General features: G+C 40.0%; 1 protein-coding gene and 1 long non-coding RNA gene across 2 annotated transcripts; one reads left to right on the top strand and one right to left on the bottom strand.

The window, feature by feature from the left end:
* Window positions 1-41,021: 41,021 nt before the first annotated feature.
* Window positions 41,022-41,359, top strand: LOC121856890 (extensin-like; the record flags this gene model as incomplete). The annotated part of the gene is made up of 1 exon (XM_042352659.1): window positions 41,022-41,359. A coding segment is annotated over one exon (338 nt), but the record flags the coding sequence as incomplete, so codon positions are not given.
* Window positions 41,360-62,863: 21,504 nt separating this feature from the next.
* On the bottom strand, window positions 62,864-67,216 carry LOC121856891. Its single transcript, XR_006087069.1, has 2 exons — window positions 67,051-67,216; window positions 62,864-63,757 (listed from the first exon to the last, which is right to left on the bottom strand). It is a non-coding gene; the product is annotated as an uncharacterized LOC121856891 (long non-coding RNA).
* Window positions 67,217-72,089: the final 4,873 nt, after the last annotated feature.

Genomic DNA, 72,089 nt, shown 5'->3' on the forward strand with positions numbered 1-72,089 from the left:
TATTTGTTACACTTTTATGTAAAATGGACGAGTAATGTTTTATATGAAGCTGCCAGCCCTCCCTCCCTCCCTCCCCTCTACTCTACTCTTCCTCACGAAAACATTATTGTAAATGGAAAATCATTTGTCCATTTACATATATTTGTTCACATAAAATATATGGCATTAATTCCGAAATAAAAGTTATATCTAGGGATTTGTATTATCCGTTATGGTTTTCAACAGTGATTGTAAAACAGTAGAGGTGTAAAAGTATCTGTTTATATTGTTGCAGCCGTTTGTCAGTCATAAAGTACAATATAAATGACTGAAAATTCTACACTGACTGGGAACGACACAACGGTATAAATTATTTCAAAATAAATATATTTATGAATTCATCACCGACTGTTTTATACCACTCATGAAAAAAAAATCATTCCTTATGAACGAAAAAATATATCCACCAGTCACATCAGAAGAGGCGGGTATTAAACTATTTACATACTGCCAAAAATTAAATTAAAAAAGTGTGTTGTGTACTACAGTAAAAATATTGTCTCAGCTAAGTAAGTTTTTTACCCCACGTGTCTTTGAATACGTGGAAAAATCTCACCAGAATACGAGATATTTTCCAGAGCAAAATCTCTCTATTGCATCTGATTTAAATTATCAAATTACTATCGTCAGGAGACATACTCTGCCGTTATGATTTCAAACCAATATTGTAGATTAAAGTGATTCACCCGTCTCTACATTGTGCCGCGAGAAATTTCCAGTTTTGAATCAGAAATATAATTTTCCCACGGGAGGCGACGTCACCGTTCTTGACTCAGAGCAACCCTGTAAATGGAATTGTGCCAAATTCCCAGAAATTCCCAGCATTCCAACCGGGGCATTTTGAATTTTTTGTATTTCACAGTTTCTTTTATTTATTTTATTTTTCTAAAAAAGCGCTAGAGTATAATAGGCCATGTTACGATCTTTAACACATCACATAACTAACATAAAAACAAAAACAAAATCTTCGTAGAATTTTAGCAAAACAATTGAGTGAAAATTTCATGAAATAACTTGGTAAAATAAAATTATATTAAGGGAGTAAATATTTAGTAAAACACTTCAGTGAATTGTTATTAAAACACTTAAACATAAAGGGAGGTGTTAAGCCTCATAACACAGACACACAGACATTTTACTAACACAGACACACAGACACCCCAAAAATTAAGTTAATATTCACTACAACAGTTAGTGAACTTTTTATTAAAACACTTGAGCGTAAGAGAAGCTTTTACGCTTCTAAGTTCGCTTCACATCTCTCAAACACGAAACAAAAAATAATATAAAACTTTTCTTTTCCGTTTTAAAGAATTAGTGAATATCCAGTAAAAAAGATATATGCAAGTGAATGTATATTAAAGTAATTTGGGGAATTTTTATCCAAGCTGTGAAATATCATAGAAGTGATTATTGCTACGCTTCAAAAAACCATACGCCCCCCCCCCCCACCGCCACCACACACACACACACACATTTTTCTTTAACAACAAAGGACAAGAAACTTAATTGAATTTTGAGAAAATCACTTTAAGGGAATATTGAATAAAACACTCAAGGGAATAGTTCCAGAAACACACACACACACATTTGAGCCCACCACACAGCATTCAATAACACACATAAAAAAAAATAAAAGGCTTAGGTAGATTTTTATTCGTTTAAAGTTTTAGAGAAGATAACGTAATTAGAGAGAGGACAGTCAGCCACCTACCTCGCCTGGGATACTCTGCCATGGTAACTCTCTCTCACGTCTGCCGTCACCCCGCCTCACCCTCTCTATACCTGCCATTTTCTCCGGTATTTTTCGGTATTTTGGGAGTATTCTGTTTTTCTCATCTTCCATTCATTTCTTTAGGCTTTTAGGAGTTAATTGTTTTGCTTATTTTTTGTTTTGATCATTTGTTTTAGGTTTAATTGTTTTTGTTTTGTTTTTGTCTTTTTTCGTTAATTTGATTTTGGATTATTTTTTTTTTTAATATTTCTGTCTCGTGTTTCATTCAATTTTTTTTCTTAATTATCCTTTTTTCCTTTTTTTCATCTGCTTTTCCTTTATTTTGTTTCGGAATTCCATCGTATTTTTCCATTTCGTTTTTTTTTTCTTTTTTCCGAGTTGGGATTTTTTTATCGTCCTTTTCTCCCTTCTCGCTTTTCTTCCTTTATCTATTTTTTTCTGTTTTTATTTATTTTGTTTTTATTTTTCACGTTTTTCCGTTTCTTCTTTATTTAGTTTTGATTTTTCTCTTGTTTATTGTGATATTTACTTCGTCTTTCTTCTATTTCTCTCATTATTATCAGCCATATTACGAGGTATGAAGAGAGAGAGAGAGACAGAGAGAGAGAGAAAGAAAGAGATTAACAATAGAATAAATGGATTAGTATTGAGGCAAAAAGTGAATGGTGGTCAGGGAATATAAAGGGCATTTACACGTAGATTAAAACCAGTTACCAATCCCCGGCACTACAGTAAACTCCCGATATAACACACAATGTATATAACGGACACTTTAAAATGGAGCCCGGCTATAAAGGACACCTGAAATAGTAAAGCTTTAAATAATAGAGTCCGGTTATAATGGACAGTTACACTTAATTGACTAATCCTCAAGTTAACAGATAGATGACCTTTGTATAATATAACATAGCCTAACCTAATCTAACCTAACTTAACCACACCAAACTTAACTTAATCTAACCTAACCTAACCTAACCTAACCAAAATATGTAAAAAAAAAAATATTTATATGTACAATTAGACCAGAACATGACATTGCTTATCATTCTGTCTATCTTGATATCGTCCAGCAAGAGGTATTTACATTACCTGTTTCCTATCACCTGTATGTGTGTGTGAGAGAGGAAGATATGACAGGTGTGACAGGTGTATCGCTTCGTCTAACTCATCAACACCCCGTGATGAACCTGTATGTTACCATGGCAACCGCATTGACAGATGTGTAATTAATTATTTGACGAGTGAGTCCATAATTTATAGCTCTCAGTCACGTACCATGAATGGAGGATCAGAGAGAGAGAGAGAGAGAGAGAGAGAGAGAGAGAGGGGTAAAGAGAGAGATAGAGATGGAAAAAGAGATAGATAGATAGAGAGAGAGACTTGAAGAGAGACATAGTGAGTGAGATTGAGAAAGACAAGAGGGAAATAAGAGTGGCGAGAGAGAAAGCCAGAGAGAGATTGATAGAGACAAGAGGAGAGGAAGAGAATTGACACGGTATTGGAATTTACAACACAAGAGATTTTCAGGTAATTCACGCCACAGGGAATTGCTTCTCCTCCCCTCCCCCCTCCATACCCTCCCCCTGAGTGATATATCGTCGAGGATTCTCAATGGTTGAAGGATAATACTCCAATATTATCGAGCCCTCCCCCACCCTAGCCCCCCAGAGTTCCCTAGACACCCCAGATACAAACCTCCAGACACACTACCCCCAAAGACAGTTCCTCAGATTAACCCCCAGACATAGTATGGCAAAACAGACCCTAGGTATAACCCCGAAACACAGCTAGACTCTTCCACACAAACAACAAAGACAGCCACCCGGGGTATTGTCCCCAGAGACCCCACAGGGGCGAGGCACCTCAGTCTGGCTGTATAATTCTGCTGTGCAAATATTTTCTACTGTTCGCTGCGGCCTCTAGGGGCTCCTTCCCGCTATAACCCTCAGTCGACAGTAAAATTTTATTGTACTGCAATATTTCTGTTTTATATATATATATATATATATATATATATATATATATATATATATATATATATATATATATATATATATATATATATATATATATATATATATATATATATATATATATATATATATCCAGTGCGTTCTCAATGCTGATATATTTACGTATCTCTGCTTACTAGCAAATCTACAAAGCCATCTATCTACCTGCCTACGTAACCTTTCCTCCTGTGTGATCTTCCAACATAAAGTACATAGACTAAGTCCTCCCGGGTGAGGGTGGTGCCAGGCCGGCATCCATTACTCTTGATCTTCGCCCGCCAGTAGTGGACTCTGATCCACAGGCCTTTGAGAAGCGGACCCAATTCGGCTCAAGGTCTGCGGTTTACCTTTCCGGGCGAACTGTTAACCAATTACACCAAGGAGGGATGAGGCGTGTGTGGCAAAGTCCCTGGTCGAAGATGATACTGTCCTGGCCGGAAATGATACTGCCTTAGCCGGACAACACACCAGCCTGACCGGACAACACAAGCGGCCTAGCCGGACAACATATCAACCTAGCCGGACAAGACACCATCCTAACTTGAGAAGACGCCACCTTGGCCGGAGAAGACTAGAAAACTGGTTAGGGTTGTGGCGTCGGTAGGATTTGTTTTAGTGATGGTAGTGGTAGAGGTGGTAGTGGCCAATACTGGTGGTTGTGTTGTTGGTTTGTAGAAGGTTGTGGTGGTTGTTTATATATACACACACACACACACATGTACGCACTGAGGGGCCACCAGCACCTGTGATCAATACCTGTTCTTGCTGACGTTAGCCACACTCTAATACGTGATCCCCAAGACACGATGTCCCGAGATAAGGTTTTTCTGAGATGCATCTAATGTATGATGATTGATTGGTGGAGTTTAGAGTCATAATACTTGATATACAGAGTGTGTATTGTAAAGTGATCTATCTTGCAACTAAGTGTCAATAGTGGATTAACCTAACCTAACCTAACCTAACCTAACGTAACCTAAGTTATTATTCCTGATACACGTTACTTCAAGAGTAGGGATGACAAACTTGATATATAAGGCTTCAAAACACTGACTTACGGTATTTGACGTATAAAACTGATGATCCAATAAGTCTGGTACGAGTATCAAAATTTGTTACTTGTCGTCTAGTATTCAGGATCATACACGAGTCTTCCAACAAGGTACACCAGATGTGATATTACCGAAGTACTGTTTTGGCTGTTGATAAGATGACTGCAGTGCTTAAAAACAGATGTCATCATACCACAGCGGACACGGCAAAACACTCGTGGGTAATTCCAGTGTTTGTCCTAGCAAGACCTTCTAAAAAAAAAAAAACATTTTCAGCAAACCGCCATGGGTGTTATAGGCTGGTAATAAACAGTCAAAAAAAAATCTAAGTACATTGTCCTGTGTAAAACATGGTCAAAGGCAGGAGTGGGAGCGCTGAAATAAGCGAGGCGGCGGAGAATGTTAATCAAGAGAGAGAGCCTTAGTAGCCAAGTCAACCAGAGTCTCGGCCGGGCGACGTGCGACTGAGCTGGTCATGGTTTTGGACGTGTGCATTGTTCCTAAAACAATACACAGCATAGAATTTAACATGTTCTCCTATGGGGTGAATTATTTTAGTTGAACGATAGTGGCTAGGCCTTAAAAGTAGTCTCTGATATCTTGTTGCCAATTGCTGTAACTAAATTATAATGTGATGGTCAGTGTTTCTCAGTAGGGCTTATATAGCTGATGAAGTCAATAATCACCTGTTGGGGTGTCTTAATCACCTGAGTACTTTAGTTAAGCCGTCCTCTCCACTGGGCATTTGAGTATATGACTGTGTAATGACCCGATTGTTTTGTTCTTAAGCGACATTGGCTGCAGCGTTACTTCCGACGGGGACTTACACGAGATGATATTAAAGACGAAGGACTTGTACTGCTGCCGACGACGAGAAAACATCACCACAAACATATTCTGGACCTGACTCACAGAAGTTCGTACGATGAATATTCCTCGTACGTGTAAGTGATTTAAGAATTCACTCAGCTGTATGACATTAGCAAAACAAACAGAACCAAATACTTTTATTTTATCTGCTGACTGATGCTAAGGGTAATTTTACTGATATATTTGTATAATAGTACTGTGGCTTAGCTGAAGTCAGAGAGCTTGGTGAATCCGTATAGCTTCAGATACAAGTAATACTTATCTTGGGAAGCTTTAAGAACGCGGACCCTGATGTGTTTGGGACAGAGAAACGGCCCACACGACCTGCTTAAAGTGTTTACAGGAGAGGATGGGAGTTTTATGGTTCCTGCAGGGAGTACCAGAGCTCCTCCTACGGCTCCCACAGGAACCTAGACGATCACTCCCTGTAGGCCTGCGTCAGGGAGCCAGAGGAGAGACACCCAGTACCTCATGACCTTAACCAAGACGTAAACAGATGCCTGAAGGTGTAACAAATCAGCGAATAAGAGACAGACAGACAGACGTAAATAAAATCACCCAGATGATATAGATAGTGAAAAAATAACCAGTATTTACTCATTCCAATTACCATCTTTAATGACATGACGGATAATGAATTTTAAAGATGAGGAATGATCTTATTCCCAAGTTCGACAACCTGATAAAAATCTATTTAAAAAATTACACCATATATCATGTTTATAGTGAGAACAATAGTGTACGTGAGATAATTACATACAATGACTCACCAATCCCGTCGTTACACTCCACACTAAACATAGCAGGGTAGTTATCGAGTCTAAATCGTTAACATAATGAGGCAATAAAACCAGGCCATCAAGGTACGTTTTCTATATAGTGTTTTAACAAGGAAAAAATAATAATTAATCGTATTTTAGGTGTAGGTTAAGTGTTTATTGCCTGTGCTCTGTGGTAGTATAATGAAGGTGACCTTGTGTTAATGTGCTTATTTCTTAGTTAATGTCTCTCTCTCTCTCTCTCTCTCTCTCTCTCTCTCTCTCTCTCTCTCTCTCTCTCTCTCTCTCTCTCTCTCTCTCTCTCTCTCTCTCTCTCTACTTTTTTTCCTTACTTTTCCTCCTCCCCCTCTCCCTCCCTCTCCCATTAACTCTCACCACTACCTCTAATCCACTCCACTACCTCTCTACACTCCCTCACCCCCACTCATTTTCCCTCTCACCACTCAATAACTCTTCCCTGTCCTCTCATACACTTCCTTTAGCCGTTCTCTCACATCTCCCCTCAACCCATTTCCCCTTACCCTCCATCACTCACTTCCTCCCCACCCTCCCACCCTCTTCCCTCACTTTCCAGTTCTCCTCCATACTTCCTGTCACGGGTCCATTACACAAGGAGGAGGAGGAGGAGATGGGGGAAGAAGAGGGGAAGGAGAGGGGAAGGAAGGACGGGTAGAGATACAGAGAGACAGATAACTAGAGAGCCAACAACTACAGTAACAGATAGCTAGACAGGCAGACAGACAGATAGAGAGAGACAAACAGACAGTTAGACAAACAGGCAACTAGACAAATAGAAAACCTGGCAGATAGACAGACAGACAAACAGGCATTTAGACAGATAGACAGACAGATTGTACAACAGACTAATGGAACTTATAAACCAATGAAAACAAAGCTTGGAACTTGGCCCACCACAGCGCTAAGTTCGAGCTGGAGTATTCAAGACTCTAGCCCCTGATGGCATTAGTTTTAGTGTGTGTGAGTGTGTGTGTGTGTGTGTGTGTGTGTGTGTGTGTGTGTGTGTGTGTGTGTTAAGACAGACAGACAGAACAGAGACCTCGAATATAACGGACTTACATTCAGTTTTAGCCATATTTTTTTTTATAACAATACGCCTGAGTGTGAAGAAGGGAAGGGATTAAGTGTAACTAATTTTGTGATCGTTTTTTTTAATTAAATAAATCTATTTGTTTATATAATGACATTTCTAGTCAAAGGTTAGGTTAAGTTAGGTTAGGTTAGGTTAGGTTAAGGTAGGGTAGGTATGATGGCTTTGTAATAGTAAGAACATTTCTCTAATATAACCTTATTAGCATTTTATGATTTACGAGTACAATTTATATTATGTTTTTTTTTGTATGTTCAGAGTTGTGTTTTCTCTCATTGGAACCGGAAATAATTTTATGAATGGATCAACAAAAGTGGTGTTCTTCCTCCTGTATATATAGTATAGTATGGTGCAGCTTGAGGGAGAGAAGAGTAAACAGGTGTGGTTGGAGTAATTAATAAGAGACTAGTAGGTAAAGCTTAAATTTTCTCAGAGGGTAAAGTTTTCCCGCAGGGTTATGATTTTCCTTTAGGGTGATGATTTTTCCCTGTGATTATTTCCCTAATGTGATGTGTCCCCTTAGGGTAATATCCCCCCCCCCTAATCCCCCCCCTCCCGCCCTCGGCAATCTCAATCCCCCTTCCCCTCGCGTCCTCAGAATATTTCCCATTCCCAAGTAGTAATAAAGGACAGGAAACAGGGAGAGAAAGAGAGCAGAAAGGCTGACTGTATTATCTCATTCTACTAACACAGCCTTGAGTGTGTGTTAGTCACTTATGACCTTAACATAACATAATGACTTTCGTGTAGATGACTTAATGACCAGATGATACTCGTAAGTCACCTAAGACACCTTTAGTAAGCGTGAGTTACCTTCACTATCACGCCATACATACATACATACATACATACATACATACATACATACATACATACATACATACATACATACATACATACATACATATTGATGGGAGATGAGGTAAGGTCAAAAGCATCAACACTCACTACAGCGTGAAATTACAACATACTGCATCCCACTTAGTAAATTACAGTAATCCATCCTGTGAGTACATACTGTATAAACCATTCCTGAAATTAATAATATCCATTGAGATAATTACTGTAATCCATCCTGTAACCTTCTGTAATCCGCTCAGTAGATTAACGTAATTCACCTTGTAATTTCTTGTAAGCTTTTGATTATGTAATGTTATTCACTTAGTCATTTACTGTAATCCACTTAAAAATTTACTTCACCTGTATTTAACTATATAAGTAAGTTACTGTATTTTAATTAATTATATAAAATTACTGTACACCTGTGGTCCATAAATTAACTTACTGTACCTGTAGTCCACCAAGTAAATTACTGTAGTCTATTGAGTGAACTTAATTACGTTCCGAAAAGATAAAATCTGGGTTTTTTAAATACAATAATTATTACCCGGAGTATTACTACTACTATTACTACTACTACTACTACGACTACGAAGACGACTATTACTACAATTTTTTTTAAACGTGGCCTTCAGCTTCCCCTGATAGCCACACCTTCTCTGCCATTTTATTACCTTAATATTAAATATCCTAATACATATAACACTATTACTACTACTACTATTACTATTACTACTGTCAATAGTGAAGGTCCTATATCCTCATTTGCAGAGTCGAGAGTTCTATTCAGCTGATGCCTGTCACGTATTGTTGTTCTGACCATGACCGTCTGTGTACCTATGACAATATCAGGTCCTATTATTTGTCTAACTCAAAATATGTTTCCATTTAATATGATGATGTCACTTTCGATGTTTGCTGAACCCACCCAAGAGTGTTAAGTAACCTGTAAAACAAATGTGTAGCAAGTCAGTCGAAGCATTGTTGATGTATTGGAAAATTTATCAAAAATTCAAAATGGTCGCCACTTTCAAAATTATCTAAAAATACTCAGATATTATATGTTTTCTAATTTAATTTAATGTTCAAAATTCATTTCTTGATCTGTGGTGTCACTTTAAAATAAATAATGTAAAACTAATGAGACAAAATAAATTGCATTCATTAAGGAGAGAATTGGTGTTGGTGTTGTCGAGGCCCTGTCTGGAAACGACGACTTCCCCCAGAGAGAGTCGAGTTTCCTGACCAATTACCTGAGTATTTTGTCTATCCTTTTTTCTAAGACGGCACTGTGGCCTTGGGGGGAACTGGAGAACAAGGTTTAACACTAACATGACCTCACATGACCTCTAACCCCCAATACTTGTCTGTTTACAAAGTAGTATTGTCAATCTCGTTGAGTTTCTGAAGACGCGGACAAACTTTCATCATCTTGTCAAATAAGAAAAATCCTGTGGTGATATAAGATTCGTCTGGACTTACTTGACATAATATACGGCTCGTGTGGTTTTATTTGGCTTCATATAAGAAATATATCGTCGTATTTAGGTGGAAAAATAAGGATAAAATAGTCATAATTGATGTAAAATAAGGATCTTGATTGTATGGCTTAAAATGGTAACATAGAATCTTACCGACCGCAATGATTATATTTGATGTGAAAATTAGACACGTGTGAGTGTATTAGACGTAAATAAAGTGTATGGTCTTAGTGGCGTTAAGAAGACACGTATGGTCTTAGTGGCGTTAAGAAGACACGTATGGTCTTAGTGGCGTTAAGAAGACACGTATGGTTAACTGACGCAAAATATAAAAACAAAAAACGTAGGAATCTTGCCTCGGGTGTGTTGGCCAGCGTATGGTTGAGGTATTGGCAGGAGTATGGATGAATGATGGTTGCGGTAACACCCACTCTCATAGGATACATTTATCCAACTCACTTCCACGACTATCCGTTTCCCACCCCCTCATTCCTCAATCCACCTCCCATTCCCTATCTCCAACTCTCTCTCCACCTCTCCCGACCCACTCCTCATCTCTACCAACCCACTCCCCACCTTACTCAACCCACTCCCCGCCTCTTACAACACACTACCCGCCTCCCACTATTAAACCCGACTTTCCTCACACTTTGTTGACTGCTCTCCTACTCTCTCTCTCTCTCTCTCTCTCTCTCTCTCTCTCTCTCACACACCCAAAGTACCAACTCTGAGCCCTTGATATGACTACTTAAGGTAAACTTTGTTGAAAAATTTTGATAGAGTATCATTTGTGGCGCTCTGCAAGATCTCAGCGGTGTGCTTATATAGAATTTTCAACAAGGTGTTTCTCGTGTATGATAATTCCCCCGTTTCTTAACCTCCTCCTGTTTCTTATATTCTTACTTTACTCTTGATTTTGAATTCATCTCTTTTGTGCTTTATTCTTTACTTTGACTTCATCTCATCTTTCTTTGCCTTTCCTTATATCCTTTACTCTCCTCACTCACTCACTCACTCTTCTTCCTTCCTCCCTCACTACCCCTCTTTGCCTTACCCCTCCTTACTCCCTCATTCCCTCTTCCTCCTTTAAACTCTCTCTCTTCCTCCTCCTCCACTCTCTTTCACTACCTCCCCTCCCCCTCCCCTCCCCCTCCCCCTCCCTCCCCCCCTGGCCTTGTCCTGCGTCATCAACTCATTTCCTCCGTATGTTTCCATCCATTTTCTCACTTCCTCTGAGACGGGATACGAGCTTATCTCCACCACCACTGTATCTCCATCACTCCCTCTCCAACAACGCTCCCTCTCCATCACCATTCTCTCTCCAACACTTCTCCACCAGAGGTATATAACCAACATCTTCAATACTGTAACTTCAATATGTCTTCCTCCAACACACTCACCATCTTCAACACTCCTTCCTCCAACACATTCATCATCTCCAACACTTTTTCTTCCTCCACTTTGACCACTGCATCTTCAACATTCCTCAACTTCCTTACCCCTTGACGCGTCACACACAGACTTTCTTTAACCTTGACAAACAATATCCATGTTTTGTTTTTTTCCCCCACAGAACACGATACCCTCAGCCTGATACGATACCCTTAGCCTGACACGATACCCTCAGCCTGACACGATACCCTCAGCCTGATACGGTACCCTCAGCCTGATACGATACCCTCAGCCTGATACGATACCCTCAGCCTGAGACGATACCCTCAGCCTGACACGATACCCTCAGCCTGACATGATCCTCACCCTAGCTGGTCAGATACGCCTTTGTAATACTCACGATAAATTTCAGTTTTATACATAGACGATGCATTATACTAACCATTACCCTAAATTGATTATTATGTTTCTTTTCAAATCAATAAGAGGTCAGCGATGTTCTGTGATGTGTTTTGTAACTTTTATATACTGATAAGACAACGAATGAGTTTATAACGACTAATATTTGAGTACAGGTTGTGATAATTTGTGGTTGCCTTGTCCCACTAAGGCCATCTACACTCCCTCACTGACCCTATACATACATACATACATACATACATACATACATACATACATACATACATACATACATACATACATACATACATACATACATCACATCACATACATCACATCCCCATCCTTCCCTCTCCTTCACTGCGTCCTTCACCCCATCCTTCCCTCTCCTTCACTGCGTCCTTCACATTCCTTCACACTCCTTCACTCCTTCACTGCGTCCTTCACCCCCACTGCGTCCTTCCCTCTCCTTCACTGCGTCCTTCACCCCATCCTTCCCTCTCCTTCACTGCGTCCTTCACCCAATCCTTCCCTCTCCTTCACTGTCTTCCCCTCGCCATTTACCACTTAATTATGACTTTCTTTTTTACCAATATGTCCTCACCACCTGAACACTCCCTGATCCACTCTCCTGTTCCCTCCTGATACTCCTTCACAGTTTTACATCTTCTCGTTAATTTCTTCATTCCTTTATTCTCTCTTCGACTTCAATTTTTAGCGTCATTTCTATCTTTTTTTTATTTTATTTCTCACGTTCTCCTGCATTCATAATTCATATATCATAAATCTGCATTAATAACTGTTTATTTATACCAAAAACTATCGAAAGTGACTTAATAAAACAACAATTAAATTTCATTGTCTTAGAACCATAACAAGAACCATAAAATCCGGGTCATGAATACATCAATAACTCGGGGTCTTTGTGTCTCGTTATATAGCTCACTGTCCCAGATTGTTCCCATCTAAGACCATCACTTGTTTTGTTCCCCCATTATAATTACTCTTCAACCCTCACTGCCTATAAAGTACCCACCAGGTGTTATCTTCAGTAATTTTATCTATTATATGTAATCAAAAGAGGTTCAGATTCCACTAGTAACCAAGACCAACATGATGTGATTTAATTAGATTTCAATAACGTAAATATGCAGAGGTTAATGTTTCTTGAAGTTAATATCACGTTAATTTTAGTATCTCAAGGAGTTATGGATCTTGTATTAAAGGGGAAATGTCTTTGTACTCAAAAGGTTAAGTTATGATAATTAAGAAGTTTAGAATATTACACCCTGGGTTATTATATTGTACTCAGCGATGCAAACTGTACTCAAGGGATTATATAATTGTACATAAGGGGTTAAGACATCATACTTAATTAAAGGGTTAAGGTATTATACCCAGGGAGCTAATCTATTGTACTCACGGTGATGGTATGGTACTCAAGGCGTTGGCAAGGTACTCAGGTGTTGGCACGATAGTCAAGATGTTGGTACGGTAGTCAATAGGATGGCACGGTACTCAAATTATTGGTACTGTACCCAGGGTATTGGCATGGTACTCAAAGCATTAGGACGGTACTCAGGATGATGGCACGGTACTCAAAGTATTGGCACGGTACTGGTGGGTATCAAAGAAGGTCATTCTATCGCATTACCGAGTACGTGACTTCGAGTACTATACTGTAGACTACTCAATAGATATTCACGAGGTGCCTTAGAATGTCTGATTATGGCAACCTTCAGAATCTTCCACACACCTTAAAGAATCTGGTCCCTTGGTAGCGGATCTGACCCAACCCACACACACACACACACACACACACACACACACACACACACACACACACACACACTATACTGTACTGTGAACTTTGATTTAATATTGTTGCTGTTATTATTATTACTAGTAGTAGTAGTATGAAATTACTTCAGTACATCGCCATCATCACTACGCCATAATATTTCGTTGTATTTTAATATTTATATCAGCAAATACAACCATAACGACAACAACAAAAACAATAACCATAACAAATAAAATAGTTATTTCTACAATGTGTGTGTGTGTGTGTGTGCGTGTGTGTGTGTAATAACAGTGTGATGGACAAGGGTAAGTATACATACCATTGTGTACTATTTTCTGTTTCCATTCTTTATTCTTCTATTTACTCCTCTTCCTTCCTTCACTAATCCAAACATCAGTAAAAAAAAAGGAGGGTAAGAGAAAAAGTGGGGGAGGAGGAGGGAGCCTTACGATAACTGTAACCCCATTCGGCAACACGTCTACTACCATTGGATACATTATATTACTTGTATTATAAACACCAGACACTAGTAAAACATCCACAACAAATGTATTTATAACATATATTTAGGAATAAAACATAAATTACAGGTCATTTTGTCTGTTCTGTTCAGGACAGTGTTACCAGATATTTTGTCTCAACCACGAACCGTAGTACTTATTCTTGTGCCCGACTGTACATGTGCGCGTGGAAGTGTGTACATGTGTGCGTGGAAGTGTGTGCGTGGACGTGCGTGTATGTGTGTGTATGTACATGTGTGCATGTGTACGTGGACGTGTATGTGTGGATTTATGTACGTTGAGAATTTTCTGTCTGATTTTACGGAATGTTCGAGGGATTGAATTTGCATATATAAATATGAATTTATATACACAAATTCCCCACTAGTACCACCACCATTCCTCACCACATATATCTATAACTCAACCCCAACACTCCTCCACCATTAACTCCAACACCCTTCACCACCACTAACACCCTCCACCATTAACACCAACACTCCTCACCACCACCATCCCCACCACTATCACCCTTCATTACCAACATGTTTCACTCGTACCGACATCAACCCCTCTCAAGCGTCACTCAGCCTAAGGACCGTCACTCTACACCACTCCTCCTCGCCTCCTTCCTCAGGCCTTGGAAATCCCCTCATTAGCAGCATTCCCCAACTCCCGCTGCCTTAACAAGTCGCATCATTTATTCCTGTTTGTTTTCGCTCCTCATCTAACCCCCTCAGGCTCAAAATCATTAGGGCCTTCCAACAGTCTGCTCTCCTTCCCTCGAGCTGCACTCCTTGGCCTCCTGCCTTCCTTCTTTCCTTCCTTCCCTCCTTTCCTCCCCTCCCTCGCGATCCCTCCACGCCCCGAGGCACTTAACGACTCCCTCCCCCTCAATCTACGTAGCTGTACGACCTATAAGGCTCGTTATAGCCCTCTGACCTCATCACACCTTCGATTTTCAGTGGCATAGTCTCCCCTGCCATGCTCTTTTTGACATCCTGCGTCCTGCTGGAACTCATCAAAAAGTCCTTTCTGTTATCCTACAACATTTGGAACATCACCTGTTATCCCACAACCTCCTGGAACACTACAAGAAGACATCATCTCGTTCCACTTCACCCCATCACAGAAACCCATGAACTATTCTGGCCCTCCGTACTCCTCTTTGCCCCACTTATCGCTCCCCACCATTCATTCTGTCCCCCACCTCGCCTTTATCCTCGCCTCCATATTTCACGGTCTCTTCTGCCCCCGCGGCACATGGACTCGGCTACCATTGAGCCCATTAAGACTTTGTCGATTCCTTCTGCCCTCTTCCTCAAAACCCTATCGAGTCTGCTCATGGTATTAGAACCTATCTTTAAGTCCCTATCTACCCCATATACCATACAGGATCCCCTTCCCCAATATCACTGTCAGAGTACCATTAAAACCCCATTCCCCCTGCCCTTCTACCGGCACCCACTTAAGACTCCACAGACAGATGCTGCCGGGTGTGTCCCTTACCTCGCTCACCTACTTGTAGTGTCCCCACCAGGCCCCCTTGAGGCATGGCAGCCCCCTCCCCCTGTCTGCCCGGCGCCCCTTTGTGTTGATGCTGCCCCTTCGTCATACATTACGGTCCTATCCTGTGTGTGGCCCGGAGCCTTCACCTCCATGTGGCCCCAGGACTTCACCGTGTAGCCCCATTACAGTACTACTGTGTGGCATCAGGCCTCTTGTTTGTGACGGTGGCCTCCCTTCTGTAGTGGTGGTGGCCTTCCGTGTGTGATAGTGGCCTTCCGTGTGTGGTGGTGTCCTCCTGTGTGTAGTGGTGGCCTGCCGCCCGTGTATGTTAGAGGACGAACCTTCTCGACCATCACTTCCAGGCCGGGACAAGTACCCGAGACAGCCGCTGCCCATTGTCCTCAACAGCGCCCCTGGCACACACTGGAACTTCCTAATTCTATTGCCTCGTCTCTTTCACTCAGCCGTCCAGATATTCCCTTTATCTGCTGGGATCGTCGACACACCGGCTCCTATATCACAGTCATGTAGGATCTTGTAATTAACCGTTTGGGATAATGTAGGACTCGTAGGAAATTATAAACTCGTAATAGTGCATATGTAGAGGATTACAGATAAGTGAAATATTGCAATAAGATATTCGTAAAATTCCCTTCAGTCATCTAAGATATTCTAAATGGTCGTTCACAGCTTTCCAGTATTTTCCCAGTACCGTTCAATCACTCACGACGTTTTAATCAAACTTTCGTGCAATGATTGTGTTTTAAATACATGTAGTCAGACCCTGGAACATTAAGACGCTTTAGATCTTCCGGTTATTATCCAGGGTTATCCAATTAGCCTTCCTGGAACATTAAGACGTTCTGTATCTTCCAGCCATTCTCTGGGGTCTTCCAAATAGTATTCCTGGAACATTAAGACATTCTATATCTTCCATGGGGTCTTCCAATTAGCCTTCCTGGAACATTAAGACGTTTTTTTATCTTCTTGGAACAATAAGACATTCTGTATCTTCCAGGGGGGGTCTTCCAATTAGCCTTCTTGGAATAATACATCTTCCATCCATTTTCCAGGATCTTCCAATCAGTCTTTCACATTCCTTCTGTCAGCCGTCCAGGATTCAACAACTAGTTTACGATATCATTCCTCCGTCGTCTACAGCATCCTGACCGAACCTCCACTGTAAATTTCAATCGTTCTCGCAAGATCTTTTAAAGTCGGTCAGAATCCCCAAGCCAGTCCAGCAGAATCTTTTACAGTTAGTTTTATCCACTTTCATCTATTTTCGACACCGAGTTATTTCCATGTCCATATTCTTGTTTGTGAGTTTTCGTCCTCCTGCGGTAAGAAGGAAGGCAGGAAAGAAGAAAGGAAGGAGAGAAGATTTTTTTTTTTTACGGAATATTAAATCTCTGACGTTTTTTGTCCGTTTTTGCATTATTGGTATGTCGTATGTGTGTCTATAAGGTAGTACTTTACACACACACGCACACACACACACACACACACACACACACACACACACACACACACACACGTGTTTTTGCTAACCTAACCTAGACAGTTAGCCAAGTTGCATTTGAATAAATAATTTATATTTCATTAAGTTATCCAATCAGGTTATTATGAATTCGGTTTACTAATTTGCTTTAGCTGGTATTCATTGGTCATAAATATGTCTATTACTTCCATTGTTTGTCTTTAGAAATGATGATAACTCTTGTACCCCCGAGAAAGTATAAGTATAAGTTTAGCTCTGATGCAAATAGAAAGATGTCGTCGGCAAATTGAAGGCAGTGTTTGGTACCCTTTATGTCGTAACATTTTTCATCTGAAGTGAATAAACTCAAAGACCTCTTCTAGCGCCACTGTTAAAATATTGAGAAAAATTGTCACTCTATCATTTCACTCAGTCGAAGTTAACTTATGTGGAGCTTGTTAATATTTCCTCATGTTCTTCTGATTGGGAAAGGTAATGGGGCTTCCTATCTCAATGATTTTAATGTCCTAACACTAGAGGAACCATTTATAGGAGCTGCATATGATCTTGGGGCGTTCGTTTTAGACTACTGTCGTGCCACTTAAAGTTTGAAACGCAGTGCCTCCCATAAACAGAGCCACTGATAGATAACAAGTACTGTCTATCTGAGCAAAATAAAACTTTAGATACTAAACAACAGATCCAAAAAGCTTTAACAATATCACGACATTAAATCTAAGTAGGAACTAAAAGTGTGAGAGAATGTCTATTTTCATGTTTACATAAGGTTTAGTTCTCAGTGTTTTTTCACCATATCTTGAGAATGTTTAAGTTAGGTTAGGTTAGGTTAGGTTAGACAACGGGCCATCTCAACTTGATATAATATTATTCAGAATTTCCAACGAGAGAAGTTGTAAGTAGAGATGAAGGAATAAAGTTAATGGTAAAGTAATAACAAGTATTTGGTATGCAGATGATACTGCTGGTATTGTGGGTCGTGAAGAGACAAGCCAAATACTAGTCAATAAGTTTGTGGGAAAGAGTGAAGGATATTGGTGTGTGTTTAGGTTAGGTTAGGTTAGGTTAGGTTAGGTTAGGTTTGTGACTAACTCGAGTTACGTTTTCAAAGCGTCTATAATGAACACGAATCATGCTGATTAAAACAAAATACATAATCGGACCAAAATATAAATGTAACACTATTGTCTTCATATCGTATAAAAGGTGTATTGTACTATGAAAGTGGGTGCCATAGTGTACATACAGTTCTGTAGTGTACAAGGAAGCAATATGGCCGACACTACACTATCCACAAACCTAATATAGCGAGGTATCCATTTACTACCGAGTCGACTGGGTGTGCTACAGACGCAAACTAGCCTCCCTTAGGACAGAAGACGAGCACTGTATCCACTCAACCACCGCATCCTTACGGTACTATAATTACGTATAACTCTTACCAATTCTCTAGGGTGTTTCATACAGAGGGAATTCAATATAACCTTCTTAAACCTCAATTTCTACCTATTTTCTCACTCCAAATTCAAAACTATTCCTGCCATTAGTACAAAAAAAAAACACTTTAAATCACCTAATTAACAATATATATACCAGGGATCAAGATATATACTACCTTGGCCTGGACACCTAGATACAGTATGGGACAAAGTCTACTCTTCAAAAGCTGGGGTGATGTACACGTTCTGTGGTGTTATTTTTCACTCAATTTTCTGTTTCATATATACAGAGGACTCGAACGCCCATGTGGAGTGTCGTTCATATATCTAGGCTGGTTCACCCTCCCACATACCTATTAGATGGGATGCAGTTGAAAGCCTTCCTTCTCACTGAGTTTCCCCCCTGCTATCACTCCTCCTCTTCCTCTCCCAGCCTTTCACCTTGATGTTGCTTCTCTCTCTCTCTCTCTCTCTCTCTCTCTCTCTCTCTCTCTTAAAATTATTATATCTGTCATCATTCTTGTAACCATTATACCTTTAGACTTGCTTACAAGACCTGGTTCTGTGACACTCAAACACTGGATATAAATCTGCCTTTAATAACAGTAGGTTACATGATGACACCTTTTCTCCTATAGTCAAGTTATGGCATTGTCTTCCCTCAAGGGTTTATTCCTCACCTCTATAATCTGTTTACATAAGAGTCAGATCTGTGTTGGAGGTGTTGCTTAAGTCTGTTTTTTTTCTTCTTCCGGAATGATGTTTTAATTGAGGCATCTATCCGTGTATTGTTGTTGTTATTGGAGAAGAACATGTAATATGGGACGGTGTGTGTGTGTGTGTGTGTGTGTGTGTGTGTGTGTGTGTGGCGGTGATAGAGCTTCGTCTCATCAAACGTGAGCCTCCAGAGTTGCACCAGCTGGGGACGACCTGCTGCCAGATGGTGTATAAAAGTTTGTCTTATTAGTTTCCCTTTTAAGATAATAACAAACTTTATATCTGAGAAGGAAAGAAAGAGAAAGTGAGAGAAAGAGAGAGACATGGAAAAGAAATATGAAAAGAAACACGAAGTTGAGAGAGAGAAGTGAGAGGCTTAGAGCTGTCCGGTGGAGTCTTTACAGGCACATCCTTGGTTGAATAGGAAATGGTTTCAGATTTGTTGATGTTCTGTGACACATCCGAGTTGCGCCCTTCGTGTCATTTAGAGTTATGACTCAGTAACTCACTCGGAGCCACATATCCGCCCCCGACCCCATCCCTCCTTTATGTTATTCCTTTGAGTGATCTGGTGACCGTCGGATCACTAGACTCACTGATTAAGGTCTCATGGCTATGTTTATCTCCGTCAAAAACAGATAGGGTTTGCAAGGACTAGTCTGGTATCGGTGAGAGTTTACAGGACACAACAAAACCCAAGTCCTCTCAGTTACTCTTCACTCCGTCGTTCTCAAATATAGTGACTTTGACTTTTAATTTCCCACTAAAGTTCTCTCTCAGTCTCGCCAACACCTCTACTGTGATAAACGAGACTCATAACCCATCACGTGTCATTTTCTGTCTATTTCTCTGGTCCTCCGTCCGTCCGTCTCTCCGTCCCTCCGTCCCTCCGTCCCTCCGTCCCTCCGTCCCTCCGTCCCTCACCCAGGAGACACACTCTTCAAGCTCCTTCTCTCCTGGTCTAATTAACTGCCTTCCTCACTCCCCCTCACTCACACTCGCCCTAATTTTCTTTACCTTCTCTCCTTCCCTCCCTTCCTCACTTCTCACCTTCCCATCCCCCCTCCCTTCTTTTTATCCATTCCTCACTTCCCACCCTTCCCTCCCTCTCTCACTTCTCCCCACCTTTCCCTTCCCTCCCTTCCTTCCCTCCATCATTCCCTTTCCCTCTCACTCCTTCAGGCTTCACACTGCTGGGACTTCAACTGCCCTCGTCATTTGATCCACTCATTCCCTCCCTCAGTTCCTCAGGACACAAACCTTAATAGGTTCTACCTCACCCTTAGTCTCACACACACTCACCCTCTGTTTCCCAGCCGCAGAGAAACACACACACACACACACACACACACACACACACACACACACACACACCCCACGTCCCTGCCCCCCACTTTACTCACACACACACACACACACACACACACACACACACACACACACACACACACACACACACACACACACCACGTCCTTGCCCCACTCTTTGACCACACACACACACACACACACACACACACACACACACACACACACACACACACACACACACCACGTCCTGCCCTCACCTACCACACACACACACACACACACACCACGTCTTGCCTCACTTACACACACACACACACACACACACACACACACACACACTCTTCACTCTTGTGTAAACTTCCTAATCTCTTCTCCGTCTCTCTCATCACTCTTTCCGCTCCATAGGATGCAGATATTGCCTCCTCTTCCTCCCCCTCCCATCCTCCTCCACCGGTAATGACGTCTCACCTCATTAAACTGTGTATCTACAGCCGTTCTAAGTATAATAGGATAATCGATGTGTGTGTGTGTGTGTGTGTGTGTGTGTGTGTGTGTGTGTGTGTGTGTGTGTGTGTGTGTGTGTGTGTGTGTGTGTGTGTGTGTGTGTGTGTGTGTGTGTGTGTACATAATATTAGAGGTTTTAGTCGTGTTGATGATTTTTATAACTCTAAACTTTATATATTCCACAACAGTAAATAGTGACGTTATAGATTATAGAGTCACTATGAGGGAACTTATACCCACGAGGAGAGGCTGGCCAGAGTCTCACTAGAAGTAAACAACATCACAACAAACACATGTACGTAAAGAAAGATGAAACATAGAGTCCACATACATTAAAATCTACACACATGATAAACATACATAAATAAGATCACATGTATAACAAACACTTATATACAAGCTTTACACACCACACACACACACACACACACACAAACATCTCTTTCATCACAAACACTTTAAACAAGACCGCCCACAACACACACACTTGGGTACATCAACAACAAGGCCACAACAGCTGAGTTCTCACATCATAAAGTACTGCCACGAACACCTCCTCCCTTCCTTCCTTCCTCTTCCTCCTCCCTTCCTCTTCCTCCTCCTCTCTTCCTCCCCCTCCCCCTTCCTCCTCCTCCCTTCCCTTCCTCCTCCCTCCCTCCTACCATCACACACAGAATTTTAAACTTTAATGCGGCAAATAAATGGTGTCTGCTTGTGTGTGTGTGTGTGTGTGTGTGTGTGTGTGTGTGTGTGTGTGTGTGTGTGGTGGTGGTCAGGTGAGGCGAAACTTTGATGGTGGTGTGGGAAGGTGTTTAGTGGTGGTGGTGGTAGTGTGGTGTGTTCTATGGTGGTAGTGGTGATGAGGCCGTGGTGTGGATGGTAAGTGTGGCGAGATGTTTGTAGGTAAGGTGAGGTGTTTGGTGGTGAAGTGAGGGTAATGGTTGATGGTGATGAAGGTTTGTTCTGTATTCATCACTCCTCACACGTACATCCTCACCACTTCCTCCCTGAGTTATGTATTTTACCACATATCACTATAATAACCTGTAATGACCACTAATAACCAGCGTTGACCTCAAGTGACCCGAAGGAGGTGACTGGGGACCTAGGTTAATAACTTGCAGGTGAACACATCGACCCCCTAAGGTACCCTTGTAGCTATGGTGAAGTTAATGAGAACAGTGACAGGTGCTACACTAAAACACTTTACCTGTCACTCTGTTATTTCACTCTGTCATTCTCCTCACCTTATTTCTTCGCCACATGCATGATTGTAAACTCGTGTTCCTTTCTCTGTTACATTGTGTCCTGTACATTGGATTCTGGTCAGTAGAGACAAATGTGTATTCGATTCCTAGTGATTTTCGCATCAAGTTAGTATTCCGTGTACAGTTTTTATCACCTATTGAAGATTTTGTTTAGTTTCACAGGAATATTTTTTTCGCAAATTCGTAGTTTTATCATTGTCTGTATTCTACAAATATATATAATGTAACTAAAGTGCGTGTGGGTGTGTACATTAATTGGTATTTAAGTGTACCTGTATAATCATTAGTTTTATAATAAATGACTATTGATGATGATAATAATAATAATAATAATAATAATAATAATAATAATAATAATAATAATAATAATAATAATAATAATAATAATAATAATAATAATTAATAATAATAATAATAATAATAATAATACATTAATAATAATAATAATAATAATAATAATAATAATAATAATAATAATAATAATAATAATAATAATATATAATATTAATAATAATAATAATAATAATAATAATAATAATAATAATAATAATAATAATAATAATAATAATAATAAATAATAATAATAATAATAATAATAATAATAATAATAATAATAATAATAATAATAATAATAATAATAATAATAATAATAATAATAATAATAATAATAATAATAATAATAATAATAATAATAATAATAATAATAATAATAATAATAATAATAATAATAATAATAATAATAATAATAATAATAATAATAATAATAATAATAATAATAATAATAATAATAATAATAATAATAATAATAATAATAATAATAATAATAATAATAATAATAATAATAATAATAATAATAATAATAATAATAATAATAATAATAATAATAATAATAATAATAATAATAATAATAATAATAATATTAATAATAATAATAATAATAATAATAATAATAATAATAATAATAATAATAATAATAATAATAATAATAATAATAATAATAATAATAATAATAATAATAATAATAATAAAAATAATAATAATAATAATAATAATAATAATAATAATAATAATAATAATAATAATAATAATAACTAATAATAATAATAATAATAATAATAATAATAATAATAATAATAATAATAATAATAATAATAATAATAATAATAATAATAATAATAATAATAATAATAATAATATAATAATAATAATAATAATAATAATAATAATAATAATAATAATAATATAATAATAATAATAATAATAATAATAATAATAATAATAATAATAATAATAATAATAATAATAATAATAATAATAATAAAGGATTACTATTATGTTAAACGTGTGTGTAGAGGGTGGTAGGGTTCACACAAGGCTCGTCCACCGATGCTGATTCAGTGTCCTCAATTTGTAAATTGGTTCCACTTAGCATAACATAATCATTAATCTTGTCTGGCTGACAGCTGTGAGCCTCCCCGACCACTAGCCCTCATTGTTTTGAGCATTACCCACCTTGATACCAGCCCTAACCCTGTTACCAGCCCATTCCCTTTGTTACCAGCCACCTCCTTCGTTACTTCCACCATTACCCCTTTGTTACCAGCCACCATTAACCCCCTTGTTACCAGCCCACCATTACCCCCTTATTACCAGCCCACCATTACCCCTTTGTTACCAGCCCACCATTCCCTTTGTTACCAGCCCACCATTACCCCCTTGTTACCAGCCCACCTTACCCTTTGTTACCAGCCCACCTTACCCCTTGTTACCAGCCCACCATTACCCCCCTTGTTACCAGCCCACCTTACCCCCCTTGTTACCAGCCCACCATTACCCCTTGTTACCAGCCCCATTACCCATCATTGTATACCCCTTATTACCATGCCCACCATTACCCCCTTGTGCCCACCATTACCCTTGTTACGCCAGCCCACCATACCATTACTTTGTTCCAATACCATTCCTTTGTTACCAGCCCACCATTACCCCCCTTTGTTACCAGCCCACCATTACCCCCTTGTTACCAGCCACCATTACCCCCTTGTACCAGCCCACCATTACCCCCTTGTTACCAGCCACCATTCCCCCTTGTTACCAGCCCACCATTACCCCTTGTTTACCATTCTTTGTTACCAGCCCACCATTACCCCTTGTTACCAGCCCACCATTACCCCCTTGTTACCAGCCCACCTTACCCTTGTTACCAGCCCACCATTACCCCTTGTTACCAGCCCACCATTACCCCCCTTGTTACCAGCCCACCATTACCCCTTGTCACTAACATGCTACTCTGTCACATTGTCTAACATCATAACCATCCACCTCACCACCTCCTGATTACATTGAAGAGATGAGACGAAGGTGAAAGAAATTACTTGATTAAGATGGAATGACGTCAAGTTTTGTGGCTGTTTTCAGGTGTTTGAGTTTAATGAGAATGATGAATTAAACCTGTGTATTTATTGGTCCCATGGTCCATAGGTTAGCTTCTGAGAGACGTGTGAGATGATGACAGTAACTCTCTCGGTCGATATCTTGTGAGAAATTTTAACCTTTGGTGGAATTGGCTAATAACCTTTGGCATATAGCAGTGAGTTTATAAACATTTAGCTAAAGAAGGGACAGTAGCTAGTTAGAGATATTCACAGGTTATTGGACTAAACTAGCTTTTATTCTTGGTATATTTAGGAAACAGTTATGGTAAAGAAGGAAAGAAGTTACTTGGTTTACGAGACGATGTATTTAAATTTTTCTTTGTCTTTTTCTGAGAGATAGAGAGTTTTTTTTCGAGAGACTTAGAGACGAGATTAGGTCTCTATTCAAGGTGAAGTATGCCTGAGTGTTTTGGATGAGTATAATCGATATGTGAAGTTGCAGCATTGTTTTTTCTTTCTAAATAATATATAAATATCTCAAAACAAACTTACAGATCCTGGACTGTTTGTTCCTCTCTACTTACCCAAGAATCTCGGTGTATATAAACTTAAAACTTGTGACTATTAGTTGGTTCCGACACTCACACACACACACACACACACACACACACACACACACACACACACACACACACACACACACACACACACACACACACACACACACACACACACACGCACACACACACTCTCTTCAGCCTCCCCTCATTGTGTACACCAGTCTCCTACTCTTCTCCCTCCTCTTGCTTCTCCCTCCTCTTGTGTACCCTCACCCTCCTCCTCTCTTCTCTCACTGTTTACCTATCTGTTTACCCTCACCCTCCTCTCTCTCCATCCTCCCTTTACCCTTACTCTTACGCTCATAAACACTTATCCTCCTCCACCTCACTCTCCTCACTCACCTTCCCCCCATTCTCCTCACTCTCCTTCTCCTCATTCTCCTCACTCTCCTTCTCCTCACCCTTCACCCTCGATTCCTCTCTTATCTAAATCACCTCATTACGTATTCATGCAGTTATCAATCGTTCTACTCCATCCCTTCTATAACCTCTCCTCCCTGACCTCAGCTGACCCCATGATCCAATAAATTGACCCCATTTGACCCAACTCTCTTTGAACCCATGAATCCATAATTCAACCTAAACCCATGATCTTACCGGTCTCTGAAGCCATATCTCCCACTCGGAATCACCCACACCCACTCAGACCCACTCGGACCCATTCAGATCCACCTAGACCCAACTCAAACCCACCCAGACCCAACTCAAACCCACCCAGACGGACCCAGACCCACTCAGGCCCACCCAGACCCACCCACGCCCACCCAGCCCCACTCAGGCCCACCCAGACCCACTCAAGGCCCACCCAAACCCACCCAGGCCCACTCAGCCCCATCGTGAACCCAACCAACCATTCTCCTCCATTCTCCTTCCTCGTTGTCTTGTCGTCTTTATCTTCCCATTCTTCACTCACTTTTTTCCTTGGTTCTCCTGGCTGTCTGTCTTCATCTGTTATCCGCCCTGTTCTCTGAGTCTTATCGCCGTGTTTTGTATAACTTCCCATGTGTTATCCTCTATTCTCTCTCCCTTCTCATTCGTTCTTTCTTTTTTGCTTTTGAGGGTGGTGGTCTTTTGTCTTGTCTTTATTGTGTCTATTTGATATTTCTCTCTCTTTCTCTATCTCTGTCTTTCTCTTTCGTTCTTCTGTTTCTCTATTTGTATTTGTATTTTAATTTGCTCTCTCTCTCTCTCTCTCTCTCTCTCTCAGATAATTTGCTGTTCACTGTCTGTCTGTTTCCCCGTCTATCTGTCTGTCAGCCTTTACTGCATTACTTACCATAAGGAGTATCATTCACTATCACTACTACAATATTACTCACCTCCCCAGTAATATTCCTCACTATCCTGGTATTATCCTTCGCTACTTCCCAATATTCCTCAGTCTCCCCTCCCCTTTGATTTTTTTTTTCATCAATTACCCTATTTATTCTTGTCACCTTTATCACGCCTACACTATCTATCTTCCTTTATCTTTTTTGTTTTGTTTACATTATATATCATCATACATTTTTATCCCTTGAAGAACCTATACTAGTCATTTAATTAGGTATTGGTGTAGTGTTTATATCTCGTAACTCAGGTGTTCAGGTGTTGATATGGTTAATGATATACCTGTGTTGTGGTGTTCATTCACGTAAGAACAATGTCGTCCATACTAGTTTTTTATTGTATGGTGTAATATTAATTCGCATAATTTAGTTTAGTTTTTCTTATGTAATTTGTGCCTTGTGTATGTGTACTTGTGTGTTTGTGTGTATGTGTACCTGTGTGTTTGTGTGTATGTGTACCTGTGTGTGTATGTGTATCAAGGTATAGTTTCTTTTTTGGTCTTTTTAAGTGTAGGAAATGTTTCTGATTCTATCTTACTGAGAATATATTTCTGAGACCGGCCTTAAGTTGCTACTGATGAAAAATTTCCTCACTAACATTTATATAGAGAGACGCCATCACCTCCCAAGCGGCGAGCCTCCACATTCATCAACATTTTTCACGTGCCTCTGACAGCGAGATAAATAGAAAATGTCAGAGAGCAGATGAGTGTGAGATCTGTGCGTTGCCTTCCTCGTAATTAAGAACGTGAATAAGTGTAGTATTTATTTTCCTGTTGATATATTAGCCTTAAGGAAAATTATTTTATAGTGTTGCTTACGTATATAACTGGTTTGATTCTTTGGTTTAGGTTATTCTGGTTTATACTTTATTTGTGGTTTTTTTTTATAAGTATCTGAATATTAATTGTTATCGTAGTTAATATCTGTCTCTCATATTGATAATAATTTTTTTAATATAAGATGTATAAAAGGAGATGACATTTCTCTCTAGTTCATAATATTAAATGAGTTTGATCTTCAATTTCAGGTAACAGCAGTATTTGTATTTCCTTTCGTATTTCTTTTATAATTTCGTAAAATGTACAAAAATGAAATAGTATTAGAAGAATTAAATTAAAATTACATGTTATGTCATTTTAGATTGAATAAATCACAATTGTCGACGTAATATTGTTTTCGAGAAATCTGTTTTTATTTTGCATCTAGTTTGACTGGTGGATATCCCCGCCACCATGACAGTGTGTCTGGATATGATTAAACTCAAGTTAAATCTGAAACACTTCACTTATACGAATGTTGCAGATAAGAATTTAATTAAATATTCTTTACATGCTTGTCAGTATCACTGCCTCAGAATAGTTAGTTTTTGTTATTCATTAAGATAAAGGGTGCGGTGGCCGAGTTGATACAGCGTTCTCCTCCCGTCCCAAGAGTCGTTTGTTCGATCACGGAAAACAAAAATCTATTCACCTGTACATAGGTACTTAATTTTACCATTTGGGAAGTAAGGCCGATTGAGTGCAGTTCCCATTACGCTGCTTGGTATGCATTTCCATTCGCCAAGATCCCATGCTCTAGTCTTTGCATCTCTTAGTTTCTATTGGCAGGTGGAGCAGTTATGGATTCAGGTCCTTGTCCGAGTAGCGAAGATGATTAAGGATCATGTTATCCTAATCCTCGGTGCTACACACAACCTTAGATCTTAACGGCTTGTAAAGATGTTTCGTCAATGACTTGGATGGGTTATGTCTTTGCTCAGTCCCCTCCTGACCTCTCTCTCACCTTCAGTACACAATAACGCCACCCAACTGGCAGTACTTGAGGTAAATGATGTCAATGATCGTTTGAGTAAGAGTGAAATTGTGTTCCCATGGTCTTCCCTTAGTCTTGTTCCTTATGTGCCGTGCCCAGTAGTCCCCACAAGTTATAACGAGAGGTAATGGGGTCACAGTGTCACGCCCTCTCTTGTGCTTTCTTCCGTGACAACTTATCACCTTTCCTTACTGAATGTTTGATCGTTTGTCCTTCTACACATTCTACACCATGGGAACGTATTTCATTCTCTTACCTTTGGCCCCTTAAGACATTTCTCCTCTGAATGGTTTAGTCTGGCGCCACCAATAACATTCCTCATGGGTTTTTTTTCTTCTCTTAACCACTTCCCTTCCAAGCCATTGGCACTTGTCTTTTCTCATCGTGGCGTCTATTTGTTCTTATATAATGCTCGGTGACTCTTGCCCTTTCTCTCTCCCAATTCTACGTCTCTTCTGTTTCTTTTTTTTTCTTTCTCTCATATTTTCTTGCTCATTTCAGTATTAATTTTATGTTTTTTTCCACAGTGTTTCATTGTCTTCTCGTTGACGTCCACCAAGTTTATAATATCTCCTTTAAAAAGTTACCTTAATATTTTTTCCCCATACACAACCAGGATCATTTGTTGTCATTCGCTATTAAAACTTTCATTATTTTGGTCATTATTGCCGCATGACACACCCTAACACACATACCATAATATAACACCGTAACACCATGAATATCTGTGTTTAAACGAATAAAAATATAAATATTTATTTCAGAATTTAAAAATACATTACAAAAGTTAACCATAAATTTGAAAAAAAGTTAAATACGTGTTTCAAACTTTATTTTTTTGGTTCTAAACTCATAAACAAGGAAACCACATTAATAGTTTGTTTCATTAGTTTCTATTTTCATCTTCCCTTTGTTGAATGGCCCCCCCAAAAAAATGGAATTGCTTGAATTTTTTTCATGTGTTGTATTATCAAATCTTTATTTTCTAAGGTAATGAAGAGAAGTGTTAGCCAATGATCTAGAAAAAAATGTTGGTGGGTTAAAAAGCCGAAATTGATTTTTTCTTTAAAAGTTTCGTGTCGGATCTTTCAGCCGTGAAACACGCTATAAATAAACGTGGATTTGAAGCCCCAGGGTGAAGCCAGTTAAAGAGCCCTAGCTAGATATTGTGTATGTACGTATGTATGTATGTATGTATGTATGTATGTATGTATGTATGTATGTATGTATGTATGTATGAACAATAACATCCAATAATATGTGAGAGCGTTGTGTCCTCCAATACATCTGTGGTTGTTCGTACGTCTGTCTACACACACACACACACACACACACACACACACACCTCACCATCATTACAATCAATAATATTACCAACCCTACCACCTCTGTGACCCCAAGTACCAGGTGAAAGTTATTACCTGCCCAAATCTACTAACTTGGTCATTAATTAGCTGCTGGAAATTATGCAACACGAGCGTAAAACAAAAAAATAGGTGATGGATGGTCTCTGAATTATAGATAATGAAGGGAGTCTGTCGGTGATGATTTTTCAGGCGTGAGAAATTGCTGTAGGCAAAGAATTATTATTTTTTATGGACTTTTGCTGTAGGAAAAATATATATATGTGTGTGTAGGAAAATGATTTGTGGGTAAGGTATGAGGGTATTATTTTTTTTTTTTATTGTATTATTATTATTATTATTATTATTATTATTATTATTATTAAAAAAATGCACCTGATTAATCTAACAAAGGAATAATAATAATAATAATCAGACAGATTTGATCAAGGGTGCGAATCAGATTTAAACATAAAATAACATGACGTATGGAGAATTACCATCCACAGATTTAGGTGTGAATAACATAAATGAAAAAGATGAAAAAATATTTAAACATGAAATGAATAATAAACATAACTCTTGTGAATGAAGTGAATAGTAAGGACGTCTGAATACACAAAAACGTGAACAATTATATGAATGAACAAAGAAGTGAATAATGTAGCGAATGAATAATTAGTGTAAACAGATTTAAACGCCAATAATTGATTCTCTTCCCACTGACAGTGTTATTCGTCTTCTCTACAGTATATTAATCTTTGTTCCTGTGTTAAATTTCTGATGTAATTAGTACTGACCTTATTAAATCTTACTGACAAATCATTATTACTACCGCTACTGACACTATCACTATCATATCGATCATTGTCACCATCATCACCATTGTTATTAATACTATCATAATCAATCTTCCAGTTACCACTTTATCATCATCATCATCATCATCATCATCATCATCATCATCATCAACACCATCATCATCACCATCACCACCACTATCTTCTCATCACCATTAACATCGTCACTCTCACCATCACCCAACTCATTACACCTAACGACACCATCATCACCACCATCATCACCACCTTCACCACCACACTGCGGTCTCATCACCATTAACGTCACCATCCTGGCCATCTCGCATGATTATTACCTTCACAATCACTTAGCCATAATAGTGAACATCTTCCCCAGGGTCCGGCGTCCTCGGCTGACCCGGATTTATAGTCAGCCTCTCGGGATTTTCCGGGTTGTATCCGGTCATTGCTTTCCTTTACGGCTTTTGTGGCAGGGCCGGACCGTCACTTTCTTCCGTTCACTTTTTTCCCCGCTCACTTTTTCCCGTCATTCTATATTTTTTGTCTCTTACTTTCTTCCATTCATTTTTCTCCCCTTACTTTCCTTCCCCTCACGTTCCTTCACCTCACTTTCTTCCCCTTCACTTTCTTCCCCCTCACTTTCCTCCCTCTCACATTCTTCCCGTCATTCTATTTTCTCCATCCTACTTTCTTCCTCTCACTTTCCTTTCACTCACTTTCTTCCGTTCACTTCCTCCCCCCCCCCTTTCACTTTCTTCCCCTCACTTTCCCCTCACTTTCTTCTCAGTCTTTCGTGATCTACATTGTTCCTAAATTGTTCCCACTGCCTATTCACCATCACAAAATCTCCTCATTTTCATCACCATCACTCTAGCTGTCACTATCATCACAGTTATAGTCCTCACCCCAGTATATGGTACAAGATAATCCTCACTATCACCTCACTATCTCTATAAAAGCCATCATCATCTCTCACTATCCGTATAACATAGACTCACCCTCACCACTATCACCATCACCCTACAATCCATGTGTCATTATCTCTCCCTCCCTACATCATCAGTACACCATCAAACACACCATCACCATTTCATTACTGTGCCACCATCATCCCTACTGCCGTCACCAGACTCTGTTGCATCATCACCTCACAATTGCTACACCGTCACCATAACTTCAATCATATCACATAAGTATCACTATCCTTTTAATATCACCATCACTATCATCGTCCTCTCCTCATCACTATCATTGGCCCCTCACCATCACCATCCTCCCACCATAACCATCACCCTCACCATCTCTCACCATAACCATCACCATCTCTCACCATCACCTCACCATCACCAGACAGGAAACAAAACTCTGTCATCAATCACATAATCCGTATTGTCAAAAAGAGTGTTTTCAAATAATTTTCCAGGAGTCTTTACGCTTTTTTCCACACCAATGTCCCCACGCCACTGTTCCCACGCCTGTATCTACGCCACTGTACCCACGCCCTTCCTCACGCCCTTCCCCGCGCCAGTGTCCTTCGTCTTTTTGTGAAGGTCTTTGTTCAACCAGCATCTGATACTTACAGGAGCAATATTGGACCCTAGTATTTAATTATGTTTTAGGGAGTGGTATTGAGTTGGGGGTCACATGTTCATTCTTTAGTCTCCTCAACCTTACTTGTTTGTGACCTATATTTATGTTTTTGATTTAGTAATGATAAAAAAAATGCCTAGTTATTTTTTCGTATTGGTGATTTTATTTTATTTTATTTTATGATTCTCTTTTGTAATTTTTTTAAGGTTATTTTGGATTATTTTATTATTTAGGTTTTTTGCGATTTTTTTTTCATTTTGTAATTTCTTTTCGTAGTATTTTCCTTCACGATTTTTTTATTAGCGAGTTATTTTGGTATTAGTAAATAATGAAAAAAATTGCGTTCTATCAAGAAAAAAAAAACTAATTCAGGTCAAGGAAATATTAAAAACAAAACACAAAATGATTTTCTGGGAGTAATTATTTTTTTTATTTTTTTTTGCGTTAATCAGATCTTTTATGATTTGATTTTATAATTTCGGTGTATTTTTTTTATTTTTTTTTAATTCTAAGTATTTGTCAGTTGGGTATTGATTTATTTTTTATTATATTATATTTCTGCCTTTTTTGAGCATTTTTTTTATTAATTTTTTTACGATTTACTCTTTTTTACAATAGGTATTTTGGTGTAATGTTATACTGCTTTTTGGGGGCTTAATTCCAATAATGTGTTTTATTTACAGCTCTCACGCGATTTTCTTTTGAGAGGAGGAGGCGGAGGTAAGAATTTGTGAAGCTCTTGGAAAATTTATTGGCATGATTACAGAGAAGAGCTTGGGTACGTGTGAACATTGATAAGTAATGACACACACACACACACACACACACACACACACACACACACACCTTACGATGTATACATTATGTGATATAAATTTTCTCTCGCTGAAGATTGATGTTAACTTAAATAGAAAATGTTGAATTACGAGTATGGCGTCTCTAAGTTCAGAACATTACGATTTTTTTTCTTCATTTGCTTATCATTTCGTTCAGGTCTTTTCTTCTCTGCATCATTACGAAAATTATGTTACATTATTTAAAGGATTATGATTTAGGAATATGGTGATTAAGAGTCGATAGTCAATTAATTAGGAAGCGTTGAGAAGGTTCCGTATATCTTACAGGTTAATGGCACTACCTTACGTGGCTTTATTCCCAACAACTATTTCTTCTTGGTTAAGTTTATATTCGTTATGAAAGTTCTTAGTTAATTATCAGAGTTGTATCTTAACAATATTGAATGTGTTTTTGAGGTTAATAAGAAAAGAAAAATATATCAATATGTTAAAAGAAATTTAAAATATTTTAAGCTTTTTTATATTTTTGCCTTCCTGGTGGTTACGGTGGGTTAGCTTTTAAGAGAAGATTCTCTCAGTCAAGCTAGAGGGAGCATCATCCTTGGAGGAGAGAGAGGCTGCGGCCTCCAATTTGTGAGCGCTTCTCGTGCTGGAAACCTCCCAATGAGCCATCCCAAACACACTTACCTCCACACTCAAGCTCTTCTCGCTCCTCACATTACCACACCATTCCGCACCGACTACAAGTACCTCTGTGGCATGAAGGGTCACCATGTTGCCCTTGAGAGATACCAACAGTTGATGTGGTGTAATAAATGCACCATCACCTTTAACTGTACCGTACTTTACTATGCTACACATAAATAAGTCAGTACTACTAGCTATCTGAAGTCCAAGAAAGAGTAGATAAACATTGCCAATAATCTCAGGGACTCTTACATCTTTAGGACAAATCGTGGTCTTTTTTTTTTAGAGCACGCGGCCCTGACCTCGTTGAAGGCAGTGAAGCATATACGGTTGGCCTGTTATAGCGCCTCAGGGAAGAATAATGTCCCCTGCATACTTGGCTCGCATCTACCAAGAAGCTGAATAGGGTACTAAGACTGTAATTTATATAGTCTTAAGTTTTGGGGTTTTATAATCTTTGTTTCTACACACACACACACACACACACACACACACACACACACACACACACACACACACACACACACACACACACACCCTCTCTCTCTGAATGTACGATTAAACAAATAAATAACATAGTAAGGTAATGAAGTTAACTTGAATTATACAGTACAGAATATTGTCCTTTTTTTCATGAATTTATTTCGTATCTTTTATTTATATACAATACAGTAGTTTTTTTTCTTTTCAGGTACAGTACGTGAATCTGCTGCTACTTTGGCACTGGCTGGTCGAACAGGTACTGTACTGCATTTTTAATACCTTGCATCCAGCAGCTAGTACGTTCCTTGGTGCCCTTGGGAGGAGGATATTAGTCCAACAAATAGCTATCCGACTATTAGTTACAGCACCGAATAACGTGCTCATTTATTACTCAGCATACAAGGGTAATGTAAAAATCAATTATGCATTGAATGATCTTTACCCTCCACTACCGTTGAGAATAATTACCGTATATTATAATCTAACATGGAGTTTCAACTACTTAGACGATATTATATAAACTTTTGGTAAGAGCGGAGAATACTTGATTAATTATAACTATACTCCATCTTATCTGCAAGTGAAAATCGTTCTGTGGTTTAACATAGCCTCTCGTCAGCTTCTCAGCGGGCACGGCCTTGTATATAAAATCACAACAAACTACAAGAACGACAAAGATTCATTTATATCTAGAGCGTTATCCCGGTCAAAGGCTTCGGCTTCGGTAAACTCTAAATTGCTTTTGTTGCAAAGAGGATACAATGCAATTACGGGAGGAGATTACATGACTATGCCTCTCTCTCTCTCGTTCTCTCTCTATTTGTCTCTCTTTCTATTTTTCTCTCTATTTCTCTCTCTCTCTCTCTCTCTCTTTATATCTATCTCTCTTTTGCCCACGCTGTCTTTCTCTCTATTTATTTCTCACACACACACACACAAATCCACCATTTCTCTCTGAATAAAAGCCTCAGTCACTTTAATACACCAAAAGTTCGTCGAAAGCAAAAGACATTACATTTCTTCCGTAATAAATTCCTCTTTGATATAATATTGACAAGGTTTGTTCAGCTTCATCCCCGTAATGGCTGGCGCGCCTCTAAAGCATCGGAACTCATCCTTTTAATGGCGACACTAAAATATCCTACGTCCTGATCTCATCTTTTTGGTTATTGCATCGTGGCTTTTTTGGTTATTACATTGTTGCTTTTTAGTTATTGCATAGTGTATTTTTGTTATTGCACAGTGCATTTTTTGGTTATTGCACCGTTTCATTTGGTTATTGTATTGTTTCTACCTGTTTTCTGTATATATATATACAGGGTGTTCCGTAAATATCTTTCATAAATCAGGGGGTATATTCCCGAGACATAAATATAGATAAATAACTAAATGACCAAACTGTCAAATGTCAACAGTTTCGGAATTACAGCACAGGACAGGTTTGATAAGAATGTGATGAAACCTACTGTTATCTGATATAAATCTCTCGATTTCTACCTGTGGGGGTCACATAAAAAGCAAGGTGTATGTTACAGAGGTCCGCAAACCGTTAGGAATTGTGGCGCCGTGTACAGGACAGTGTGGCAAACATTCACAACACCCCCGGGGTCTTTGAACGTGTGCGACACTCCCTAGTGCGACGAACTGAGCCCTGCATTGAGCAAGAGGGGAGGAACTTGATCATTTCCTCTTCATGTTAATACCAATACAAATCATATGGCCTTATCATCGTTAACAAACATCACTAGCACAGTGTATTGGATGCTTCATATACACCATATAGGTTTTCATCACATTACTACCATACCTGTCTTGTGCTGTAACTCGGAAACTATTGAGGATTGACAATATGAACATTTAGTCATTTATCTCTATTAATGTCTAAGGAATATACACCCTGATTTATGAAAGGTATTTACGGAACACTCTGTATATGGCTGCTACACTACTCACTCTGTATATGGCTGCTGCACTACTCACCCTGTATATGGCTGCTACACTACTCACCCTGTATATGGCTGCTGCACTACTCACCCTGTATATGGCTGCTACACTACTCACTCTGTATATGGCTGCTACACTACTCACCCTGTATATGGCTGCTACACTACTCACTCTGTATATGGCTGCTACACTACTCACCCTGTATATGGCTGCTACACTACTCCACCTAACTCTTTACTAACACTGTTCGATCTTGCATTTGTGTTTCTCATCTGTTTGATAATATTGTCTTTTATTTATGTTATTTTCTACAGTCAAACACAAGATGTATCTGTGTTTCATCGCCGGTAACAGGATCAGAATATATCCTCTGAGGTCGTGAATGTAATTGTGTCATTTTCTCTGCTGGTACAGTATTATTAACCTAAGCTAACCTAACCTAACCTAACCTAACCTAACCTAACCTATCCCATCCATCTAACACATTGTAATTAATTTCTGTGTTAGTCTTTGTGTCGAAAAAATAGTCGAACACATCCTTTGCGTCTCACTTAACATCCGAACACAGTTATAGTGTTGCAAAGCCGTGTGAATATTCTTTGTGTGACAAGGCTATCAGACTACTCTTTGTAAGGCAAGAGCTCTCTAAACACGGTCTTCATGCACACACACACACACACACACACACACACACACACACACACACACACACCCCAAGTCGTCATATTAATAATTCTTATCACAAATTTATCATATCTGGTTTATAAATGTCATTGTAGACTGTCAATATTTTCATGTTGATGAGTCCACCTTTATGTATCGCCTCAGTAATGTCTTTTATAAACAGTGCTCGATAATCTTACAACAATTTATGCTTAGATCTTAAAAATTTATGTCGTGTTTGTCACTCCCACTCAGGTGATATATGAAGAAAACTGGCATTGATAAAATATATTTCATAGTGTAATGCAAATCTTTTCTTTCTACACGGCTGGCTGACGTGCTTCTGTCAGGCGCACAAACTTATTGACAACAAAATCTATATCGTGTATATCGGTAATGTTACACCTCCGTCTCTGCTGTCTCCCCAACGTCAACTCGACTAATTAATGCACCTGAGTCATATACCTGGATAAATAACACACACACATAAATATTTACAAAAATGAGTTCAGACACCTTAATCCTGCCTCTCCTGACCTGACTGCTAACGTTTTTGTGTTGTTTTTGAGGGATATTTAAGATTTTTTTATGATTTTTAATTACTATTATTTTCTTGTGTTTTAGTGTTAGTAATTATTCTTTGGTTATACTGACTAAACCTGTGGACAGAGTAAAGCTTCTCCCAAACTTATGACGGGTAGATCCCTATATAAATTAACTTGTACTCTACTTAATCTTTCCCAGCTTCTCTCAATGTATGAATAACTAAAATAACTACAGTTTTTCCCTCTTAGTTACCTCTGTATCTCCCATCTTCGCATATTTCTCACTTCAGTCATCTCAGTATATCTCTCCTGTTGATATATTTCTCACTTCAGTCACCTCAATATCTCTGCTCTTGATATATTTCTCACTTCAGTCACCTCAATATCTCTCCTCTTGATATATTTCTCACCTCAATCATCTCAGCCTCTTTTCAGTCATCATCTTCGTCTCCGTTTCTCCTAATGTCATATTTCTCTGTCTCTTCCTCCTCTATCTTTCTCATTTTCTCAGTGCCCTCAAGGGATTCTCTTTCGCCCTATTTACTTCTTCTGCAGCATATTTTTTTTTCTCTCTCTCTCTCTCTCTCTCTCTCTCTACGTCAAGAAAAATTCCACCGTGTGCTCTGGTCAGCCACTATTTCAGTATTTTCCTCCCTCGTCTGTCTGTATGTCGGCCTCTGTGAAATACTCTTCTTCCTCCTCCACCTCCTCCTTTTCCTTTTGATCTTCCTCTTCCTCCTCCTCCTCCTCCTGCTCTTCTTTCTTCTCCTCTTCTTCCTCCTGTTGCTCGCCTTCCTCCTCCTCCTCCTCTTTACTTCGGCTTGGGAATGATTTTTTTCTTCAACTTCCTCCATTCTGTCAGCGATAAAATATAATCTTCTCCTCGGGTTTATTTTTTCTCTTTTTACTCCCGCTATGAAATATTCTCCTTACGTTTTCCTCACCCACTCTGCTGCCGTGAGATATTCTACTCTTTTTCATCTGCCTATTTTACCCGCCTCATAAACTTCTTCGTTTTCGTCTTTTTTTTTTTTTCTCTCTCTCTCTCTCTCTCTCTCTCTCTCTCTCTCTCTCTCTCTCTCTCTCTCTCTCTCTCTCTCTCTCTCTCTCTCTCTCTCTCTGTGCCTGCCTGTCTCTCCCCTTTGCCTTCCTTATTATCATCTTCTCTATCTCTCTTATTATCTTTCTTGTCCATTTCACCATCACCTTCCTGAGTCAGACCCACCCACCACTTCTCAGTAGCTTCCCGTGTGTTCTCCTTCAACACCATTTCCACTACTACCATCCTCTCAGTCAACACCATCTCCACCACCATCCTGTCCTCCGTCAACACCATCTCCACCACCACCATCAAGTTCCCCTTCAACACCATCTCCACCACCACTACCACCATCAAGTTCCCCTTCAACACCACCATCACCACCATGCATGTCTTCCTTCAACACCATCACCACCATGCATGTCCTCCTTCAACACCATCACCACCACTATGCAAGTCCTCCCTTCACCAATAATAACAATACCTGTAAGAGCCACACCTCAACGCCCACTACCCTCTTACAGAAGTTATCTCTCCTTCCACTACCTACTCTCTCACCTTCTCACTTTATAAATATTCCTCCTCTTAGCCACTTATCCTCTTACATACGAAGATCAACTTTATTTTTTACGAAGATTATTAACGACGATAAAAGAGAATTTGTGAAGTAATTTAAAGTTAAGTTAAAAAATATAGACTAATTTTCTAATGTTATTTTCTATGAGGTTTATGGTTAAATAACAATGTAAAGATTTCCTTAAGTACATTAGCTGATGAGGGGCCTTCACTATATTCATGTTGACTATAGTTGGTATAATATATTGTATAAAAATCCCTTCGAGAATATTTTTTTTGCTTTTTAATGTTTCATAAATACCAGAGGAGTTCCTTCCCATGTACAGTATATACCCAGCCAGCTCCTTGTATTTCTTCCCCGATGCCTAAGCTTTGTGCCGGGTATTAACTATTCAGAGAGCGAGGGAAGAGCTTCGACCTACCTGAGAGATCCATTAAGCTTACAGACCTTAGTACAGTTCCTCACATATCTTTAGTAATGCATTGAGAGAGTTTATTATTGTTGTGTTTTAATGGATGGTGACCCTGCTGACTACTGCTGCTCGTGCTGACTGCTGCTGACTGCTGCGGCTGCTCTAGGCGTTCTCGTTGTTAATGTGAGTATTGTTCAGTTTTCCAGGTAGTAATAATATGAACAGCTACAGGACTCGTGTGAAAAGAACTTATAAAAATGGAAAACAAAATTGACGTTTCCTCTTGAGATCTCAACCTGTGCTAGTATATAAGATGTTTTGATACGCTAGATATGTGGATTCGGTCACTTGTCTGATAAAGTATACAGTTTACTCCCAACTTTCACTAAATAAATTACCAACTTCCATATTTGTGCACGAATTCGTATACTGAACGTGATAGGAGTATTTTTAGACATATAAACGGAGTAGTGGTGTATCGTTAGGTACTGGGGAGCAGGTAACCCCCCCAAAAAATACACTGACCTCCTTCTCGTTTAAGAGGTCACGAAGAAGGTAAAGTTAACCTCTCATATATTTGAGGTAATTAACACCTTAGAGACACCGTTCCCCTTCATCATGAGAATTGAGTTTCGTTTTAGTTATTTAACATTATGTCGTGTGATATGAGAACATGCAATAAACTGCTTAATCGCGTGTAGCTTTCTTAACCATTATTTAAAACTGATCCACTTGTGATTTAAATTTTTCATAATATACTGCACTCGACATTTTTTTTTCTTTAACTGTTCCGTAATTATATAATGTTTTTGTTTTTTTTAATTATCCGGTTGGTTTTGGAATTACGAAATGTGTAGCTATTTTTTTTTTTTGTGTAATCAATTTGCAGGCTGGCAGTGGTTCCATTCTCTGTTCATTCGCTAGAGGTTCTTTGAATTTCCCCTCTGCCATTCTAACGTTAAAGATTCCCCACCCTTGTCTACTCAGCACCTAGTATTCTGTTTGTATGTCTCTCTGTTACTCCCTCTGTCTGTTTCCCTGTCTGTCTCTTTCTGTCTGCCTCTCTCTTTCTCCCTGTCTATCTGTCTGTCTTTATCTATCTCTACCTGTCTCTGTCTGTCTGTCCTTATCTCTCTCCCCTTTCTCTCTCTGTCTGCCTTTCTGTCTCTATTTCTCTCTCTCTCCCTCTCTGTCTGTCTGTCTCTCTCTGGAACTATATTCACAGGGCAGTAGTGCAGGAAACGTTGAATTCATAACGCGCGTCAATTCCTTCCAGGTTTATTGGTAGTCGATCACACAGGTGAACTTGGCCACCTGAGCTAACTCACGCTCCCCATTCACGCTCCTCCACGCTAGTCCACGCTCATTCACTCAATCACTCACTCACGCTTCTTCCACGCTAACCGATGCTACCTAACTCTCTTCCACGCTAATCTACGCTCATTCATGATACCTCACGCTCTTACACGCTAGTCCACGCCCTATCCACGCTCATTCACAGTACCAAATGCCTCTTCACGTCACATCATTGTATTTCACTCCATATTAGTGTGTGTTTTGTAAAGGTAATTTTAACTCCCTTCTACCTTCTAATAACTGAGTCTCTGCAACAATACACCTGAAGATCTACACCTGCAACACGAAATCTCCAATTCCATACCTGCAATCCTACACCTGTCACCTGAAACCTCATTTCCTACACCTATAACTTTAAGACACCTACAGCTCCAAAACCTGTAACCTACGCCTCTATTCCTACACCTGCAGCACCAAAACCTGTAACCTGCACCTCTATTCCTACACCTGCAGCAATAAACCTGTTGTCTTTACCTTTAACCTACACCTCTATTCCTACACCTGCAGCACCAAAACCTGTAACCTGCACCTCTATTCCTACACCTGCAGCAATAAACCTGTTGTCTTCACCTTTAACCTACGCCTCTATTCCTACACCTGCAGCACCAAAACCTGTAACCTACACCTCTATTCCTACACCTGCAGCCCCAAAACCTGTAACCTACACCTGCAACCCCAACATCTCTCCTCACCCTTCTGAAGGTTGATACAAGACGTCACAAATTGCATAACTCCAGATGACTTCTGTTTACTAATCCTCTTACTGCCTCCCCTCGTGCCTCCAGAAGACACCTCACACTGCTTCTTCTCCTCACACTACTCCTCCTTACACTATCAGTCACACTACTCCTTACGCTACTCCTCATACTATCACACTACTCCTCCTTACACTATCAGTCACACTACTCCTTACGCTACTCCTCAAGCTATCACACTACTCCTCCTTACACTATCAGTCACACTACTCCTTACGCTACTCCTCAAGCTATCACACTACTCCTCAACCTCATACTCTCATAAGCTCATGTTTGTCCACGCCATATTTCAGTAATCTAAACTTAAAGCAGATGTTCCTACTTGACACTATCCCAGCTTGCAATTCTACATTCCTTCCGTCTATGTCGCCGCATCCACAGAATATTCTTACACGCTCTACATACCTCTGGACGTTATATCAAGCTTGCATATTTCCACGCCACGGTGTCTCACAGTACACAATTCCACCCTTCTTCACGACTTCCTCACGTCTTCTCAAAAGTTTCTTACATTTGGGTACAGTTCCTCACGCTATCTTAGAGTCGTTCTTCCTCCCACCTCTCTCTCTCTCTCTCTCTCTCTCTCTCTCTCTCTCTCTCTCTCTCTCTCTCTCTCTCTCTAGCTCTCTCTCTCTTTTCGTTCCTTCCCTCCCACCCTCCCTCCCTACTTACCTATCTAATCCTATCCCTCCTTCCTACTCTCCCACCCTCCCTCCCTCCTTCCGTCCCTCCGTCTCTCCTCCCCTCCACCCGTTCCTGCACCATGTTCCTTTAAGCTCCCTGCTGGCGTGGATCTATGCCATCCTGCAACACAGTATAACACAGGGAGAAAACTCTTAAGCTGGAACTGATCTTTCTAACACCAGTCGGGAACAATAACAGTAAACTTATCATTATTTAGCAGCAATACACAAGATGGTTCGTGGTAGCAGTGTTTTACAAGTATTTGACAGTAGTGCACAAAATAGGTGTTATTAGAGTGTAACATAATCACCATTTGAAGGAGTACACATGGAAGACCAGAACAGTATAGCTTAAACTAATCACCAGGTAGACACATCAATTAGGCACCACAGAAGTCATGTTACCTGCTAAAATCACCAGGGTAATTATATAACTTGATGGCTTTTATGCTATATAATTCTATGTATCATTTTCTCCCTTTAATATTTCCCCTTTTGGTTTTTTTTTATTCTACCTTTCACTGTCTTGTTTACTGTCTCTTTCTACCCTTTAGCTGTTCTCTCCTATGTCTTCTGTAGCCCTTATTCCTGTCAAGACTCTCACCCATCTTCCCATTTCTTTAATCTCTCACATAGTTCTTCCTTACCCTTCCCCCTCTTCTTCTCTTCCCTTCCCTTCCCTTCTTCCTTGGTCGTTTCTATCTCCTTAGTCTTCTTTTCGTCTCCCTCTCAGTCATTTCTCTTCCCTTATCACGTTTTCCTTCTCCCTATCTCTCTCCCTACCTTCTCTCTTTTCATCTCCCCCTTCCATTTTTCCCCATATTTTCTCACCTCTCCCTCTCCCCTTCTCATTTCTGCCCACCTATCTACCTCCTTCCTTACCACCTCTTCTTCCTCATTTATCTCACTCTTTTTAACGATACTTCCCCACCTTTCCTTCCCCCTCTTCCATCCCCTCCCTCCCCTCATCGTGCATCCCCTCCCCTCATCTGGGCTGATAATACAAAAGCCTATCCTCTACAGTCTACATTAACCAGACCTGACCTACCATACGGTACCTCCTTCATCTTTATTAATGAGAAATAAATAGCTACATAAGACCTTCTCAGAGGAGCTTAGGACAGGAAATTATTTTTACGTGTGTGTGTGTGTGTGTGTGTGTGTGTGTGTGTGTGTGTGTGTGTGTGTGTATGTGTGTGTGTGTGTGTGTGTGTGTGTGTGTGTGTGTGTGTGTGTGTGTGTGTGTGTGTGAAAAGCGTTTTCTCCTAATCTTGTTAATATAATTTGGGAATTAATCTGCCTGAATATTGGGAATAATTATCTTTGCTTCCTTTGATATAATCTTTCCACACTACCTGCCCAAACACCTTAACTTACAGGTATAGTTTGGTGTGTGTGTGTGTGTGAGAGAGAGAGTAAGAGAGAGAGAGAGAGAGAGAGAGAGAGACATCCCCTTTACTCATTCCCTCTCCATTTACTCTCTCCTCTCCACCCTCTTGCCACCCACTCCCACTCTGTCCCCAGTTCATTCCCTTCAATTCCCCACTCTGCTTCCCCTCCACTTCCCTTCCGCCACCTCTCACTTCTGGCTCCCCACTCCTCCACCCCACTCCCTCCTCCCCACTCCCTCCACCCACCCATCCTCCCACTCCTCCAAACTCTCTCCTTCCTCCTTATCTCTCCACCCCTCCCTCCACCTCACCCACCCCTAGCCACATAATGCTCCCCACCCCCCATACGACTCCCCCACCCCCACACGACCCACCACCCCTACACGACCCACCATCCCCATGCGACCCACCACCCTCATACGACCCACCACCCCGCTGTACTGTCGTTACGCTCACAATACCTTACTGGAGAATCTTCCTGCCGGGGTGGAGGAAGGTGCGGGAGGGAAATGAATTGGACCACAATGAAGGAAGAACAGAGGACACACACACACACACACACAACTCTGCCACACACCTCACTTGTTCGTCTCCACTCCTCCTCCTCTTGCTTTCTATACTCTTATTTATTTTCCCTTTCGGTTCTTTCTTTCCACACCTTTCTCTTTTCTTCTCTCTTTCTTCCTCTTCTCTACTTTTTTCTTCTTTCATCTATTTCTCTTCCTTTTTTTTCCTTACTTTCTGTTCCTTCATCATATAATTTTAATATCTTTCTCATTCTCTTTTCCTCTCTTCTACTTCTTTCTCCGTTGGTTTTCTCTCCACTTTCCAGCTTTTCTCTAGATGTCTTCCTTCTTCTTTCGTTTCTCTCTTACATTCTCTTTTTTTCTGAATTTCTCTTCCTTTCTCTTATATCTTTGCCTATTAATGTCTTCACTCCCATTCTTCTCCCTTTCTCTCAATTTCTCCCTTCCTTATTCTTCTTTTCTCTCTACTTCCTCCTTAAACTCCTCCTCCTCCCTTCTACCTGTCCCTCTGAATTCTCACCTCTCCTATTTCTCTCACACCTCTGTTCCTTTCCTCCCTCTCATCCTGCTTATTCCCCCTTTCCCTTTCATCCCCTCTTTCATATTATCCTCTGTTTTTTTTTCGTTTTCCCTCCCTCTCATCCTACGTATCCCCTCTCCCCATCTCAATTTCTCCCTTTCTTGTTTCCCTGTTCTCCCTCCGTCTCCCCTTCCCTTCCTTCCTGTCAGCCTGTCCATCACCTCTCTTCATTACGGGACGTATTTTCCCCCAGAGGCAGTATTGTGGGCTGAGCTGGGACAGGTTATACGAGACTCGAGGCTACGGCACTACTGCCCACCTTCTCTCACACTCCTTCTCTCTCTGTTGCCGTGTGTGATCAAAACATTGGTCTGAGAGAAGAGAGAGATGTGGGGGGAGGTGGGGGAGAGAGAGAGAGAGAGAGAGAGAGAGAGAGAGAGAGAGAGAGAGAGAGGAGACAGAGACAGAGACAGAGAAACAGACAGACACAGGGTGAGAAAGAGAGAGAGACAGTAAAAAGTGTGAGACAGAGTAGAGAGAAAGAGAGACAGATAGGTCACAAAGAGAGAGATCGACATTGACTTTAATTTGAACAATCGTCACTTGTAATAACACAACATATATTAACAACTTTTCCCACATAAATAACACTAAAACACTGTAATGAATGTCTCCACTAATACCACTGTAAAACATTATGAAATTAACCCTGTAATTGTGACACTGTAACACACTATAATCAATTTCTCTATTAATGACACTATAACACACTATACAACACACTGTAACCACTGCGTCCTTTGATGGCACTGCATAATAAAAAAATATTACTACCACTGTTAACTGCGTCATAATCACTCCTTCCCCAAAGCACCTCATAAACCACACAGTTCTCAATGATCGCAACTGAGTGATAGTTTGTCCCACCTGCAAAATAATCTCCTTAACCGCAGTTCACCTTCTGTATCATAATGGTTATATTCCACACCACCTGCACTATAACGAGAGAGATCATTATCGTCACCATCTACACCATAGCTGTAGTGGTCACAATCCTCACCATCAACACACGTGCTCGTCTTCTCGGCATCATGACGTCACTGATCTTGGTTATAATTGTGAAATCTTTTACACGAGTTGAGTGGAAGTCAGTGTGTGGAGGGAAGGAGGGAAGGTGGGTGTGGGGCACTGTGTGGAGTGAGGGAGTGAGGGAGTGTGGGAGTGAGGGAGTGTGGGAGTGTGGGAGGCACTGAAGGTATAAAGTAAAGGTGCCTGGCTACCTTCCTTCTCAGCATTTTAATTAATTTACCTCCACTTGTGTCGAGCACACGTATGGTTTTCACAATGTAATCAAGGCCAAGTTTACTTCATAATTGCCTTTGTTCTCCGCGTATTGAGCACACATTGCTTGCAGGATGTAACCAAGCCACATACTACCTCATAATTGCTTCTCCCCCTTTATACTGCTTGCAGAATGTCCCACGGTCAATCTCCATACCATAATTGCTTTTCCCTTCCTGCACTGGACACACACACTGCCTCCAGAACACACTCTGACTAAGTTCTCTCACCCCCCCCCCCACCTCATAATTACTCTCTCGCATTCTGTGCTGAGCTCATACTGCGTGCAGCTTGTACCCTGAGCGAGTTTCATCTCATAATTGCTCAGTGCCCCTTTCTGTAACGAGCACACACACACACACACACACAGACATTGCACCTTGGAACACATCGAGGAGTAGTTCCACCCTCATATCCTAGTCTTCATTTTACAAGCTCGTACCGGAGGATGGTCTGGTGTTTCATCCTGTTGACTTTATGCTCCCTCATTCCCCTCCTACGCCTAAATTGCTACAAAATAATACTGTATACCTTTTAGGGTAAACGTAAAGTATTATGTGATAATTAAATTAATCTTTTATCCAGTTGTCTTTGTTGTGTTTGTCACTTAAAGTTACCTAAACCTCTGACTAGTGTTGAGGATGTTACTTAAAGCTACCTATCTCCATACCACGAGTCACATTGATCTATAAAGGATGTGTTACTTTCATTATAAAATATAGTCATGTTAAAAGACATTACAACACATGAACTGCATATAGGGAATTCTTATTATAGGAACCTCATTCTATACAACAGAATGAGCTTTGGATATAGCTATAACAAATTATATGGATGTGATTATTATACATAGAAGACTGGTATAATCCGAGATGATGAATATATTTTCTGGTAATTTGTAAAAGTCTTGAAATATAAATTTATTTAGTAGAAAGATCAGGATTTTATTTCATATTTACACAACCAAGATTTAATTATTTATTTATTTATCTTTGTTAGAATATTAATGGTCGGGAGCCGTGGTGATGCTTAATAGGAGTTGTCGACATTCACATTAATATTTTCTTTCATTCATAAATAGAATAATTCTCAACAACGGTACATATTAAATACCAAAGTGGTTAAAAAAATACTGGCTTACTCTGTGAAGGAATGTGTTTTTTTAAATGGTAATAAATGGCAAAAATATTCGATATGAAAATAGGAAATTCTTACGAAACAATTAATGTTTTGTGTTGACATGGAGGAATGCTAACCTAACATAACCTAACCTAATCTAACCGTATCTAACCTAGCCTAACCTAACATAACCTAACCGTATCTAACCTTGTCTTTATTGATATGATGAAATTTTAAGTGTGTTTTGTAAGTGTGATGAATTACTAAGTGCAAGTGTTTTATAAATGTGAATAGTGTCAAGTGTGAGTTGTTTATAAGGATGAGTGTCTCAGTGTAAGTGTGTCTCAGTGTATGTGTGTCTCAGTGTAAGTGTGTCTCAGTGTAAGCGTGTCTCAGTGTAAGTGTGTCTCATTGTAAAAGTGTAAACTGTGTTTCAGTGTAAAGTGTCAAGTGTGTCTCAGTATAAAGTGTCAAGTGCGTCTCAATGTAAAAGTGTGCCTCAGTGTCAAGTATGTCTCGGTGTCAAGTTGTGTCTCAGTGTCAAGTGTGTATCGGTGTTAAGTGTGTCTCAATGTCAAGTGTGTCTCAATGTCAAGTGTGTCTCAGTGTCAAGTGTGTATCGATGTTAAGTGTGTCTCAATGTCTCAAGTGTGTCTCAGTGTCAAGTGTGTCTCAGTGTCAAGTGTGTCTCAGTGTCAAGTGTGTCTCAGTGTCAAGTGTGTGTCTCAGTGTCAAGTGTGTATCGGTGTTAAGTGTGTCTCAATGTCAAGTGTGTCTCAAGTGTCAAGTGTGTATCGATGTTAAGTGTGTCTCAATGTCAAGTGTCTCAGTGTCAATTGTGTCTCAGTGTCATGTGTCTCAGTGTCAAGTGTGTCTCAGTGTCAAGTGTGTCTCAGTGTCAAGTGTGTCTCAATGTCAAGTGTCTCAGTGTCAAGTGTGTCTCAGTGTCAAAGGTGTGTCTCAGTGTAAGTGTGTCTCAGTGTATGTGTGTCTCAGTGTAAGTGTGTCTCAGTGTCAAGTGTGTCTCATTGTCAAGTGTGTCTCAGTATAAGGGTGTCATCTAGGCCACGGTCGCCGCCACTTCTGTCTTAATGTTTGTCTTAACTGTCCGCCCCCCGATGTGCTTGTCTCCCCTAGGAACAACTCCACCTGAGTCTCCCTCATAATAGGAAAAAAAATATAAACTTTTTCACTCCCAGGATGAACGCCATCTAAGTTACCTCTAATAGTATGGAAAAAATTATGAAACTTTCACTTCCCAGGAACAACACCGACCATATGACTGTCGTACTAGGAAAAATATTCAATGTAACTTCCTTCACCCCTAAGAAGATTGTTAGTTATCACCCTCATACTAGGAAAAAAAAATAGTCAAGCTGTTTTAATCCCAGGACGAACACCAACTAGGTTACTCTTGTACAAGGAAAAATATTTGAGGGTCTTTATGTTTGACTGTGCATGCTAATAGTGTGTGTGTGTTTGTGCATGTGTGTGACTGCGTTAATGCCTGTCTTTGTGAATGTTTGTTTGAATGTGTGAGTGACTGTGTTTGTGAATGACTATGTTCGTGAATGTGTGTTTGCGTGACTGTATTTACACATCATCAGTTTGTATAAGTGTTTTTGATTGCGTGCGCGTGTGTATCTTGTTGTGTTTGTTTATGCGTATGAATATGTACTTTAGTTTGAATGTGTTTGTATGTGTGTTTATACTGACACGAATTATTACCATATACATAAGTGATTGAGCACACAGGTAAATGTATACATGTGCGTGTGTGTGCGTGTGTGTGTGTGTGTGTGTGTGTGTGTGCGTGTGTGTGCAGAAGAGAACTGAGAAGGTGACTGCCTGTGTTGGTAAATATTTGTGTGTGTATTCTTGGTCTTGTTGTGGTTATGTAATATTTCGATCAATAGGAACGCTGCTAGAGGCGGTATTCATATCGGCCAGTGATAGAATTCAGATATGCAAGTCAATGCAGATATATTTTTTATAAAGAAACACAACAGGTCCTTCAGACATTAACCAATTCGAGATTATGCCTTTACACACACACACACACACACACACACACACATACACACACATACACACCGTTAGTCACCTCATACATAATCTTTTGTTACGAAAGAATTCTGGTAAAGTTTGACACTTCATATCTTGAATTACGACACTCAGGGGGTGACGTAAAAAACAAAAAAAACAAAAACTCGCGGGCATGTGTGATAAAGGTAACATTTATTGCAGGGGGGCGGAGGAGGGGGGCGGGAGAGGGGGAGGAGGGGCGGCGGGGGAGGGGGAGGAGGGGGGAGCGAGCGAGGGAGGGGGGAGGAGGAGGGGGGGCGAGTTGGGAGGAGGGGAGGTGAGGCAGCAATAAAGATAAATGATTTTAAAAACCACACACACACAGAGATTTACAGTCCCAGACGATAATAATGTGTGCTCCCTGATGCACATCTGTATTACTGTAATGTGAATATAATAGTTATATTCTGACAGCTTGTTTACGATATGTGGGTGAGTATGGTAATAAGACATACCATACCTGGGAATATTAATGGTTAATTAAAGGTAGAGTTTTTGAGATATATAAAATATTCGTATAATTGATCACCAAATATAATATTCTAATTGCCGTAAATTAAAGTGAATTCAATCGAACCTCGTGTCCGTGTACAAGAGCAACGACGAGAAAGGAAAAAAAAAATGTTTGTTATAAATTGCAAAGTTGACTTCAGACGTCATTGAGTACCAGAACAGAATGCACACAGGGGCGGTCAGTCATCCCCACACCACACCTGTACAATTCCACAGATTCTCTCCATGGGGACGCCCCCCCCTCATACTCGCTCTGCCCTCGCCCTCCCTCCTCTAACTCGCTCTGCCTCCTCCCTCATACTCGCTCTGCCTCATTCCCTCCTCCTCTCATACACCTCTGCCTCGCTCTCCTCCTCTCTAACCTGCCTGCCTCCTCCCTCCCCCCCCGCTCCGCTCCTGCCTCCTCCTCCTCATACCTGCCTCGCCCTGCCTCCTCCTCCTCACACTGCCTGCCCGCCTCCCTCCTCTCACGCTCTGCCTCGCCTCCCTCATACACACGCCTGCCTCGCTCTCCTCCCCTATACACGCTCTGCCTCGCCTCCCTCCTCCTCATACACGCTCTGCCCGCTCGCCCCCACAGTTCTCGGTATAGTTTTTGATATGTGTGCAGTTCACCCTTAAACGCTGGTGTTGTTCTCCCCGTGTTTGTTTTCCCTGTGTGAGTCAGCAGAGTCATACTACAACATTTTCTCTTTTAGTTTTACGTCCAACTTCACTCATAGTAAAGTTTCCCAACCTCTCTCTTATCTACTTTTTTTCTTTCAGGCTGTTTCCTATTTTGTTATGCTCCATAAGTGTGTGTGTGTGTGTGTGTGTGTGTGTGTGTGTGTGTGTGTGTGGGGAAGGGGGAGGAATGTTATATGTGTGAGAGTAAAATACAAACAAAACTTTTTACCGGCGGAGCATGGGAACACCAGACTCCATCAGCGGATTTAATATAATTTTATTTAATTCAATTTCAACAGGATTATTTTTGAGAGCTTGTTATTTATTTTTGTTTTGTCTGCCTTGTACGTGTTTATTTGTTTCATCAAGAACTGACTCAAACAGAGCAGAATGTACAATAAACTTAATTATTTGTTTATTTTTATCCAGTAAACCCTTCCTTCTACACTACCGTACTGATGACCCGCAACAAAAAACAATCACACGTCACTACCTGGTGCCATCATCATACACAACTTAAAACCACCATTAACGAGTTCCTCTGCCTCTCTATTATCTATCTTCATTTCTACTATAATCATTCACTCCATTATTCCATCTTCCTGTTCATCCCTCCCATCCACAGTTGAATTATAGACACCCATACACATATTTCATTCTCCATTCTCTCAATATGTTCATACTAACTTCATTAATCCCTTTTCCCTCCTTCCTGTTCCACCTTTCCTCACCCCATACTTCTTCCTATGTCCATTCTTTTGTAGTCTATTTAGTTCATATGTTCTCTCATTCTACTACATATCTGCCACTTTAATGTTATTCTCCTCTTGTTATTCTGTGCTTTTGTTTCTCGTTTGTGTGGTAATGTCGATGATTCTTTTATATGTGTTTTACGTTAGGTTCTTTGGCTATTCTCTTTTCATTTGTTATTCTGTGTTTTTGTTTTGTCGGTCTGATTATTCTTACTGATTCATCCACTCACTGATACATCATCCTCTACATCATCCACACACTGATACATCATCCACTCACTGATACATCATCCACACACTGATCATCATCCACTCACTGATACATCATCCCACACATCCACACACTAATATATCCACCACTTCACCATTCAATCTCCATATACAAAACTACATTCACGTCACAATATCTCTCTTCTCTACATTAATTACATATCCATTCATACATGCAAATATATACTCAACATTTACTCACATCAAAATAATATTCCACTGTTCCTCCCTGAGTCTCTAGCTAAACCATGTCAGTTTAGCTTGTTATTTCATTTACAACACAGAGAAATTATTACATTATCTTCAATATTTTTTCCTTTAGTGTGAATGAAATTATAATCTTCCCTTACCTGTGTTTCCTCTAATTATAAGTATTGGTGTTTTTAATTAACGTAAGAAAAAAATATAATATGATTTAACGTTGTATGAGTGAACTTGATATTTGTATAAGGAAAAATAATTAAGGTAATATTTGTAGATATATTCAAAGGTGTAAAAAGAAATGGGATCTAGGTAATATAATCTGACGTGTTGGCTAAGTTAGTGGTAAGACTGAGTGATGGGAATATTTATGAGTGAGGAGTTATAGGTGGAATTATCCCCTGGTGTGACGGGGAGTTGATACTGTGACAGGAAGACTCGGTAGGGGACAGCAGACAGCCAGACAGACAGACAAACAGACAAACAGACAGATCCGACAGACTCAGCAGGTAGACTGAGAGACAGATCCGACAGACTCAGCAGGTAGACTGACAGACAGATCCGACAGACTCCTTGGGAAGACTGACAGACAGATCCACACAGACTCACTAGGTAGAACTTGAGAGACAGATCAACAGACTCAGCAGGAAGACTGACTGAGAGACAGATCAGACAGACTCAAGCAGGTAGACTGACAGACAGATCCGACAGACTCCTTGGGTGACTGAGAGCAGATCAGACAGCAAAAAGGACCAGAAATAGACCAAGGAACTCACGTCAACAGAGAGACATCACTGATACAGCCACTCACTGATACAGTCACTCAGATACATCCACTCACTGATGCAGCCACTCACTAATGCAGCCCTCACTGATCAGCCACTCACTGATACAGCCACTCCTGATGCCACTCACTGATACAGCCACCACTCACTGATACAGCCACTCACTGATACAGCCACTCACTGATACAGCCACTCACTGATACGGCCACTCACTGATACAGTCACTCACTGATACATCCACTCACTGATACATCCACTCACTGATGCAGCCACTCACTGATGCAGCTACTCACTGATACAGCCACTCACTGATACAGCCACTCACTGATACAGCCACTCACTGATACAGCCACTCACTGATACAGCCACTCACTGATACAGCCACTTACTGATACAGCCACTCACTGATACAGCCACTCACTGATACGGCCACTCACTGATACAGCCACTCACTGATACAGCCACTCACTGATACAGTCACTCACTGATACAGTCACTCACTGATATATAATCCATAGGTATATTAAACTCAGCAACTCAGCCAATTAATAGACTGATCATGAAGTAAAAGATTCTTAAAAGATTAGGAAATAAGAATCAAATCTCTTGTCACTAAACACAGTCATGGGACACAATACTTACTAGTGAACTAATAAGGATTTTGCTTTATGGGGTCTTGGATTATTATACTCGTTAACCTGTCAGTATCACTAAACTAAGTATTATTTCACTGAGAATACTTCTGGAGTAGTACTAGACTATCTCCCTTATTATACTATCTCCCTTAGTAAACTATCTTCCTCAATACACTACCTCCCTTAGTCTAATTAACCAAACAATATCACTTAACAACGAGACATGTAAAACTCTGTAAATGGAAACCCTGGAATCGAATTGTCTTTACCTTGAACCTACAAGACACTCGTTGTGGGAGTTCTTGTCTGTCTGTCTGTCTGTCATGTAATATTAACGTTGTATTATGCATTATCGAACCTTTTTTCTTTTGTATACATTTACTGAACTTCTTTACGTCTTGAGTAACATCAGATTTACATACCGTACTTAATGAACCCACAGAGGAGCGGCCTTACCTTATTGCAATACACACAGTAGTAAACCGTTTGTTGTTGTCAAGTTACAGTACTGATAAGCTGGCGGAAACTCTTCTGTAATTTTACCCCTTGTCCAATTACAGTTCAAAGCCTTAGAATGAAATTTACCTGCCTGAGGTTAATTGGATGAAATACCTGTATTTTCATGACCTGCTGGGGAGGGAAATCCTATTACTATTTTCTAATATAATTTAATTAGAAGGGAAGTAAAATGTTTGGGGATTGAATCTGTTTTAACACTATTGATAAAAACAATAGATAAATCTGTTGATTTTAAATCTGTTGTTGTCTTTATCAATGTAGTAAATGGGTATAGCAGATAATCCTTCCACGACATAACAGGCAACCAGATAAAATAATCGACTAAATATAAAATAATGTGGAAATCATATTGAAATAGAACACCATAAAGTAGAATTAAAACAAATATAAATAGTTTAAAACTCAAAGACTTTATTAGTATGGTTATTGATATGTATCGTTGGCATTCATGTTTAAGATTTATTAATAAATAATTTTTAAACATTATGAAAATATAAACATCTTTCACGTCTTTCAAAATTGTTCCAAGTTGTTGTCGAGTGTTGAAAACTATTCTCGTGAACAGCGTTTAATGACACTCGCTACTGAAGCAGCTAATTATACTAAACATCAACAACAACCAACTTAAGCATAAAACGAAAAGTTGAGCCAAAAATCCCTGATGCAGCAAGAAGGCATTAACGTCAGCCTTAAGAGTTTGCAAGGAACCGCCATCAAGGCATTCCAGAATTGCCTCGTTACCTGATGAAAGCATCTGGAACACTGGCGAGGTACAGTGTCTAAATACTCGTAGTTCAAGGCCAAGAAAGCAGTTCATGACTGTCTAAAGAAACTGTTCTCTCCAGGAAGAAACGAAATCTGTGTAGTTCTGTCCCATTTTGATGCGAATATATTGCCCACTGAAGATGGCGTTGGTAAAAGGTTATCCTAATGGAAGAACAATGAATGGTAAAATATTTTATACACAATGAATATTTCACCTCAGGGGGATAATGTCATGAACGGCCGAGATACCGAAAGTCATACTCAATCAGTCAAGTTACCATCTTTGAGTCTGAGAGTTGACGACTGTGGCCTCTCCAATCCAACCATTCTCGGGCTGTCTTTACAAATCCTCCCAAATGTTATATCTTCCCAGGAACAATAACTTTTAATTTCATTTATCCATCCTAGTCTCAGCCTTTCTCTCGCTTTCCTATCCTAAATGTTACGCATTAATATCGGACGAGCTACGAGTTTCCATCTTGGGAAAAGAAAACAAGTTTTTTATTTTCCGGATAATCAGCTAAATTTCTCTACATATCTTCGTTTTTGTGTCTCATTGTAAAATTTGTCCAGCTATATGACTCTGAGTAGCTGAACCAAGCAAGTAAACAACAAGTAAACAGTGTAGACATAATCTTTTCCTCTACTAAGCTACAGGACCACCCAAGGACCCCGAGTCTCTGTTTACTCAAGAAGTAACCAATTTACTTTCTTTCAACACGGTCGAGTTACTGGTATTAATATTATATTGTTTACGGGGGAATTTTAGCTTAAAACAGAAGAAGAAAAAAAGAAACCACATTTTACCTTAGGAGATTAATGTTGTTTTTGCCTTTATGCTTATAATAGGATTCACAATTTTATAGAAATATTGAGTATTTAAAGACATGTAAATTGTCATCAAACTAGAAATTTTTATATTGATGTTTCTTTTGACGAATTAATCCCTGATATGTTTAGTATATGTGTGTGGCATCTTCTCTATAATGCCATCACACTCAGGCAACTGTCAACATTAAGAGGTTTTTTCTGTGATACTAGATGTAAGAGTTGTGTACAGTACTTCCTTCAGTAGCGTGTTATAGGATACTGCCAACACTGAAGGAAATTATTAATGGAGAGTAAAGATAAATAAATAATTATTAGTAAATCTTGTAATGTAAATGTTTAATAATAAATAATAAAAATCATGAACTTCTGAATGCAAATTAGTGTTGGGTAAGCAAGGTTTTAAGAGCTTAAGGTTATCTCTGTTTAATCAGATTAACTAAGAATATTTTTCTACCTGTTAATGTTAAGTAAAGGTGAATTTAAGGCGCCAACTGTTTACATAATGTGTATGTGTGTGAGAGTGTGGGTGTGTGAGTGAGTGTGGGTGTGTGTGTGTGTTTTATTTCTAGTGACTGGTGCATATAATAACCTCGTCATTAGATCACAGTAATACATTATAAACAAATCATAAAGACTTGCATGTGTTGGAGTATGTCTGTCTGTCTGTCTGTTGGTTCTTCCATGACAGCCTTTAGTTATGTATCATTCCCACCTTACCTAAAGCTCTTGATGTATTTTATTTTAGTTGTTTTTTGGTGCATTGAGAAGTCTGATTAAAAATATCCGAGATTAGTTTCTTTTAAGCATACCATGTTGGTCTGAAGCTGAATATGTCCACAGATAGGAAGGGTTCAGGTCACATACAGCTCCCTTCCAGCTCACACTCAGAACTTTATCAGCCAAGTGGTGTACTTTAGCACTGAGGAAAGACAAGAGGAACATCCGTGCTTGTGTTGTTACCTTCCTAGCCACTCTCATGTCGCTGTAGACTTTAGTTCTGCTTTAAGTCCGTCGAAGTGTCTTGTTGAAGCACCCAACTGGCTTCACACTTGTGCTTGGAGACGTATTACACTTTTTTTTTAGGCTTTCCAGCTGAGTCTGTGGTCAAGTGTGGAACTGGACAGAGCTCTGGTAGAATGCTATTTGCAGTTACATTCAGTTGACCATTTATAAGACGAAGCTGTTGATCCCCTTTACTACCAGAACCAGTGGGCAAAAAAGTTAAATAGGAATAGTATTATATTTTTTCCTGTCGTTGATGAGTAAAATAAAGTCGATCCCATAGACCTAATAGAGTGTGGATGTAACATACTGTATATATATAGTTAGTCTTTCTTACATAGTAGACGACAGCGTGGCCGATACAACACTCATATTCTCACTTCCTTATCTATATAAAGTTAGGTACTACATAAACAACACGATCGACTGTAGGTGCTCTAAGTACAACCCAGAGGTACTTAGCACAGGTGAACGTTCATATCCCACTCGACCACCGCTTACTTAGTAAAAATAGGAATATCGATTTCCTTTATTTTTTACTTTGGCTGGAAAACTAATAAGGACTCCCACAACATGAACGGGCTAATCTTAGACCCCAAGTTGTGGCTCATCAAAAACTTTTAAGAAACCCTAATTACGCCCCTGAACCAGCCCCCACTCCTGGCCTGAAATACCCGGCTAAAGACACAGAACTAGTTAGCTAAAGATCTCGGTTAAGCCTGACCCAACACTCAGGGTAATACCGGACATAACCTTGAACTTAGTATTCCTCTATGCTAGGTTAGGTTAGGTTAGGTTAGGTTAGATAATAAAAACATCACAATAAAACATAAAATATTAGACACAAGTTTCCCTCATCAGAAACGCTGGACAAAACCCCGTGGACTGGGATAATCCTCCACGTCTCGTTCATGTCACGATCTTGTTCAGGGTCACGCAGCTCGACTATAACTGTCCCTTAAAGGTCAAAGTTTTCTCATGTATTTTGGCAGTGTTGGAACTTTTCTGTCCTCATAACTTAAGAATATTTCTATTAAAACATTAGATACACCACCTAATGTTTCTCTCAGTTCTGTCCACTAAAACTTTAAGTAGCTTATACTTAATGAAAATACGCGGTGTTATTTTTAAACTGAATAATAGAGTTTAGTGTGTCGCTCTAAACGGCAAACAATATTTTATCTAAGGCCCCCAGGGATATTAATACACTGTTATCATTAAGTAAAAACAAACAAAATATATTTATATATTCCTGTTTAAATGTTGAGTTATTATTCCCCGCAATGAGTTTCCAAGGTATGGTAGTGTGTATGTCTGTATCATCTGACTCTATCTTAGTAATCTCTTGGCTGAGCTGTTATGAAATATCACCTGCGTCAGGATCATCACCACAACACCAACCTAACATGATCTCACCCTGACCTACATGTTTGTTTTTTTGCACTTTACTTTGTTTTGCCTTAAGCTAAGTTTTACCTTTATAAACTTTTGCTTTTTACTCATTTTACCTGATCAAGTTTTACGTTTTAGTTTATTTTACTTAAATAAACTTTGCATGTATATCTCCGTTAGTCAATTTATGTGTTTAGTTCATTTTAGGTAGTCAGGTTAGGGAGTCAATGAATGGAGCAGGGTCATCTAACAACAAACAAATTACATTATTTTTTATGAAAGGCTGACGAGTTGTCTTATATTACATTTGATCATCCAGGCCTATGAGTCAGAGCCTAGTAGATTAGTAGTACCTGGAGAATCCTTGATCAAAGATGGGATTCCCTGATCAAAGATATGAACACCCTGAACAAAGATGGAACACCCTGATCAAAGATGGGACATCCTGATCAAATAGGTGTCACCTTGATCAATTATAAGGCACCCTGATGAAATATAGGATACCATAATTAGATATAAGACACCTTGATCAAAGATGGGACTCCCTGATCAAAGTTGGGGCATAATGACCAAAACTGAGACAACCTGATCAAATATTGGGCATCTGAATACAAGAGTTTCGGGAACAATGGCCCCCAATTTAACCAGAGATGATCTACTGTTAGCTAAGTACCTTTAGTTCTGCACGTTTATGTAGTCAGGACTAAGCCCACCTTTCCTGACTGACTTTCTGAATATGTTTTTCCCCCCCGAGTCATGTTTTGCCAGTTCACGAAGTACTGCCAGACGTTTGTTGAAATCCCAGATGGTACAGGCAGTCTTGTTGAGTTGCTTCAGTATATATGTCACCTAAACTAGTCATCGTTGAAAGATCTTACCAATAATTAAGTTTCTGTTGGATGGATCACAGAAACACCAAGTTATTAACGTATAAACTTTCCTTCATTTCCTCTCTGGTGTACATCAGTGTCTCTTATTTCTCCTCAACACAGTAAAGTTCTACACAAATATCCCTTAATTAAGCTTTTAGTGACATCAGTGTCTTCATATGTTATCTACACACGGACAATATTCATAAAGGTGGCCCGGGCCGCTCCTGTAGTGGCCCGGGCCACTCTTGTAGTGGCCCGGCCGCTGATGTAGTGGCCCGGGCCGCTGATGTAGTGATATCTTGGCTAATTTGGCCCTATTAATTTGTGTCCCTTAACTCCTCGTACCCCCCTACAACCCCCTTACCCCCCCTCCCCTACAACCCCCTTACCCCCCCTCCCCCTACCCCTCCCCTGTGCCTTGAGACGGGCAATGCGTATTGACTCTCCCGCCCCAGTGCAATTACTTAATGAATCAAATTGTTTCGTACCCCCCTCCGCCCCACCTCTGCTCCCTCCCCCTCTCTCAGTATCATAAATATTGGCTCTAATTATTGAGCCTTGCTGTGATATTACGGGAGTTTATATAACCCTTTATATATATTAGAAAATAACAGCATGACATTACAGCTGAGGTTCCACTATGATAACATAAATAACGTGAAATATTATACGATACAAAATGAGCAAAAACAATGACGAAATCGCCTTAAATTCGTCATATTAGAGAGAGAGAGAGAGAGAGAGAGAGAGAGAGAGAGAGAGAGAGAGAGAGCTATTCTTTTTATTTATTTATTTACTTTTGGAGATACTGAGTTTATCATGTCGAGGATTAATATTAGACACCTACTCAAAATACCCCCACCCCCACCCGCAAAAAATCCAGAAATTTTAATCTTTTTCAGGAAATCCGCTTGATCGTTTTGTGTCCCCCCGCCCGTGTAGTCAATGTGGGCTTCATTTTTTTCCAACATAAATTATGGTAAATCCTCATTAACAATTCAATGCAACGGGATGAATTGTACTATCTGGCAGCCAGCAACGGGGATTAGGTCTATTCTCTTTTTTTTTTCAGTCATTTGTATTGGACATTGTTATATGTTTTAAGTTTTGATGTTACTACTAGGTAGGTGATATGTGTGTGTGTGTCTGTGTGTGTGTGTGTGTGTGTGTGTGTGTGTGTGTGTGGGTGTGTGTGTGTGTGTATTAGTAACTTTTCTATTTTAACCAAGTAGTCTGTCTCCTTGCATATTCAGACTCATTTTGGGAGAGTATACAGGGCCTTTTACTCACACACTCACACACACACACACACACACACACTCCCCGGGTGTGTAATATCACGTTGCAGCTGACGCAGTGTTTTGCTTCGTAATATCGCTCCACATTATGGGAGTAAGTGGTAGTTACATACATTTCTTATATACGTAAAAGATCCCAGCATAAAGCAAGACACTGTGTAGGTAATTTCCCGTAACTTAATATCCTTGAAGATTATGTTACAGTTTTGTGAGGGATGAGGGTGAGTGATGTTACATATGTGTTGTGTAACTTAAGGGAAAATTGTTTACTGTATGTAGATTGTATTTAGTTTGGGAGTTTTGGTTGGGGTGATGGTGGGGTGATGGTGGGGTGATGGTGGGGTGATGGTGGGGTGATGGGGATGGGGGCGGTCTAGCGTTTAGTGTTTATTATGATAATTATAAATGAATCAGATAAAATCATTTGGTTAATATCAGATAATGTTTTGAGTGATAATATCTGGATTCATTATAATAATCGAAAGTCTATATCACAGCGCCGTGTACTAGAGTCGCCTGACGGTAGAGACAATGTGTTTTAAAATCATAACTACAAATCAGTGAACTATTGGTGTTCTCGGTCTCGCCTCTCTGACTATCGAAAACCTATACTGTCCATGGAGCAATTTAATGATCCATTTGTTTAACGAATAATCCATTCAGGAGGGGAATAGAGACTCTCATCAATAATGCCCTGAGAGCCTACTACATATTAGTCTGATGAGACGCACACCCCTGCAGGTAAACTCGGTGGAAGGTTCGGCAAGAAGTCTGCCATTCTTATACCTGGCGAAGTTATGAGACGTTCACATGCACGTACCCACATCACACACGACACACGCAACATTGCCTTATATATACATATATATATATACTCTCTCATATATATATATATATATACGTGTGTGTGTGTGTGTGTACTGTACTGCAACGGAAAGTTTAATTTTTTCTTCAGCTCTTTCATGTACTATCAACACATTTTGAAAAGTTCAAGCAGAATTTACTATTTATTTTTTCTTTGGAGTTTACAAGGAAAAATTAGTGTTTATCCCGCGTACACTTTGTACTACCGTGTAAATAAGTTAATATATAATGCATGAATGTGTACATGGATAGATTAGTTTGCACTTCATAAAGTTATCAGGGAAATCAAGTTAATATTGAGAGATGGGTCTGAGAGAGGCACATTAGCGGACCCAGGTAGCAACATAAAGACAATAAGAGAACAGCGGGGCTCCAGCACGCACCAGCCCCACCTCCAAATCTCATCATAATCATATAAAGACTTTTGGAGCTGGTGACGAGGCGCACGACACGAAATTTTATCCTCCAATTTAGATTTTTTTTCATACGGCTCTCGTCTGTATCATACTACTGTGATCTGCTGACGGTGTGCATGATGACAGGCTTTTGTTTTGTCTTCTTTCATCAGTTTCACCGGATGATAACACCTGAAGGTTATCATCCACGCGCTGAACACAACCATGAAGGTAAATTAATAGCTCAAAGTCGAGAGTAAAAAAAAAATTGTTTTTTCTGTCCCATCAACCTATCATCCCTTCCTCACTCCCTCCTCCCCTTCCCCCATCCCTTCAGGTCCTTCCCCCAATCTCTCTCTCTCTCTCTCTCTCTCAATGATGATCGTTCCCAAGGTAAAAACAACTTCACCTTTCACCATCTCGTCAACAGATCATTATCCTTGTTTACAGTGTATAGCGTGTGTGTGTAGTCTGCACTCATCATCAACTCTTGGCCTGAAAAAAAAGACTATTGTCGTATTTTTGTACTGTACTGTAATTATTCTTCTCTGCTGTATTCTTAAACTTAATATTCTTCGTTTGTTATTATTGTTTTTTTTTAGAGAGAGGGGTTTGATATTTGAATCGATTGCATTGTATTTTTTTTATTATATGTTTTTAGTTTTATCTTCTCCCAAATTTACAAGTTTGGTTTATTTGTTTCTCAGTATTCACATCACTTCGTACCATTTTTTTTATTTTTTATTTGATGCTCATTGTATTAGAATATTTATCGTGGTGTTATTATTGTATGATGACACATGTGTGTGTGTGTATATATGTGTGTGTGTGTGTGTGTGTTCATTTATGTTTACTTGTTCATATTTGTGTGTTCATTTTCTTCATTATTCGTCTCCTTGAGTGGTAAATTATGCGAGTGATAAGATTTTCTCGAATTTGTATTTATCTTGTGAGTGTTCATCAGTGTTCAGGAATATACAGGTAAATGTATTTATTTTCAATGTTTTTTTTTTTAAGAATTTCCCTTCATAAGTTTTCCTCGTGTCTCTTTTAATATTCATCTTTCATATTTTTTTCCTATTGATTCTTATCACTCGACTTCAAAACAATACCAGAATTAAGAAGCATGATCAGATAGTTTGTACGAGAAAAAAAATACACAATGACTGAGTTAAAGAAATACAAAAAAGTAAAAAAATAAATAAAAATCTCGTTTTTTTTTTCGATTTTCTTTTAGTTTTTATGATTTTTTTATTTTTTTGATTTTTAGCTTTATTTTTTATTGTTTGCTCCTTTTTAGTATTGTATGCTTGATTGTTTTCACTCTTCATATTATTAATTTATCTGACATATTTTATTGTTATTTTTTCTATTCATTCAGTTTGTTTAGAACTTTTATTCGCTTTTATTTTATTTTACTTTATATCTAAATCATTGTTTATTGATTTTTTGTTTATTCTTACGTGTAAAACATTTGCATATATTATCGTTAAATTATATTCCACATTAACTTTCCACATACTGATTCTTTACGTAATAATTCATCAAAAACACAAAATTCAAGACACAGATACAACATTTCTCTTGAGTTTCATACAAAATTTTCTCTCCACTTCGTATATTTTTCCTAAGGTACATTCCCACTAAACTGATCATTACAGATGAACCAAAACTCACCCCTTAAAAAAAAATAAAATCACAAATCCAGCCATAGTGAGGAAGCAGGAGAGAAGAGATCAATACTCACCATGGTGGAGGGTCAACAGGAGCAGGAGCAGGAGGAGGAGGAGAAGGGGACGGCCTGGGGGGCGGTGGTGGGTGTGCATGACGACGAAGGAGGAGGCGGCGGTGGTGGTGGTAGTACAAGAGGAGGTTGTTGAGGGCCTGACTCGGGCGCTCACACAACCATTACTGACGGTACCCTGTTTAAAACCAACCAGGTCCTTGATACAGTATTCTTACCACCTGCGTCCACAGTCTCGAGTCCTCAATCTTCCTTACTTTTTTTTTCTCATGGGGATAAATAGACAAAAAAAAAACAAATTATATTGTTCACGTCACTAACACTTAGGAGTGACGCTGATGTTGTCACTGGGAGCTAATGGATAGGTATAGGCGCTGGTTAGCCTTTATGGTGATCACGGCTAGGCACTGTTACTGGCACTAAGGGATGGGAGTGTTTTTTTTATTATTGATCTAAATTAATGGCACTAGTCTCGTCTCTTGTGCTTACGGATATGTACTGTTTACCGGGTTTTTTTCTCACTGCGCTAACGGCTAGATACTGTTCATTGTTCTTGTCACTGCGCTAACAGATAAACACTGTTCATTGTTCTTGTCACTGCGCTAACAGATAGTCACTGTTCACTGTTCTTTTCAGTGTTACTAAAGGGATAGGCACTGTTTTCGCCGCTAAAGGATGGCACTGTTTTCGCCGCTAAAGGATGGCACTGTTCTTGTCACTAAGAGCCGACAGATCATATGTTTACAGACTTGTCATGAATTTTCCCCAACACCTCACTTTCCTGTCACTGTATGTTGTGGCCTTTCATTTAACTGTAAAAAGAAAAGAAAAAAGAATTACAATGGCCGAGTGTCTTTTTAATACAATTCACAAACAGTTATAATCTGTTTTACCTCGTTTTTTCCCAAGTAAAAAAAAAAAATCACAAAACTATCCCATCCAGTCGTTTATATATTTCTATTATGTTTGTTAAGATATATATGCAGGTATATGTAATGGGTAGAGGATTCAAGTCAATGTGTTCACTCCACTAAGACAAGCAAACACACACGTACACTCTGCGTCAACACTTCACATCGCGCATAACGCAGTCAAGAGCTGGCTGATGGAGGTCACACCGAGTTGAGGGACGTACTAGCCATACTGAAAGCTGGACAAATCGAGTCCATTTTAAGTGAACCTGTGTAGGAGAATCACAATAAGTATTTGTTTTGTTTTTCCACTAACATAGACATATCACTTCATCCCCGACCCCCTCCATATAATAAGGATAATATTATTTATCCCTCGTTGTAATTATCCTTATTTAAATCACCTACTGTTTAATTGACAATACGAGTAAACCCACCCCTATCCTATGGCCTGTAAAGAAACTCCGCTAATTTGGCGTACTGCACACAAGACTTAATGGTATATAATTAAGCTTTGGTTCGGACATGTGATAAGTCAATTAGGGGAGAATAATCTTCTTGGAAGTCGAGCATGAAGTCTAGTGGCTAAAGAATGTAGTGGGGAAAGTGAAGAGAGAAAAAACGAAACAACAGGGGGAATGGGAGGAGAGAGGAGGAACCTAGAGTAGTCGAGCATTGTGAGGGATAGAGGGAGAAGCCAGACGTGAGAGGCGATAGGTAGAGAGAGAGAGAGAGATGGTAAGGGAACGACAAATGAATGTAAAAAACTAAACATCTGAAAGAGGGAGTAAAATATCCAGGATAAAGAACAAGGGAAGGAAGGAAGGAAGGAAGGAAAGATAGAGATAATTATAAAAGCAAAGGGGAAAGCAACGAGGAAGAGAGGAATGCAAGCAAGCAATAACACTACCGAGGAGCAGAGAAGGAAAAGTAATTTAGATAAGATAGAAGAAAGAAAAACCTGGAGAAATAAGAGAAACAGAGAAGAACGTAGATAATTTTAGCATAGAAGAATAGATAAACAGCACGGAGGGAGAGAAGTACACAAGCAATAAATAAATAAAAAGTTAATAAACAAAGAGTTATAAGGAACAAAAGCATGCAAAATAAAAGGAGAGGAGAGTAAACAAAACAGGGAGGAGGGAACAAGCAGAAGGCAAGCACTAGAAGGAGGGAACAAGCAGAAGGCAAGCACTAGTAGGAGGTAATAGCCGTCAAGTACCACGAGGAAGCAGGCAGGCAGGCAGGAGTGTATGAATGTGACAGGTGGGAAGGTAGCAAGCAAACAAGCACAGGGTACTGAGGAAGATGGGAAATAATAGCCGAAGGGAAATTAGAAATAAGTAAAGTAAGCAGGAAGGAAATCAGAAGCAGTCGATCAGGTAAGGAAATCAGAAACCGCATGAGCAGGCAAGCAGGAAATCAGAAACCACTCAGCAGGTAAGCAGAAAAAAATTAAAACTAGTCGAGTAGGTAGAAAACTAAAACAAATACAATCAGATAGGTAAGTAGGGTATCAGAATTATTTTTAAGCAGACAAGCAGGAAACCACTGAAGCAGATAAGCAGACAGATTGAGATCGACACACACAGACCGAACCACACGGGGTAGGTCAGGTAGGCAATTGATTAAGCAATCGGGGCAGTAGTTGGAATCATTGACTATTATGCAGAGAAAAACAACAACAGATAATAATAGAGAGAAGAGAAATGGGTGGCAGGGAGGGTGGGTGGATGGGTGGTAGGGAGGTATGGGTAGGGGTGGCAGGGAGGGTGTGGGATGGGTGGTGGAGGTGGAGGGTGGGTGGATGGTGGGGAGGTGGGTAGGGAGGGGTGGGTGGATGGGTGTGGGAGGTATGGGTGGTGGGAGGGTGTGTGGATGGGTGGTAGGGAGGTATGGGTGGCAGGGAGGGTGGGTGGATGGGTGGTAGGAGGTATGGGTGGCAGGGAGGGTGTGGATGGTGGTAAAGGAGGTATGGGTGGCAGGGAGGGTGGATGGATGGGTGGTAGGGAGGTATGGGTGGTAGGGAGGGTGGGTGGATGGGTGGTAGGGAGGTAGAGGTAGGCAGGGGAAGAATTGAAATGAAACACACACACACACACACACGGAGAAAATCAACATGACATACAGGGGGGGGGGGAAATTCTTCAAGATGGTAAGTTGGGATAAAATCAAGATGAAGGCAGGGAAAGATAGTGTCAGGCGGGGAAAAAATGACACGTAAGTTGGGGACCAAAATAGTCTGGCAGGGAGAAAATCAAGAGTCGGGGTTTGGGAGGAAAGATGGTAAATATGGAGAAGATGAAGGAAAGGACAAGGAAGAAATATTTGGGTAGGTAGAAAGGCAAGAGACCGGGAAGGGAGTGTATCAATGACCAGACAGGGAGAGAAAAAGGTGATGATACGCAGGGAAATAATGAAAACAACACTAAGGGAGGAGATTAAATGGTTGACAGGGAGGAAATCCAGTTACCACACAGGGAGACGTTCATAAGGTACGCAAGGCGGAAATTTCAGGTAAAAACTAGGAAGGAATCCCAACACACAGACAGACAGGAAGGAAGACAATTAATTAAGATGTGATACAGGGAGGGAAGGAGAACACCACCAAGAAGCCAGCAGACAAGGGGAGGAACTAAGGAACTACACAGGGAAGGAGGGAGGGAGGGAGAGAGTCGGGCAGGGAGGCTGATGGTGTTGTGATGTCCTTCTACGTTTTAATAAACTATGTGCCTTAACCCCTTCACTACAGGACGACACTTTAATGTTTTATTGGTCTAACACTGGACGATTTTATTCAGTACACACAAGGGTTTACGTGCGCCCTATGGATTAGTTTACACGCTAGTCACCAGCAACTACACATTAACAGAATACATTACTCTGGTAACTGCAGGGAGGGAGAGAGGCTCAGCCAGGAAGGGAGAAAGTGTGGCAGGGAGGAGGGTGAGAGGGTGAGAGGGTGAGAGCAAGGGAGTACAACGCATATGATGTGTATCGTCCACTAGCCTGGCTCGCATCTTAACGCGACCGTGAAACTGAATGAAATGTTAACCGAGAAAAATCTGGTGAAGTTTGTGATCAACGGCGTTGTTGTCCCTGAGTACAGCGGCTGATGTACTGTACACTGTTCCCGGGCTGTTATTGTACCCACATACACAACACAAACACATATATATATATATATATATATATATATATATATATATATATATATATATATATATATATATATATATATGTGTGTGTGTGTGTGTGTGGAAGATGCTTTCAAGTTCCTTTGGTTGACACAAAGTTTCTATAGTTCACTCTACACTCTCCGAAACTTAACGTATATTTCATGTCCTGCACAATGACAAATATAAAACTATTCTTCGGCAATATATCATACATTACGCCTAATACAGTATACTGTATATATATATATATATATATATATATATATATATATATATATATATATATATATATACACACGTAGGCTGTATGTGTACATAATGTATATATAATAATTGAGGTAATTATCTGTCATATATTCATACTAAACACAGTTTCTTCACACCGATCATCCCAACACTATACACAGTTCACACGGCAGCTCTCCTGAGGTACAACACAACACCATCAGTCCCCGGGGCCACAAGGTGTTCTATCTGAGTGTTGGCGCCACAGTTGAGGTATACAGTATGGCTCAGGTACAGGGCGGCGCGAGGCTGTGCTACTGTGGCTGTGTGTGGCCGACTGACTCCCGTCTGCTGCCTCACCCCCCACCACCGCCGCCGCCCCGCTCACCTCCTCCTGCTGCGCCTGCGTCATCCACCACCATCACCGTCCCCGGATAACACACACCACCTCCTACAGTCCGTCGCTGACCTCGAGCCGTGTAGGCGCAGGGGCCAGGACCTGCTATACAGTCCTACGAGTAACGTCTTCCCACACAGCTGCCTCACCTACATCTTCACTACTACTTTACATCCTCGTCTCTACTTCACCGTCAAACCCATCACGTCACTACTTCATCACGTCACTACTTCATCACGTCACTACTTCATCACGTCACTACTTCATCACGTCACTACTTCATTACGTCACTACTTCATTACGTCACTACTTCATTACGTCACTACTTCATCACGTCACTACTTCATCACGTCACTACTTCATCACGTCACTACTTCATCACGTCACTACTTCATCACGTCACTACTTCATCACGTCACTACTTCACCACGTCACTACTTCATTACGTCACTACTTCATTACGTCGCTACTTCATCACGTCACTACTTCATCACGTCACTACTTCATCACGTCACTACTTCATCACGTCACCACTGCATTATGTCACTACTTCATCACGCCACTACTTCACCCTGCCACTACTTCATCACGTCACGACTTTATCACGTCACTACTTCATCACGTCACGACTTTATCACGTCACTACTTCATCGCGTCACGACTTTATCACGTCACTACTTCATCACGTCACCACTGCATTATGCCACTACTTCATCACGCCACTACTTCATCACACGTCACGACTTTATCACGTCACTACTTCATCACGCCACTATTTCATCACGCCACTATTTCATCACGTCACTAATTCATCACACGTCACTATCTCACCACCACACCATCTCACCATCACCACCACCTTTCGTCCCTCACTACAGCAGTACAACACCATACTACCTTCTCACCACTCTACCACATCACCTCACCACCACACAACCTCACCATATACCAACCACACCACCTCACCACACACCAACCACACCACCACATTACCTCACCACACCACCACATTACCTCACCACACCACCACATTATCTACACAACTCGCGTCGTCATCACCATGGGAACTCAAAATTCAATATATGGCCCACGAATATTTTTGAGCGTCGACTATGACAAAATTTTGTATTTTTTTATGATCACAAATATTTTATTTATTATTCGTTTCTATTAAATAATTTGACCATAATCAAATTCAGGAAAAAATATATATAGGAATTTTTTTTTATACATTTTTGCGACTGATTTGTTTCAGTTGCATTAATTTATTTACATATTAATTAATTTATAAATGTTTTCATATTATTATTAATGTGATTTCGTTATTGTTATTGATGTAGTTATTGTTATTATAAATTGACTTTAAAAACAGTTCATAAATTACCAGTCGCAACCCATAGTTACGTAGTTGTACTGTACAGTAGTTTTCGTTCGTAACGGGAGAGTGGCCATTTTTGTCTCCCCTCTTCTCCCTCCTTCCTTCTCTCCCTCCCTCCTTCCCTCTGTCCTTCCGTCCGTCCGTCTGTCCCTCCCCCCCTCCCTCCCTCCTCCCCCCCCACTCCTTCCCTCCATTAATCCCTTCCTCCCTCCTCATACTGTCACCACCACCTTCAGAATCATCCCTAGGGAGTAAAACCATTAAGTTCAGAACAACAACAAAAAACAATAGACGGAGAAACTTTATTCATTTGTTTTTTTCTGCTAACAATAACAATGTCATCTGGGGCAGAGTTTTGTTTGTTTTGTAGGTCGACGATTACCACACTCTCCCACAGGACTTGAATGGTTAACTTGTGCCTAATATGGGCCAGGGTGTAGCTTTGTATGACTATGGATGACTTACGTGATTTATCTTAGTTTTATACGTTATTGTCGATAGTTTAATCCTTTTGTTGGCGATGGAACACTTTTAGGATGTGTGTGTGTGTGTGTGTGTGTTTAAGCTGTAAGGTTGGATTATTTTCAACTTTTTTGGATGACGTGTAACCAATAACATAGAAGAACGTGAACAGGCTCTCTCACTGGTTATGGCCCTCATTCCCTCCCCCTCCCCTTCTCCTTCTCCTTCCCCTCACTTCTCCCTCACCCCCTTCCCACCTCCCATCCCCCTCTCATGTGACTTTGCAGTGATAACCGGAAGTAATTATGTTTGTGTAACTCTTCATCAACATTGTATCACACAGGTATACACAGATGTGGTTACTTGCATGAGTGTGCTGTCCGCTGGGAACTATTTAGTAAATTAGAAAATAAGCGGCGACAAACCCGTGACAGGAATGTTCTCAGTTATTTCCACAAACAAAGTGTTGGTGATATTCACAGCCTCCAGCAGACGGGACTCGGCTACATATTGACTCTAGTACAGTTATACAAAAGGTAGCCAAGGAACACACCGTAAAGGGATCAGTACTTCAGCTCACCGTTCTCAGTAGCCAGTCAGGGTCAGGAGCTCGTCTGAACATTTTCCAGCGATTTTGTGTTTTGTTGCTGCAGTGACGAATGTTCAGGAGTCGCGTCAGTTTTTATGATACTCCAACTACCCGAAGGCAGTACTACGCTTTATAACATTATGAAACAAACGGTTTAAATTGATGAAATACACCAGAAGGGAAAAAAAATGTTTGTTTTCAAAATACTGACTCGAGTACAATCCTGTAAATTTAACCCATCATGGACATATCCGATGGGAATCCAGACTGTTCCGGCCGTCCTGAGGGTCGATTAACACAGTTTGTACCATACTGTGGTCTCTGTGTACAATTTTTGGTCTATGGAAAGTAGCGAGTGTTTCATGGGTAGGTGGTTCAATCCCGGGCACTCCTAGTTCACCCAGCTGTTACAACTTGGGTAAGTGAATCGGTCCCTAATGGGTAGTCATGCCTTTCATAGAGAGTACAATCACATAATAGGTGAACCTGACCAGTAGGTTCTGATGGAAGGCTAAAATGACGACTTTTTCCGTCCATTAAGCAGTACTTTTTGTATTCAGATTAAGTTTATTGTAGATTAGATCTATGACAGGGTGGCGCTGCCTTGAGCGACGACCAACTTGGTAGTAATTTCACAGCCGTCAAGAACACATCTCTTGCAGGAACACAGGACTAACTCCATATTATGTTTCCGTCACATCTCCTGCATCATTAACTAGTCTTCCTGGGATGTTGTCGGTGATCTGCTAAGTCTAGAGTCTGAATGAATGGCAGATTTTGTTCTTGGTATCTCGCTCTATGACTGCCCACACGGTCAGGTATTTCCAACACTGGATTATTGCTGTTTGAGGTAAGTTTTCCTTATAGCGAGTCACTTTGTCTACAAGGGCATATCTATACACCTAACCTAACCTAACCTATCCTAACCTAATAGATTAGCATTAAAATCATCTAGTATCATCACTACAACCAAGGAATGAAAACCTCTACTTTCGATGGGTTCTGTTGAATACATTCCATTCCTGTGTCGTCTAAAGCATTCGTGAGAGTGTTAAGGATTAGCATTGAAAGCCTCCTTGTGTGTACAGTGCATTTAACAACTAGACATGAAGCGTTTAGGGAAATGTAATTAAGAGTGTACAGCCCAGCAGCAGCTTTTGTTAGTCTCTTCTGTTGAATTATAACACATCGTAGCCATTCTCTACAGCAGCTTCACAGTTTCAACACTTTCCATCAACCAATCAAGTTACTGTATATTTCAGTGTAATAATTTGTAGATGAGAGCTACAGAAAAACCCCGGTTGATTCAATATTAAAGCATCCAGAAAGTCAAATTGATGTCTTCTGCGTAAATCGTGGGTCGAGATTCAGTTATATTCCGTGTCTGATCTTGGATGTCCAACCCAGGGCTGCTCACAACGAGGGACCGGCCATAAATCGTTGAGGAAAGAGGTTAGTTATGTGATTCGTTGGACCATTCACTCCAACTGTGATGAGGCTCAGGTTCCCACTATGAACTTCATCATTTCACCAGGGTGCACGAGTCCCTCTGAGGCCTCGGCAAAATCTAGCACAGGTTTACTAGCAGGAAGACCTTGACCTAGAGGAAGAGACGGTGTTGGATTTGGTCGTTTCCTCGCTTGTGTTTCTCAGTATTCGTCTTAATGGTGAGGAAGGTTGTGTATTGTGTGCGTGTTAGTACAAGGGTCTTGCTCATACATGCAGATGATCTTAATGTGATGCAGAAATTAGATGTGTGTTGTGTATTATTACGGTAATGATGGTGCTTGGTAGATAGGAAGTATGTGTACCAGAGATATACTGTTTGGTTAGTTATGTCACTAACTTCTTCATCATTACCACCATCATTACCAACACCATCATCATCATCATCATCATCATCACCACCACCCGCTGTTGCTACATCCTTCTAGTCCTAGCCTCCTCCATCACTACCTCCTACACCACCATCTCCTAAACCACCGCCACCACCACCACCACCATCTCCTCCACCACCAACATCTCACCCAGCACCACCACGTTCTCCTCCACCTCCACCAGCTGCTGTTTTTACCCGTGTCTCACTATTTAACATTATACCGTAATATACATAACACGGCCTTCAAGCCTCTGGTCCATTACATCAAGGACACCACATAAGACTTATCATCATTGCCTTAAACACCATCTCTCGCCAAGGAACGTCAACAACACACTGCAAGAAGAGAAAGCTGACACAGTATCGTTCTCAGACAAGGAATATATATATAGAAGATGACGGGGGTTCACTGGCCGGGCGAATTCCACTCTGGGCTGCTTCTGACGCGCAGTAATGGATTTCCAAAGATCATTGAGGGCCTTACAGTGTGAG

Source organism: Homarus americanus, unplaced genomic scaffold (assembly GCF_018991925.1).
Source record: "Homarus americanus isolate GMGI-L3 unplaced genomic scaffold, GMGI_Hamer_2.0 scaffold29646, whole genome shotgun sequence".
NCBI classification, from domain to species: Eukaryota; Metazoa; Arthropoda; class Malacostraca; order Decapoda; family Nephropidae; genus Homarus; species Homarus americanus.